General features: G+C 34.4%; 1 pseudogene; it reads left to right on the forward strand.

Annotated features, from left to right (window-relative positions):
• The first annotated feature begins 1,934 nt into the window (after positions 1-1,934).
• LOC145739415 (uncharacterized) lies at positions 1,935-40,263 on the forward strand (annotated as a pseudogene).
• Positions 40,264-72,089: the final 31,826 nt, after the last annotated feature.

A 72,089-nucleotide genomic window follows, 5' to 3' on the forward strand; every position in this document is an offset into this window, starting at 1 on the left:
TGTGGAATGTTTTCAAGTACCGATGGTCGAAGGTCGTCACGAGTTGTCGGCTAGACGAGGCCAGGTCTGGGAGTGTTTGATTGGTGGAATCAGTGTCTGGAATGCTATAAAAAAGAGGTTGCACCCTAGAGAGGGGTTCAGTTCAGTTCAATTCAATCGTTCATTCCAATCAATCCAGTTTTTCTGTGCACCACGTCGGAAGAAGGCAGTACCTAGCCAGAAGACTCCGCTCCACGCCACAGAATGTAGTCGTCCTGAATTCTGCAAACCCGCACCGGGTTTACAAAATTAATTAAATAGTAACCATCTCTTAAACTATAAGTAAATCGCAAGTGCCAAACCCTCCACGAAGCTGCCCTCATAATTGTTTTACAAATGTAAGTACAGATTTGTTATTGTAATATTTTGTTGCATGTAAAAGGTATTGTTTAAAGTGTTACTTTGGGAATTATGTTGAAGGTTTTATTCCGATTCACCAAGTTGATAAACCAACCATTTTGGTCAATTAGTTTTAAACTAGTATTAGTTATTAAATTATATTTTTTCTACCAAGTGGTTTGATTCTACCTCTGAAACAAGATCTCGGTAAAGGCGTTTATTAAAGTAATAAACGCACGTCTCGTTTAACTTGTTGGGCCAAAAGGGCTTTCCATTTAAACGTGCACAATATTTGCAAGCAAAACCAGTGTTTTCTTAAAGAGTTTTGCTACAAAGTAAATAAGTTGAGTAGAGACATTAAATGAGGTTATAAATGTAACGTTACCAGATTTTTGGACTGTGGCTACTGATAAAGTATTGTTATCACGATTTAGTTTTATAAAAAAATAAACTTGTTTTGAAAGTTTGGTAGCACTGGCCGGATATAACGACCGCTTGGCGCGAGTTTTAAAAATTTCCGGAATTTTAGATCCGGTTTGCGTCTTAATGGTCAAATCTACGGTATTGAAAAAAATTACAAGTTGATAGCCGAAATGTGCTCTACAACTTTTATCTAAAGCGTTTTTCCATTAAATGAACCGACAGGCGCCAAAAAATCAAACCGTTTTCCCATGTTGATCTCCTATGTCCAGGGTTGCTCTTGGACACCTGGTATATGTTAAATGATACTTTGATAAGTTTTTATCTATTAAAAAAGTTTCCATCACGCTTGTATTTCAATACATTCTTGTATTTTAATGGCACTAAAATTAAAATGTAAATTACGGTTAGTCCTAACTTAAAATATTGTTTGTCAAGTTTTCTCTTCTGCCATTAATTAAAGCTACTGGAATCACAAGTAATATTCACTTACTAAATTTCAGGGTTGCTGTTCAGTCCAGACACAGGCAATATTATTTTTGGCAGTGCATGTGATGGATGGGTTTTACAACCAAAGACATTGCCGCATGTAATAGATAAAGTGAAAAATGAGGACAGTAGAGACCCTTAAGTCAAGAAAATGTGGAATTTTGATTTTGGGTGGACTCTCAAGGCAACGTCAAGTCTGGAGCCGTGACAAAACAAAAGACAAAATATTTTTACAGTTTTGTCTTCGCAGTATTCTACAAGTCTATCAGACGGTTCCTATCAAGATGAATAAACCGATCTACCTAAAATCTTAAAGACACTAAAAATAACGAATCCAACGCGAGAAATGCTGTTTACGACCAATCGCAGGCAACAAATGAAATTACTTCTGTCTACTTGGAGTCCTCTTGCTAAAAAGTATTTCTTCAAACATTAAATGTAATTCCCTCACCTAAAGAGATAAATTCACCTACTTGCATTCATGTGTAGAGAGACCTTTATGCCCTACCTGAAACGATTAGATATAGCCTGTCCAACCTATTGCTACGTTTCAAAGCTATTTCGGTTGATAAGCTGTCTTTAGAAAAGGAGGCTTTTATTAACGTCGTATATTAATTATTATATATATTATAAACGTCAGTCATCAGATGCGTAGAACTAGACCGATAGTTTCATCGGCGCATCGCGCTAACCCGAGGGAACAATCAACAACTGACCAAGAATGTTCCTCGTCATCTACGACCGATGAAGATAAGATTAAATTAATTGAAGATGAACTAGTGATTATCGGTATGACAAGGGTGCTTGTCGATCGTTACGAATAGGACAAGTATATGCTTTGACGAAGGACTATTTGCCAGAAGAATCAAAACTAGCAGAAATCCTGATGCTTTTGTTGCAACTAATAGAAGTGTCAGCACATTTACAATAAAAAAAACTATATATTTTGGTTGGAAAGGACATGGTTGAGACGGATTGGGTACCTGCATTGGAAAAAATTGTGGTATTGACGGCGTCCTCACTGGCGTAAAATCGAACCGCGACATTATCTACGCAATTAAATGTAGTGCCGGTTGTTTGAGCATCAGGTTCTGCTCCCCGTTGTGCGCTATGCAATTGAACCAGTTGATCCAAAACATCTACCAGTTTTACGCCATGGCTTAAAAACTGTTTAAGCCAGACGGACTCCGGCATACAAGTAATGATTCAGGAAACGGGTGAATTAATTCTTCTTACAGCTGGAGATGTTCACTTAGAAAAGTGTATCAAAGATCTAAAAATGAAATTTGCCAAGTTAAATTCAATGTGTCACCACCTATGATCGCATTAAGAGAAACAGTTCTTAATAAATGTTTTGAGTATATGAAAGATAAACGCCTCCAAACCGACAAATCGTCATGTCGGTAAAAGTGGTTTCCATTACCTTCACACACTGGCAGAAATAATCAGTAAGAACCACGAATTGCTTACTACCATTGAAGAATATGAACAATATGGTTTTATGGTACTAAAGCACCACCACCCCGAAACCAAAAGTGTTTAAAAGCCAACGGACAAATAAAGCTATAGAACAGCTAAAATCTCAACTTAAGACGGTCTTGTAGGACTAGGAACCGGATGGGCAACCCTTTACGATAAAATCTGGATAACGATGACTTTCCTGGCTACAGAAGTGCGACAATGGAACCCAGTTTTCACCACTAGTATCCGAGTAGTTCCAGCTATTTTGGGTAACTTTTTGCGTTTTCCGTTTTTGGGTGGTACAGAAATACTTTAATAGTCATAATGTATACAGTACTTCCTGGTATCCAAGTAAATTTTCTAGGCATTATTAGGTATTCTTTTAGCCTTTGTATTTTGTTTATATAAATGAAAAAAAATCCATACATTTTAGCCATATTTAAAACTGTCGTGGGTGAACATTAGATTGGACTTATTTTAACCTGTTGTGTATATTTGCCAAAAAACGAATTTTAAATATGGCCAAGAACAGTTTAACTTTTATCTTACAACTTTTATTTATCTTACTACTCAACTTTACTATTTACTTGACGGCATTTTAGGCTAAGTATTTATCTACCGATCTAGGTACAGCACAGTGAATTTTCCGGCACCGTTTGCTAGGTCAGCAAGTTGAAAGTGATCCACAAGCAGAGGTATCAATTTAACAGATCATAAGATCGCTTTAACAATTGCTGAAGTTGATACAGCGTAATGTTTTTAAAGTGTTTTTTTAATAATGAAGTCCTAGAAGCTGTGGTTAGATTTTAAACCATTTAAATGACCTACGGTGTATTCGTACCAAAGTATGCTACAATTGAGATTTACTTTGATTGAGGAAAATACATAAACGACGTGTAAGCCTAAAAAGATTTTGGCATACCCTGCTAGATTTTTTGTGTTTAATTAACTCATCTAAAATGCATCTCTTTGTAGGCATATTAGGAGTTTTAAACTTCATTCTAATTAAAACAATATCGTGGCACTTTGTAAAACATGCACCCTGCATGTGCGTACACTAACTACTACACTACTAATTGCGCTACGAAAACTGGACGAAAATTATCTATCTTATTTCGTGATTAAATGAGATATAAATATTCAATCAGATTTAAATAGACTTCTGGTAATCACATATAAACGAATTGCTGGGGCGAATTGCTAAAGGTCCTGCCTGTACCGTTTAAATGTCTACGCACATAATTCCGTATACGCGTATGCCGGCACGCTAGCATAAGTTGGTTGGTCGTGGGACATTCGACTCTGCAAAAAATGTTTTTGAACCATCTAGTATAGTAACATTTTAAACTACATGCAACTTGACCAACTTTTCTATTCAAATCCTCCCATGAACTGATAGGAGACACCAAATTTTAAAATGTTTTTGTTTTGCTTCAAACAAGCTGAGACACCCAGTATAGTTTCTATACTAACCTAACGTACTGCTGTCTGGACATCTGCAGATAACATAAGTAATGCGATGTTCCAGTCCTAATGTTTTGAAGGGCCAATAAGGGATCAATCCCTTGGTGCTCTGCATATCCTCATTTCGCTGATTGGTTCACAAGTTTTACCAGCGTTTTTACAAAATTGATGATAAGGCTGAAGAAGAGTGCAAGAAGCTTAAGACAGAAGTGAAACCGGCTCTGATTACAATTAACATGGAAAATATTATCGTACTATATCAGCGTTGCTCTTTAGCTATTTTTATGACAGTACTTTTATTCGACAGGCACCAGATAATTATTGCAAACTTTTACAAACCTGCCAAGTAATGATGGATAGGATTCTTATCGGGAAATGCGTATGGGTTGTTTAGTGGAGTTGTAAAAGTACTTTACGGCCTGCTTACCCTCGATCTTTATTAATGCTTAGCTTCCGGTGGTATGAAGGTCGTCTGAGTTCAAAGATGCTGACCATGGATTCCGGTATCTCGATGGACAAGCGCATAATGGTTGAGTCCAGTTCAGTCTCACGTACACTGCATTACACACCTAAAATATTGTGATTCCACATTAGAGGTTGTCCTGAAAGTGAAAAGTGGAGAATAGACAAGTTTGGTGTATAAGGGATTGATATTTTTTAGTGGAAACTAGTTGTCGATAGGACATCTTGTGTATATTGTGCACCAAAATTTGATATATTTTTTCAGTTTTTTTTCCATGATGTGTAACACATATGCGTAATCAAACAGATTACCAAGTTGATTACCATGTCAAATCGTTTGGCTTGTTAATCCAGCTTAAACACAAATTGGTGAATGTTATCAACATGTTACTTATCAGCATCATTTTGGTACATATGTTATCACAACAACTTTTTTTTTTCTCATTAGTTTACCTGTTAAATTGCGCACTCTGGCAACATCTGTGTCGGCAACTACTGAAACAAAAAAAAAAACGTTATCACCTTCTTGATATGACATTGTAAAAAATATACCAAGTTAGCAGTATACTGCATTAAACGTATTTATTGCAAGTGTCGAGAGAAATACATTGCCATTATATGTATTCAAATTTATGGAACATTTTCTTCTATTGGCGGGTGTTATTTATTGGTTTAAGATAGCACAGTAAATGGAAACACAATTTAAAGCTTCCGCTAAAACCGTTTCGTGTCTGCACGTGTCAGTAAAAGGTTTATTTAAGTTCTTGACGGTCTGCAGGTTGCTAGAACATTGCTTATTACCAGTTAATCATATTGATAGTTGTTTAGCATAGTTCCTATTAGGAATTTAAATTTGAATTAAAGCTCAAAAGCTTATTATGAACGAGGGTTCCTTCCAATTTTATTTTGTGGGGTTCATTAGACCCTACCAGACCAAACTCGAAAAAAATGGCAACAGACTAACGGAGGGTTAATCTCGTATGTCCAGGGTGCTCTTGGACACCTGGTATGTCGTACAGAAACCAATAAAAATAATTAAGTAATTTGACAAAATGTAAGAACTTCATCGCTTCGTTTTTTCGTCGTCTTTTAAAATTACAGTTCATTTACGAAACACCAGAGCTAATTAAACTAGAAAAATAATTTATGGACCGTCAAATTAATAATATTGATCCTCTTACTTGTACCAATAATAACTGAATGTAACTATTAATTTGGAACTACATTTTACAATTATAACAACCAAACCTTCGTAAGGTATCCAAAAAAACTTACTGGAAAAAAATAATGTATTTGAGTTTGACGGATCACTGTCAAACAATAATAAAAGAATGTGACATTCTATCATACCCAACTTGTTCTTTGAAAGCATGGTTTGACATTTGAATGATATTTAGCCAAATATATAAAACTCCAAGTTTCTTTTATGCCACTGATTTTAAAAAACCTACCAGTGTGCGACGTCCGGATTTTGATCATCTGTTTTCTTTGAACTTTTTATACGGGTTACAAAAACAGAAATAAAAAATATTTGGATTCGGAAGAGAACTATCGAGTGCGACTTTTTCGTAAGTTTTGGTTACTCGATATGCGGCGACGTCGCAATTTCGATCTTCTTCGTCGACGTACGATGGGCGCGACTCTTTGAGCCATGTGCCGATACGGTTACTTGTTTCTTTGACGAGAGCTGCTTACACGACCTACCTTAAACGTTTTTTCTCATGTCTCGCAGAAAAGAAAAGTTAAAAACGGATTTCTTGTCACCCCGTTTTGTGTTAGTGTCGTCTTCGTGTCCCAATTTGTTCGCATTGTCGGCCGAATTTGTTTGGTTGTTCTCCGACATTTAACGATAAAGCAAAAACCACGGTTTAACTTTGAAAAATTTGGAATCACAACAAAACATAACATGATGATGGTGATCTGGGTTTACTCTAACTTGCAAAAACATCTTTTTAATATCACAAGTCAAAACATATTAAAACAACGAAATCTACATGAAATATCCACTAATTTCGAATGCACTGTGTAGCCTTTTAAAACCACATCGTTAAGTAAAAAACACAAAGATGTTTTCATGCTAACATCAAGCACCACCCTTAACTTTGTAGAAACACTTGGATTATTAATTACGCAATAATGGGGAATAAAATACTTCTTCGGTAAATGTTAATTTTTAAAGGTCAGGGAGACTTCTTCCGCATACCGGTTTTGGATATACTTTAATGTAAAGGCTTTATAGTCCGCCAACAATACTTTGTTGGATGAAAAACTTCTCTGGAGATTTAGATGTCGTTTGTACGCTTTGTTAATAGGTTCTCCTAGCTGTAAGTAATCATTTGGATTACTGAAGGGTAAGCCGACCTGAAAATGACCCTCTGGTAACGTAATTGTTGTTCTTTTAAATATATTTTCCACAGTTTCCTCTTTAGGCGAGTTTTAAATTTCAAATTTTCACACTTTTTTGTTTCCCAAAACTTGACTAGAATATTTTCCAATTTTGGCTTTGGAACCACCTAGGCTGATAGGGAAACCTGAATTGTATATTTAGAGAATCAGACACCGCAAAATCAGACTCGGCCAATTTACCTCCTTAGCACTTACCCATGAGCTGTATTCACCATAGTAGGTAAACCGACTCCTAATTTAATTGAACCAGGTAAGCTAAACAGTAATCATAAAACCATTCGAAACGAGTTACATTTTTCTTAAGTAAACACGATAATGTATAGAATATGCTGCATCTGATGCGTATACGTATAGAAACTAATGTAGCATTGTATTGCTTTCAAGAATAAAGTACGATAGAATATTACACAGCCATACCAGATAAACTGGACACAAAGTTATATACGGTAAACAACTATTAAAATAAATAGATCGGGCAGCTTGATCGACCATATAAAACCAAACTGAATAATTTCGTTTAGATACATTTGGAAACGATAAACTATTACCTTATTAAACCGGACATTCTATCCGAAATTCGAGATTCAGAAAACTGATAAAATACGATAAATATTTTGGCACAAGAAGTGATTTCTAGATCACTTCGCGGAAATCATTAAAGATGCTTCAGCAGTGAAATGCACTTAACTTTATTGGAGTATTGCCTAACCTTCCAGACATGTGGGTGGAGAGACAGAATATTAACTTGAAACGAGATCTTGAATTCATTATGTTAATCGGGACTTTTACTGTTCATGAAAGTGATATAAGAATAGTATCCAGCTAAAGTCTAGACATAGGCAATTATTGGTCCGCATAAATAACAACTGCAAGATAGCCTCGGGTTTGAATTCTGAAATAATGTATTATGCATTCCAATTACTCATTTAAGAACGTACTTCATTTACCTTGAGGGTTTATGCAGAAACAAACATACATACAACCAACATACAAAAAGTGAAAAAAAGAAACCAATCACTAAATGTGATGAACTTGAAAAATCCATTTTTGTACAAGGTGCAACATAAGGCCAGAAACAACAAAACAAAAGAATGGTGAAGAGTGTGCAGAAAGCATTTCCTACATTTCTTAAATTATGGCAGAAATTGTTGAATACATTTCCCGACACCCCCACAAAGTTGATTCTTTAAATTTTTATAGATTTATTATGTGATAAATATTTACTTTTTAGAAGGCTATAACGCTGGTAAAAACTTGTGAACCAACCAGCGACATGAGGATATGCAGAGCACCAAGGGATTGTTCCCTTCTGGCCCTTTAAAATATTAGGACTGGAAAATCGCATTACTTGGTTATCTGCAGATGTCCAGACAGCAGTACGTTAGGTTAGGTTAGGTTAGGTTAGGTTAGATTTGGTGTCTCATATCAGTTCATGGGAGGCTTGAATAGAAAAGTTAGTCAAGTTGCATAGTTTAAAAATTATAGTATACTAGATGGTACAAAAAACATTTTTTGTAGAGGGTCCAAAGTCCCACGACTAACCAACTTATGCTAGCGTACCTGGCATACGCGTATACGGAATGATGTGCGTAGACATTAAACGTAGAGGCAGACCTTTGAGAACTACACGGAGTTTGGACCTTCCCCCATTCCCTGGCAAAAAGCCCGAGAACTTGCAGAATCAGCATTATGGGATTAATCGAATTCAGTATATGCAAAAGCAATTAGTTTATATGTGATTACAAGAAGTCTATCTAAATCTGATTGAATATTTATATCTAATCACGAAAGCTATTTATTAAGTTCGTTTAAGATAATTTTCGTCCAGTTTTCATAGCGCTATTAGTAGAATAGTAGTTAGTATACGAGCATGCAGGGTGCATGTGTTATAAAGTGCCACGATATTGTTTTAATTAGAATGAAATTTAAAACTCCTAATATGCTACAAAAAGATGCATTTTAGAAGAGTTAACTGAAAACAAAAAATCTAGCAGGTATGCTAAAATCTTTCTTAGGCTTAACGTCGTTTATGTATTCTCCTCAATCAAAATAAATCTCAATTGTAGCATACTTTGGTACGAATACACCGTAAGTCATTTAGATGGTTTAAAATCTAACCACAGCTTCTAAGACTTCATTATTAAAAAAAACTTTAAAAACCCTACCCTGTATTCAACTTTAGTAATGTTAAAGCGATCTTATGATCTGTTAAGTTGATACCTCTGCTTGTTGATAATTCAACTTGCTGACCTAGCAAATAGTGCTGGAAAATTCACTGTGCTGTACCTAGATCGGTAGATAAATACTTTAGCCTAAAATGCAGTCAAGTAAGTAGTTAAACGTTGTAATATAAAAGTTGTAAGATAAAAGTTAAACTGTTCTTGGCCATATTTAAAATTCGTTTTTGGCAAATATACACAACAGGTAAAATAAGTCCAATCTAATGTTCACCCGCGACAGTTTTAAATATGGCTAAAATGTATGGATTTTTTTTCATTTATATAAACAAAATACAAAGGCTAAAGGAATACCTAATAATGCCTAATATATACAAGTACTTCCTGGTATCCAATTAAGTTCTATGCATTATTAGGTATTCCTTTAGCCTTTGTATTTTGTTTATATGGATGAAAAAAAAATCCCTAAATTTTAGCCATATTTAAAACTGTCGTGGGTGAACATAAATTTAGATGAACTTATTTTACCTGTTGTATATTTGCCAAAAACGAATTTTAAATATGGCCAAGAACAGTTTAACTTTTATCTTAAAACTTGAAAAAAAAACACAATAAAGGAAACACAACAATTTTCTTACACTTGCAATAAATACGTTTAATGCAGTATACTGCTAACTTGGTATTTTTAAAATGTCATATCAAGAAGTGATAACGTTTTTTTTTTGTTTCAGTAGTTGCTGCCCCTGCCTGTTGAAACTGGTGCTGCTTTAGTAAAACCCACCAAGTACCACTATAATACACACAACCAACACATTTACCTGTTGCCAGAGTGCGCAATTTAACAGGTAAACTTAATGAAAAAAAAAAAGTTGTTTGTGATAACATATGTACCAAAATGATGCTGATAAGTAACATGTTGAAACATTCACCAATTTGTGTTTAAGCTGGATTAACAAGCCAAACGATTTGACATGGTAATCAACTTGGTAATCTTTTGATACGCATATGTTACACATCATGGAAAAAAACTGAAAAATATATCAAATTTTGGTGCACATATACAAGATGTCCTATCGACAACTAGTTTCCACTAAAAAATATCAATCCTTATACACCAAACTTGTCTATTCTCCACTTTTCACTTTCAGGACAACCTCTAATGTGTTAATCACAATATTTTAGGTGTGTAATGCAGTGTACGTGAGACTGAACTGGACTCAACCATTATGCGCTTGTCCATCGAGATACCGGAATCCATGGTCAGCATCTTTGAACTCAGACGACCTTCATACCACCGAGCTAAGCATTAATAAAAGATCGAGGGTAAGCAGGCCGTAAAGTACTTTTACAACTCCACTAAACAACCCATACGCATTTCCCGATAAGAATCCTATCCATCATTACTTGGCAGGTTGTAAAAGTTTGCAATAATTATCTGGTGCCTGTCGAATAAAAGTACTGTCATAAAAAATAGCTAAAGAGCAAACGCTGATATATACGATAATATTTTCCATGTTAATTGTAATCAGAGCCGGTTTCACTTCTGTCTTAAGCTTCTTGCACTCTTCTTCAGCCTTATCATCAATTTGTAAAAACGCTGGTAAAAACTTGTGAACCAATCAGCGAAATGAGGATATGCAGAGCACCAAGGGATTGATCCCTTCTGGCCCTTCAAAACATTAGGACTGGAAAATCGCATTACTTATGTTATCTGCAGATGTCCAGACAGCAGTACGTTAGGTTAGTATAGAAACTATACTGGGTGTCTCAGCTTGTTTGAGCAAAACAAAAAACATTTTAAAATTTGGTGTCTCCTATCAGTTCATGGGAGGATTGAATAGAAAAGTTGGTCAAGTTGCATAGTTTAAAAATGTTACTATACTAGATGGTTCAAAAAACATTTTTTGCAGAGTCGAATGTCCACGACCAACCAACTTATGCTAGCGTGCCTGGCATACGCGTATACGGAATTATGTGCGTAGACATTAAACGTACAGGCAGACCTTTAGCAATTCGCCCCAGCAATTCGTTATATGTGATTACCAGAAGTCTATTTAAATCTGATTGAATATTTATATCTATTTAATCACGAAATAAGATAGATAATTTTCGTCCAGTTTCGTCGAGCGCAATTAGTAGTGTAGTAGTTAGTGTACGACCATGCAGGGTGCATGTGTTACAAAGTGCCACGATATTGTTTTAATTAGAATGAAGTTTAAAACTCCTAATATGCTACAAAGAGATGCATTTTAGATGAGTTAATTAAACACAAAAAATCTAGCAGGTATGCCAAAATCTTTTTTAGGCTTAACGTCGTTTATGTATTTTCCTCAATCAAAGTAAATCTCAATTGTAGCATACTTTGGTACGAATACACAGTAGGTCATTTAAATGGTTTAAAATCTAACCACAGCTTCTAGGACTTCATTATTAAAAAAACACTTTAAAAACATTACGCTGTATTCAACTTCAGCAATGTTAAAGCGATCTTATGATCTGTTAAATTGATACCTCTGCTTGTGGATCACTTTCAACTTGCTGACCTAGCAAACGGTGCCGGAAAATTCACTGTGCTGTACCTAGATCGGTAGATAAATATTTAGCCTAAAATGCAGTCAAGTAAATAGTTAAAGTTGAGTAGTAAGATAAATAAAAGTTGTAAGATAAAAGTTAAACTGTTCTTGGCCATATTTAAAATTCGTTTTTGGCAAATATACACAACAGGTAAAATAAGTCCAATCTAATGTTCACCCACGACAGTTTTAAATATGGCTAAAATGTATGGATTTTTTTCATTTATAAACAAATAAAAAAATACAAAGGCTAAAAGAATACCTAATAATGCCTAGAAAATTTACTTGGATACCAGGAAGTACTTGTATACATTATGAATATTAAAGTATTTCTGTACCACCCAAAAACGGAAACGCAAAAAGTTACCCAAAATAGCTGGAACTACTCGGATACTAGTGGTGAAACTGGGTTCCATTAGTCGCACTTCTGTAGCCAGGAAAGCATCGTTATCCAGATTTTATCGTAAAGGGTTGCCCATCCGGTTCCTACGTCCTCACAAGCCGTCTTAAGTTGAGATTTTAGCTGTTCTATAGCTTTATTTGTCCGTTGGCTTTTAAACACTTTGGTTTCGGGGGTGGTGCTTTAGTTACCATAAAACCATATTGTTCATATTCTTCAATGGTAGTAAGCAATTCGTGGTTCTTACTGATTATTTCTGCCAGTGGTGAAGGTAATGAAACCACTTTTACAGACATGACGATTTGTTCGGTTTGGAGGCGTTTATCTTTCATATACTCAAAACATTTATTAAGAACTGTTTCTCTTAATGCGATCATAGGTGGTGACACATTGAATTTAACTTTGGCAAATTTCATTTTTAGATCTTTGATACACTTTTCTAAGTGAACATCTCCAGCTGTAAGAAGAATTAATTCACCCGTTTCCTGAATCATTACTTGTATGCCGGAGTCCGTCTGGCTTAACAGTTTTAAGCCATGGCGTAAAACTGGTAGATGTTTTGGATCAACTGGTTCAATTGCATAGCGCACAACGGGGAGCAGAACCTGATGCTCAAACAACGGCACTACATTTAATTGAGTAGATAATGTCGCGGTTCGATTTACGCCAGTGAGGACGCCGTCAATACCACAATTTTTTCCAGCAGGTACCCAATCCGTCTCAACCATGTCCTTTCCAACCAAAATATAGTTTTTTTTATTGTAAATGTGCTGACACTTCTATTAGTTGCAACAAAAGCATCAGGATTTTCTGCTAGTTTTGATTCTTCTGGCAAATAGTCCTTCGTCAAAGCATATACTTGTCATACCGATAATCACTAGTTCATCTTCAATTAATTTAATCTTATCTTCATCGGTCGTAGATGACGAGGAACATTCTTGGTCAGTTGTTGATTGTTCCCTCGGGTTAGCGCGATGCGCCGATGAAACTATCGGTCTAGTTCTACGCATCTGATGACTGACGTTTATAATATATAATAATTAATATACGACGTTAATAAAAGCCTCCTTTTCTAAAGACAGCTTATCAACCGAAAATAGCTTTGAAACGTAGCAATAGGTTGGACAGGCTATATCTAATCGTTTCAGGTAGGGCATAAAGGTCTCTCTACACATGAATTCAAGTAGGTGAATTTATCTCTTTAGGTGAGGGAATTACATTTAATGTTTGAAGAAATACTTTTTTAGCAAGAGGACTCCAAGTAGACAGAAGTAATTTCATTTGTTGCCTGCGATTGGTCGTAAACAGCATTTCTCGCGTTGGATTCGTTATTTTTAGTGTCTTTAAGATTTTAGGTAGATCGGTTTTATTCATCTTGATAGGAACCGTCTGATAGACTTGTAGAATACTGCGAAGACAAAACTGTAAAAATATGTTTGTCTTTTGTTTTGTCACGGCTCCAGACTTGACGTTGCCTTGAGAGTCCACCCAAAAATCAAAATTCCACATTTTCTTGACTTAAGGGTCTCTACTGTCTCTTTTTCACTTTATCTATTATCATGCGGCAAATGTCTTTGGTTGTAAAACCCCATCCATCACATGCACTGCCAAAAATAATATTGCCTGTGTCTGGACTGAACAGCAACCCTGAAATTTAGTAAGTGAATATTACTTGTGATTCCAGTAGCTTTAATTAATGGCAGAAGAGAAAACTTGACAAACAATATTTTAAGTTAGGACTAACCGTAATTTACATTTTAATTTAGTGCCATTAAAATACAAGAATGTATTGAAATACAGCGTGATGTAAACTTTTTTTAATAGATAAAAACTTATCAAAGTATCATTTAACATATACCAGGTGTCCAAGAGCACCCTGGACATAGGAGATCAACATGGGAAAACGGTTTTGATTTTTTGCGCCTGTACGGTTCATTTAATGGAAAAACGCTTTAGATAAAAGTTGTAGAGCACATTTTCGGCTATCAACTTGTAATTTTTTCAATACCGTAGATTTGACCATTAAGACGCAAAACGGATCTAAAATTCGGAAATTTTAAAACTCGCGCCAAGCGGTCGTTATATCCGGCAGTGCTACCAAACTTTCAAAACAAGTTTATTTTTTTATAAAATAAATCGTGATAACAATACTTATCAGTAGCCACAGTCCAAAAATCTGGTAAGTTACATTTATAACCTCATTTAATGTCTCTACTCAACTTATTTACTTTGTAGCAAAACTCTTTAAGAAAACACTGGTTTTGCTTGCAAATATTGTCACGTTTAAATTGAAAAGCCCTTTTGGCCCAACAAGTTAAACGAGACGTGCGTTTATTACTTTAATAAACGCCTTTACCGAGATCTTGTTTCAGAGGTAGAATCAAACCACTTGGTAGAAAAATATAATTTAATAACTAAATAATAGTTAAAACTAATTGACAAAATGGTTGGTTTATCAACTTGGTGAATCGGAATAAAACCTTCAACATAATTCCCAAAGTAACACTTTAAACAATACCTTTTACATGCACAAAATATTACAATAACAAATCTGTACTTACATTTGTAAAACAATTATGAGGGCAGCTTCGTGGAGGGTTTGGCACTTGCGATTATAGTTTAAGAGATGGTTTACTATTTAATTAATTTGTAAACCCGGTGCGGGTTGCAGAATTCAGGACGACTACATTCTGTGGCGTGAGCGGAGTCTTCTGGCTAGGTACTGCCTTCTCCGACGTGGTGCACAGAAAAACTGGATTGATTGGAATGAACTGATTGAATTGAACTGAACTGAACCCCTCTCTAGGGTGCAACCTCTTTTTTATAGCATTCCAGACACTGATTCCACCAATCAAAACTCCCAGACCTGGCCTCGTCTAGCCGACAACTCGTGACGACCTTCGACCATCGGTACTTGGAAAACATTCCACATTATTTCGCAATTCAGCAAATGCATCTTAATTGCAGTTGCACTCCGACCGCATTCCACAGTTTTAATTTCCGCTCAAGTAATATAAACATTTTTAATGTTTCCGTTCAAGTAATAAATTTGATTTATTATCCTTCGTGACATTTGCCCCTCCTCCATGAAACTGGCCCTCCAGTTTAAACTAAGAGAGGTAACTCCTACATTTGACAATGCTAATTATTAATCTAGTTATCGCTAGCCTTATATAAAATTCATCTTATTATAATATTATTAGAAAAATGGAGTAAGAGAAAATTTTGATTTTAATTTTAATTTTCTTTTCATATATTTTCTAAAAAGCTTACTTTCTCCATTTTCCGTCATCGCTTCGTCGTACCTAAAAATTATAGTAATCCTAATCATTAAACTAACCCTTAAATTAACATAACACATTTGAAATCTTGGGGAGCGCTTAACTACGCACCATATACTTCAATATACGCAGTTTTGATTTTGCGATTTGTATTGCGCCATTGTTCGCACAAAAATTTTTGTCACAATCATAAATTGCCCTGTCCATGACTTTGTCCCTCATTGGTCACCAAATAGTACAGTAGTTGAAGTCTAGCAATGTCAATTTCATAGTCCTTCCTGCTTAAGTTTCATTAACATCACGTGGTTGACGTTGGTGATAAGGTTAAGTGTCATCTTTATTGGTCTTCCAATACTGGCTTTGCACAGCGTCACTTAGTACATTGGCTCCTTATGGCTCCCTCAAGTGCATGGTTTTTTTACATATAATGAAAACAAGAACAAAGGTTAATATGTGTTCATTAAGGCCTAATATACTTATATTAAAATTCTAATTTGCATGCAATCTTGCGTATTACTTTATAAAGTTAATTGACATGTAAAAATAATCGGGAATCCGGTCCTGAAACTAAAAAGTTTGAACTCCGTAAATATAAACGACTCGCTCTAGACGCTCTAGTTTTCATGTTATGGAAAGTAGAACGTATTTGCCTGTTTCAAAAAATACAGAAACCTTAACCGTTTCTAATTAACTTCAAATCCTTTTGGAGAAGATTTTTTATCAAAAATTGGATGTAATGTCCTCAATCAAATGCTTTTCCCTCATTGTTTCTGTAAAAATAAAAATATGTTATTAGTATGCAAACGCAAGTATTAAATGATTAACTTAAATCATTTCTGGCTTGGTTTATTTTTAATAAAAAATAAACTCTGATTATTGCATTACCACAAATTTGCATTGTCCGTCTTAGTTTCACTTTGCCTTACTAAGCGGAATCAAGGCTAAAGTTTGTCATCATTCGGATTATCAGCCGGACGATAAGCAGCGATGTTCGCTTTTGCTTTAGTCCAAGAGCTGATGTATTTTGTGTGTAACTTTTTATTTCGTGTGGTATAATTCAAAATATACCATGTATCTGTCTTACTATTTTCCAAATAGTATAAAAACCAGCATAGGTAATAAGTAGTCTGTTGACATTTTGACCGTGCAATCCAGTCTTTATTTGTCAATGTTCAATAAGTATTTAGCCCAGCTTTGTTTCATAAAGTCTTCAATCAATCGATTTACTCATACAATGAAAAAATCACGATATAAAACTCAAGTGTACACTTCTTCACTTTTATAATAACAATGGCAATTTTTCTTAATAATTATTCTCATATGCTAAAAATTTGCATGTCAAAATGAAATTACAATGATATTTATCCATACGCAGTTTTTGTGAACGTTCGTACCGCGATGACTTAAATAACAAAGTGATCACCATCTGCCTGCGGCATAAGAAAAGAATTATCTAATCAAAAAAAAAACAAAATATCCTACTGTAGGATAATTCATTTAAGCAAATAAAAGTAAACATTTTTATAACTTAATTATGAGCATTTTGACTTTATCGGGCTTGTAACTTGTAACTTTGAATTGCTCTGCAGTTCAATATTTGTTTCAAAAAGTAGTCGTAGTCAGTCTGCTAGAAATTTGTACAACTTATTGTACATCGTAATGAGACGATCCTATAAACGGAATTAAGGTAAACGATTAAAGCAACTAATACGCAAACTTCCAGGATAACGTATAACCGGTTGCTGTCAGGAATAGGAATCCCCGTTGCCTGAAAATATTGACAAATTTGCTACTTTATATGGACCTTTTTATATCCGAGTTTAAAGAAGTCTAGTATCGATTTGCTTCAAAGACCCAATTTTCAAAACCTAATAAACGTATGTATAAGGTTTCATCATTCAATTATTTCAGCCTGCTATTAGTTTCGCATTCAAAAATGCTTTTGGTTTGTTCTTTGAGAAAAAATCATGCACCGCCCTAACATCGATAACAGCAAATAGTATTGCTGTGTGGCACTAAAACAAATATTTCTCAACATGTACAGACCTTTCTGTATCAGAAACTTCTCAACTGAGAAGGGAAAAATCAGAAACAACTACTTTGAGAGCTAATACTCCTACCAACATTGAATTATACTGTTTTTCCTGTTGAATTCTTGAGTATTTAAATTACTCCTTTATAAAAGATACCAATATTTTTTCATTGGCAATCCAGTAATTATTTTATTTAATCATGAATCTTGAGCTGGACATCTTCGTACAGATGCACCAAAAATAGTTCAACTGCATGTAAGTTGAAACTTTAGTACTCATAAAACTCATTACAACGGGTCGGTTAAAGAAACAAACTCTATGTGCCACTTACATAATAGGGTATTACGCTCAGCTAGCGTTTTTCACCTCAATTAAATAGCAGGTTAAAATTATTTAACAGGTTGAAATTCAGCAGAAATAAAGTAAAAATAAAATCACATTATTATGATGTGTGGGTCCTATCGTCTCATTCGAGTAGTATGTGTGTTGAATGTTTTAAATATCACCTCAGAAATACTTTATTACAAATGTATCATTTACCATTCGTATTCAAAAAAATAACTTGGGTCACTTTTTAAATCAGTTGTCATTTTTTTCCATAGTAAAATCAAGTTTAATTATTATTAGCCAATGCAACATTTCGACTTGTTATTCCATGTAGGTAAATTATCATGTGCATTTAGAAAAAAAAACATTAAAATTCATCAATCAGCAGTTTTCTTATCGACACCTTCGCGGCGATGCGACGAGACGAGTGCAATAAAGCAAGTCGGTCACACCGGCACGCGGCGTCAAATACAACTAATTAGTCTGCTTTACTTTATTTTCCACTAATGTCGCGATTTTTGTAAGCAACCAAATAATAACCTTCGATTTTTTATGTACTCTTAGTTTTGAACGGTGGAAACATATGGAAATCCTCTTTAACTCTGCACTATGCTTTTATTTAAAGCTGGTACCTACACATAATAAGTAAAAAATTATTTGTCGACAATTAGAAGTTTCATTCCGGCACACTTTTTGTCGTTATCGGGAATGCTTGCTGCCTCGACATCGAAATAACACAATCCGCTGTTTTACAGTGTGGATTTTATTTTTTAACTTTAGATTTAGAAGTCATGTAAAAATTAATTTAATAGCATGCTGCAGTATGTAAAATTCATTTTTTTTTCTCAAAATATTTGATTTTTCAGCTTAACTTTTATACAAACTTCTACTAAATAGAAATGCTAAAAGCATACATTTTGCTTTGAATATTGTAATCCACAAAATTGGGATACAGGGAATATTACATTTTTTAATTCGACTTGGTCGGCTGTGTCTCTATTTTGGTGTGAAGTTTTACGAGTTGATTTAAACATCGCAACTTTTCTTCGATAATCTATATTATCGATTTCATTTATGTTACTTGTCTGTAAATTAGGATGTAACATTTTCGATTGAACAGGAAAATCGGACTGAAACTTATTAGCAGTTTTTGATTTGCGTTTTTCTGAAATGCATAACATTGAATCCTTTGTCGTATTTGTATTGATTGATTCATTAACGTCGAATTTACCTATAACAGAATGCTTTAAAATAGGAACTGTTCTAAATCCCTTATTGACAATTTTAATGTATAAATTGTGCCCATTTTGCAAAAATGGTGTGTCTACACACAGATTTCTTGGACATAAATAACTGTCTCTTTTAATAAAAATGCATTTTGTTAAATCAGGTACATTATTCGAGGTTTTCAATCTTAACGTTATTTGCGTATTTGGTTTTACAATATACTTTTGAGCAACTTTTAATTTTATTACAGGTTTTACTGTTTTTTCGACGTCAGAAATTTCTACACCCATTAGATACTCTTTCTGAACTTGGTTTTTAGATGTAACATCTAAATCAGGTCGATTGAGATTAACTCTTACTTTATCGTTGTTGTTTGTTGAAAAACTCAAAATATTTTTATTGTAATCAATCATTGCGTTAAAATTTGATAAAAAATTATGTCCCAAAATTAGAGGTTTAGAAAGATTTTTCACTACTAATGCTTCAATATCCAACTTTATGTTGTTAATTTTTAGAGTTACTTTCGAAGTACCAACTGGGTTAAAAGTATAACCTCCTACCGAAGTTAATTGGATTTTCTCTGATGATAAAGACATGTTAGTTATAAGATTTAAATCAATTAAGTTTGGTTCACATCCTGTGTCTAAAATTACATCAAACAAATTGTCTTCGTTATTTATTGAAGCTTTGATTGACAATAAATTGCTATCTTTACTGTTTGTCGAGTTTAGAGCAACTTCATCGACACTTAACATTGAGTTTTCACATTTACTAGGATTCTGATGTGTAGAAACATCTTATTTTGTCCAAAATTGTAAAACTTGTTGCTACCTCTATTAAAATTTTTACATTTTGATGAATAATTATTTCTGGTATTACTATTTCTTATACCTTGATTTTGATCAAGCCTAGAATAATTTTGCTTTTTCTCGTGACACATTTTGATAGTAGAATCATTTTTCTTTAACTTGGTCCCTTTGTAATTATTATTTCCCACAATAATTGTTGGACTGAAATTGCACAATTTTTACAATACGTATTTGGCCAAGTACGATTAGTACTGTATTTGTCAAATTTGTTTTTCAACCGATCATTACGAGACTGAAAATTCATTCCGTCCGAAATGTAAAATTTACTTTGCCGATTCATTTGACTAAATAATACACGCTCTTTAATATCACTTATTTTCAAGACTAGTTGGTTTAAATCACTCAAATTTTTATTATTAGAGCTTAGCAAATAATACATTTCAAAACACGACGGATTTAAACCGTTTTCAAAATAATCTCTAAAAGTTTCAAAAGACATGTCTGGGTTAATTTCATTTGCCAAGGTAAGTAAGTCATAATAATAAGTTAATGTCTTCATTGTCCCGATGTTTACGCGTGTTTAATCTAAATTTCAGTTTACGAAATGGTTGGTCACCCTGCGAATTCTTTTAGAAAATCTGTTCGAAATATTGCCCAAGTATTCAAAACATTTTTTGGATCATTTACATATTTTTGATACCAAACTTGTGCTGGTCCGTCCAAATAATTATTAAAATATGAATCTTTAAAGAATAAGTTCCAGTTGTTAATCTTGCGGACTTTTCATATTTATTTAAAAATGTAATGGGGCAATCACTTGATGGATTAAACGTAGGTGGACACGTAAATTTAGGGATGGCCGGGGCTTTTTGTTCGGCCAGTGCTGTACGTAAAGTTATATTAGCCATTAATTTCTTGACTTTTTAACATAAGACACGATCGTTTTCAGTAATACTGACTTGCTTTTAACAATTTAGCAAACAAATATTCAAATGACAATGTAGGACAAAATTAATTATGCAAAAAGAAAATATATTTTTGTTTTAAAGAGGTAATTTTCATTCACGATAAGAAAAATCAAAATATTTTTTCTGGTTTAAAATTCACTTTTTTTTTTTTAGCAGTGTTTTTCATCTACTTGAAACAATTCTACCAAATGTCATTTCTGACACAAAATCGGCGCCTCCACCAAATGTCATTCTGACACAAGGCCGGCACCTCCACCAAATGTCACGTTTAAATTGAAAGCCCTTTTGGCCCAACAAGTTAAACGAGACGTGCGTTTATTACTTTAATAAACGCCTTTACCGAGATCTTGTTTCAGAGGTAGAATCAAACCACTTGGTAGAAAAATATAATTTAATAACTAAATAATAGTTAAAACTAATTGACAAAATGGTTGGTTTATCAACTTGGTGAATCGGAATAAACCCTTCAACATAATTCCCAAAGTAACACTTTAAACAATACCTTTTACATGCACAAAATATTACAATAACAAATCTGTACTTACATTTGTAAAACAATTATGAGGGCAGCTTCGTGGAGGGTTTGGCACTTGCGATTTATTATAGTTTAAGAGATGTTTACTATTTAATTAATTTGTAAACCCGGTGCGGGTTGCAGAATTCAGGACGACTACATTCTGTGGCGTGAGCGGAAGTCTTCTGGCTAGGTACTGCCTTCTCCGACGTGGTGCACAGAAAAACTGGATTGATTGGAATGAACTGATTGAATTGAACTGAACTGAACCCCTCTCTAGGGTGCAACCTCTTTTTTATAGCATTCCAGACACTGATTCCACCAATCAAAACTCCCAGACCTGGCCTCGTCTAGCCGACAACTCGTGACGACCTTCGACCATCGGTACTTGGAAACATTCCACATTATTTCGCAATTCCAGCAAAATGCATCTTAATTGCAGTTGCACTCCGACCGCATTCCACAATTTTAATGTTTCCGCTCAAGTAATATAAACATTTTTTAATGTTTCCGTTCAAGTAATAAATTTGATTTATTATCCTTCGTGACAATATTTAATGAGGATGACCGAATCAGCTATCTCAAGCCTCTTCATAACACTACCAAACGATTTAAAGTGGACACTGAAGCCAGATCTTTGAAGATAAGTTTCCTACTGTATAGGGACAACAACAAAGGGGCCAAATACTTCCTTCAAAAGTGATGTGATTTAGCTTCAATGTGCTTAACTTCATGGACTATCATCACCGAGGGGTTTCATCAGTGTTGCAACTAAACTTTAAATGATTCAGTGTTGACATCTGACTTAAATCTCAAAATTTGATCTGACTGAAACGTGAAGAATCTTAAACTGGCTATAAAACCTCTTAGAAACCCCTTCTAGGAATATAATATGGACTTACACAGTCAAATTATCAGTCAGGTGACAAAAGTTTTTTTATAAGGGAAGGTATTATCGAAAAACCAACTTTTCAATTGAGCTATCTAAATGAGCTGTTCTATTCTAGGTTTATTAACATTATAATCGTGTTATTTTTTCCACACACTCAATTGTTCCAAATAAAGCTTGTACACTGAATGTTTGTATTAATTATTTATTCACAGTTCAAGGTACAGTATACATTTTCTTCAAGCGAAAAGCTTCAGTACAATAGGTGGCAAAGAAAACTGGACAGAACAGAACAGAACTGGCAAAACACATAAACAGTGATTGTTCCACAGATTGAGGTGTAGGTGGGTGAACCATACCTGTATGGTCTGCAAACCATACCACTACAAGCTATGCTAACAACACTTTGTCTTAGTAACCTAATTTTTGTTTGGATAATAGTGTAATAGAGTTCCAAATTAGCAAAGGTAGGTAAAATGTAGTGATTGAAAGTCTCTAAAGAGAAACAACTTGCTTCTAATTTAATACACCATTTCACAGGACATACCTTACCAATCAAATGTGAACTCGAGTTTTGGTTAATTTATTTTTGGTTAGTAGATGTTTACAAGTATCCTTGTAGGTGAATGATGTTCAAGTTAACTAATAGAGCTAATTAAATATCAGTACTTACCTCACCCTGTAGAACTAAGTAAAAAACATTGATGATCAGTTAATAAATAAAAATGCCTTTTATTAACATCATACAATAAAAAACCACTTAAACACTATGGTGTGTTGACAACACTACAAAACAGAAAGATACAATAAAACTAGCGTCACATAGCACACTAAATTGCATCACTTTTGAGGGAAGTATTTGCCCTTATTTGTGGTTCCTGTATAGTAAAGCAACTTATCTTCAAACATCTGCAGGCCTTTGTAGTCGATATCACTTTAAATTGTTTAAAGGGTTATGAAGAGCTTGAGATAACTGAATCGGTCATCCTCATTGAATATTTGCAAGCAAAACCAGTGTTTTCTTAAAGAGTTTTGCTACAAAGTAAATAAGTGAGTAGAGACATTGAATGAGGTTATAAGTGCAACTTACCAGATTTTTGGGCTGTGGCTACTGATAAAGTATTGTTATCGCGACCGCTTGGCGCGAGATTTAAAATTTCCGAATTTTAGTTCTGTTTTGCGTCTTAATGGTCAAATCTACGGTATTGAAAAAATTACAAGTATACAGGGTAATTCAAATTCGACCCTCACCATTGGGATCTCGGAAACTATAGGAGATACGAGAAAGTTTAAATTGGGGCAAAGTTGCGCAATGTAAAGCTCAACCAAATGCAGTTTTAAAAATTTCGATTTTCCGAGTACTTCCGAAGATATCCGAAAAAAACTGAAAATTTGATTTTTTGTTTTTATTTATTTCTAATCTTATTTGAAGAGATATTCCAAAACTAAAAGCACCTTTTCATTGCCAACTTTTTTCTCAGCTATTCGATGATGGATTCAAATTTGCCACACGACGTTTCGTTTTTTGGCAGCCATCATCAACTTTCTTTTTCTATGGGCGCCATATTGGATTTTTAGCCCACCAAATAGTACGTTTTATTCTGATTTTAGTGATGTATAATAACTTATGATTTGCTTCATAAATAACAAATAATTCAATAAAAACTATTTTTACTTTAGTTATTGGCTTTGAGTTAATGGCCGGTTCATAAAATGTCATTATTTGACAGTACTTGTCAAACACGATAATTCGGACGATCATTAGAGCTTTTAGAGATTTTACCTTAGTTAGCTTTGAGTTAATGAAACGTTTTATGAAGATTACTTGGTAGTAGTACTTGTCACACGCAATTGGCCTGAACATACTTAGTCACAAAGGTATACACGTGACTTAAACCGGTTATTCACCCGAAGAGCTTAGGCCACTCGCTACGCTTGTGGACCTAGTTGTTCTTTTCGTGAATAAAAAATGGTTTAAGTCACTTGCTGCAAAGTAACTATTAAATCACTCTGAATGACATTCGCCTATTTACAGATGTAACAAACAAACATCAATGTTACATCTACGGGGCGCGGTGCAAATTTAATAGAACTGTAATTTTAGTTTTTTTTTTTTAATATAAGAAGTCGAAAATTTAATAAAATACTGTATAAGACACGTGACTTAAACCGGTTTATTCACTCGAATAAATATGAATGAATAAAAAATGGTTTGTCACTTCCAAAATAAATAACTATAAACTTGCACTTAACATTATAAAAAATTGAAATTTGGCAAAAAATTAAGTTCCCTAAATGATGATCTTTCTCTTGGAAACATAAATAAGCCTTTTAAGTTAGAGATAATGCTAACAAATCTCTTTTTCTGATTAACCTAAATAGTTCAGCAATGCTTGTATAATAATAACATTTTCTGCGGGGGTTTCTTTTCTAGATACATTTTTAACTTGATTGACGCTCTAATGATCGTCCGAATTATCGTGTTTGACAAGTACTGTCAAACAATGACATGTTTTAAAACGGCCCATTAACTCAAAGCCAATAACTAAAGTAAAAATAGTTTTTATTGAATTATTTTGTTATTTATGAAGCAAATCATAAGTTATTATACATCACTAAAATCAGAATAAAACGTACTATTTGGTGGGCTAAAAATCCAATATGGCGCCCATAAGAAAAAAGAAAGTTGATGATGACTGACAGAAAACGAAACGTCGTGTGCAATTTGAATCCATCATCGAATAGCTAAGAAAAAGTGGCAATGAAAAGATGCTTTTAGTTTTGGGATATCTATGGAACGCCGTTTTGCTCTTTAATGTAACGCAGAAATAATGTAGTTGTTCAAACAATAGAAATTTCGGCGATACATTTAAAACGTTGGTTTGAAAATAATGTCAATTCCTGCGTTAGTTTAAAATCTTGTACATATTTAATACCACCAAATAAAAACAATGCTTATTTTAGCGTTTGTTGAATTAAAACGTTACTTTCACTTTCCCTTCAGACAAACGAGTGTAAAAAATCATGGTAATTTGGCGATCCTTTAGTTATTACGTTACTTTAAATATTTCAACCACAGCTTAAAATGAAATAATTGTAAAAATTCAGTCAATTTTTGCGTTCGATGATTTTAAACATTCGTTTAAAAAAATACAAACGATGTTCAAAATAAACAATTGCAAACGTTGGTTGAATTATACAATACATTTAACTACGAGTACCACATTTTTACGTTCGTTCGCGCATCTATTGTAAAAATACGTGCTGCTGCATTAGTTGCATGTGCGGAGTTTGGAAGTAGAAATAGTAGGAATCTGTACGAGTAGGCGTTGAAGAGTTGAGGTCGTTTTAATAGAGATGTTATGTGTCCCGATATCGACCGGATACACTACGATATTATACGAGGTTTCTACCGGTCTGGAATATTACAAATTTTTGAAAAGTACTGATTTAATTTATATTATATTTATATTTATATCGTTATAATATACGATTTATAACTTTAATTGAGGGAACGATATAAAACAAAATTCTAACAAGTAGTACCTCTGTACCTAACTCCCTATTTAATTATTTTCCGTTGACCGTATATTAACAGTTTTTTTAATGAACAATAACGAAGCAAAATTGTTCATTATGAGTCCCATTAATGCATGATTTTTCAATTGGTTTATTTAATGTATTTTCTTTAATGATACGCTCGTAGAAGTTCTATCTTTTTTTAACTGTATTAACAGACAGAAAGAGGCGTACTTTAATGACCGTTAGGTTAGTTCTCCATCCGCCATTTCCGACAATGCTACTGTCAATGTCAGTTATCATACAGGTTTTGTTGTCATTGTCAGTGGCGTGTATACAACTGACAATTATGAGGTAAATATTAAATAACTTTTTAGGATTACAAACATTTATTATATAATACAGTCGGCGGAAAATTGTTGTAACCAACTCTTATATTAATAAGCGATTAAAAAATCGCAATTATTAACGCGTTTACTATCGTTTACGCGTTGAAACCCCTTTAGATATTAATCGCATTCATTAATACACTAGTTGGTTAAATAACTATAAAAACTATAACTTCAACGCATTCTGATGCGCTACATCTAATAGCCCATACGTTTTCCTAAGAAAAGTTTGTGTGGATTTCTTTTCATTTTGCATAGTTTTGGACATACCGTCATTTTTTATAAGCGAATGCATAATGAAAAAAAAATGTAACCTGTCGAGATTATTTTAAAATTGGAAAAGGTGAAACGCGATATTATTTTAAAAAAATTGAAAAAACTAAATGATTACTTCAAAATAGTGAACAAGCATGCCAAATTTCATATGATATTTTTGGGGCGCATGTTTAGGACCCGCTAGCTCCGATAGGGGGTACTTATTCACCATAGTTTATAACGGTTGTTCAATAATTGTTATGGTCGTAGTTGGGCTGTGTTTCTCTCTTTTTAGCATGAATGTAGGGCCGTTGATAAGTTCGTAAACGTCTGTATTGACATTATTTCTTTACTAGTACAATAATAAAAATCTATTTTTGTACTAGTGACAAAATGGAATCTTTCTACGCCAACAGTAGAGGTCAATAATAAGCTAAAAAAGTTTTAAAATTAATTAGACATGTTTGTAATAGCATATTATTCAAATAGCACGAAATAATAGTAATTACTCACGAAGCTAAAGGTTGCGACACGAGCCGAAAGCGAGTGTTGTAATTGTAAATCTTCGAATGACTGATAGCCATCACATGTAAGTATAATACTGATACTTTTTTCGACTCTCTTTTAGATTGATTTTATAATACGAAAAAAAAATAAGGCCGGTATTACCCAACTTCTTAAGTCATTTACAGGGTGGTTCAGTTTCCATAGCGGAAACTTCAGGGCGCGATAGACAATCAGAAAATAATATGAGTTTGCATTATAAACTATATTCGAGAAAAGCTTTGTTAAGAAAATACAGGGTGTTGAAGGTTGAAAGTGATTTTTTGTTCTATGAAAAAGCAGTGGCGTATTATTTTTTTCTATAAAAACATCCATTGACGTGTTCGTACGGACGCCACTGACTAAATAAAAAATTGTGTTTTTATTGCAAAATGTGCTTCCCTCGTTAGCACTTATCGCCTGCAAAAAATCGTTTAAATATCCACATCCGTTTCTCAACAACTAATAAATTTTTTTTTTTAAGCCAAACTTAAATAGCCTGTATTTCCTTAACGAAGCTTTCTCGAATATGCAAACGTGTAATAATGCAAACTCATATTGGTATTTCGATTCTCTATCCCGCCCTAAAGTTTCCGCCATGGAAACTGGACCACCGTTGTATAGTTCGTAATCATAAATTTATTTTTTTATAAAAATCGTGCAAAAAGTTCTCTTTTTGTACTAGTGCAACAAGTCTTTTTGAACTACAAAAATCGCACGTCTAATAGGTACCTGCAGGTAGGAGAAATTCCTGTAAAGTCAGACATTTCATATATTAAAATTCACAACTAATGTACTTTTGTCATCAAACAAGTCGATTTATAAAAAATTTGCAAAACCACATGCAAAAAGTCCTTTTTGCACTTACGTGTTGTTAACTCGACCTTTGGTCCTCGTCTAACAATTTTCACAGTTTTCACTATTAATTAACCTTTTGGCAGATGCAGGGTCTTCATTTTCCAGTAAATGGCCTATCTGGACTGTTACTGATTTCATTCTTCTCAGGACAATATTGTGTAACAAAGACGATCTCATGGAACATCTTGCTTTACCTTACCAGAAAGAGTGAGAGTGTTATATCTTGGTTTTTCACCACTTGCACATGTAAAACAACTATAGTGTTAATTACTCATTTTAAAATAATTTAGCATATCACAAACATAACAGCATGCAGTTCTCAAGTTGTGATCTGGCCCCAGGTGTGAACCAATTTGCATCAATAACCAAAAACCAAAACAATTATAGTTCTATCACAAACAGTAATCATTACCAATGCCGGGCTTAATAGAAGTAATTCAGAGTGGCTAGCTATGACTTAACTAGTTAGTAACTATAATGCTAAGTACTTGTACTAATATACCTATACTAATATATCAGTAGAACAATTAGATGACGAACCATATTTTGTGATTTTTTATTTTTGTATGGTTATGTTATGATTTTGACTGTTTGAAGTTAGGTTATATCCAGTAACTTCCAATTTGCTATTTATTGCATTTATTCTCTTTCTCTTCTTAATAGGCATTTTTAGTTTTTTGGTCTGTAATGTAGTTAATAGTTCCTTCTAAAAAAATATTAACATTGAAACATCAATATCTCAAAAACCGTTGCTAATTATGTTTTGCGAGAAATTTAAAGACTTATAATATACGGGGCCAGAAAAAAATCAAGTGTGATATCATTACTATTACGTTGAATCCCCTTGTATATACCGATTCTACATCAAAATCCGCAACAAAAAAATAATAATAAACAGCGTGTTCAAGCACATTTTGAAAAATTATACCTTGATTTTTAAACGTTTGTGATACCTATCTACAGTGTGACCCATTAGAATGGAAACACCCCTATAAAATTTTAGGTTATTAACCGATTTCAATGATTTTTTTTTTAAATAATTAGGAATGAAATATTATTTCAGTTTTCAGGTCATATTACGATACTTTTGCTTGATAGAAAATGGAGAATTTTTATTAGCGATTTTTTTATTGAAAAAAATTACTACGCACTGGATCTATAGTGCTTTCAAATAGCTGTGACCAAAATTAAAAAAATAATTTTTATTTATTTATTTTTTTATAAATTTTTTTTTTTATTAAATAATCAATAATAATTAATAATAAACCAGTAAATAATAAAACCATTTCTATGGCAACAGTTGATGCAGGGTGTTCTTTTGTGACCGTTAGCTTAGAGGATTTTTGAATTTTAATTTGTCATAACTTTGTTATTTATGAATGGATTTTTATGAAATTTTGGTCACAGCTATTTGAAAGCACTATAGATCCAGTGGCGTAGTAATTTTTTCAATAAAAAAATCGCTAATAAAAATTCTCCATTTTCTATCAGAAAAAGTATCGTAATATGACCTGAAAACTGAAATAAATATTTAAAATTTTTTTCCCGTAATAGACATTTCATTCCTAATTATTCAAAAAAAAAAATCATTGAAATCGGTTAATAACCTAAAATTTTATAGGGGTGTTTCCATTCTAAATGGGTCACACTGTATAAACAGCGTAGTGCACTCAGTGCGGCAGTACGCATGCAAACAATCGATCATCCGGTCGATATCGGGACCACATCTCTATTAAAGCAACCTCAACTCTTCAACGTCTATCGTACAGATTCCTACTATTTCTACTTCCAAACTCCGCCACATGCAACATGCAGCAGCACGTATTTTTTACAATAGATTGCGCGAACGAACGTAAAAATGTGGTACTCGTAGTTAATGTATTGTATTAATTCAACCAACGTTTGCAATTGTTTATTTTGAACATCGTTTGTATTTTTTAAACGAATGTTTAAAATCATCGAACCCAAAAATTGACTGAATTTTTACAATTATTTCATTTTAAGCTGTGGTTGAAATATTTAAAGTAACGTAATAACTAAAGGATCGCCAAATTACCATGATTTTTTACACTCGTTTGTCTGAAGGGAAAGTGAAAGTAACGTTTTAATTCAACAAACGCTAAAATTAAGCATTGTTTTTATTTGGTGGTATTAAATATGTACAAGATTTTTAAACTAACGCAGGAATTGACATTTATTTTCAAACCACGTTTTAAAATGTATCGCCGAAATTTCTATTGTTTGAACAATACATTATTTCTGCGTTACATTAAGAGCAAAACGGCGTTCCATAGATATCCCAAAACTAAAAGCATCTTTTCATTGCCACTTTTCTTAGCTATTCGATGATGGATTCAATTTGCCACACGACGTTTCGTTTTCTGTCAGTCATCATCAACTTTCTTTTTTCTTATGGGCGCCATATTGGATTTTTAGCCCACCAAATAGTACGTTTTATTCTGATTTTAGTGATGTATAATAACTTATGATTTGCTTCATAAATAACAAAATAATTCAATAAAAACTATTTTTACTTTAGTTATTGGCTTTGAGTTAATGGGCCGTTTTAAAAAAATGTCATTGTTTGACAGTACTTGTCAAACACGATAATTCGGACGATCATTAGAGCGTCAATCATAGTTAAAAATGTATCTAGAAAAGAAAACCCCCGCAGAAAATGTTATTATTATACAAGCATTGCTGAACTATTTAGGTTAATCAGAAAAAGAGATTTGTTAGCATTATCTCTAACTTAAAAGGCTTATTTATGTTTCCAAGAGAAAGATCATCATTTTAGGAACTTAATTTTTTGCCAAATTTCAATTTTTTATAATGTTAAGTGCAAGTTTATAGTTATTTATTTTGGAAGTGACCAAACCATTTTTTATTCATTCATATTTATTCGAGTGAATAAACCGGTTTAAGTCACGTGTCTTATACAGTATTTTATTAAATTTCGACTTCTTATATTAAAAAAAAAAAACTAAAATTACAGTTCTATTAAATTTGCACCGCGCCCCGTAGATGTAACATTGATGTTTGTTTGTTTACATCTGTAAATAGGCGAATGTCATTCAGAGTGATTTAATAGTTACTTTGCAGCAAGTGACTTAAACCATTTTTTATTCACGAAAAGAACAACTAGGTCCACAAGCGTAGCGAGTGGCCTAAGCTCTTCGGGTGAATAAACCGGTTTAAGTCACGTGTATACCTTTGTGACTAAGTATGTTCAGGCCAATTGCGTGTGACAAGTACTACTACCAAGTATCTTCATAAAACGTTTCATTAACTCAAAGCTAACTAAGGTAAAATCTCTAAAAGCTCTAATGATCGTCCGAATTATCGTGTTTGACAAGTACTGTCAAATAATGACATTTTATGAAACGGCCCATTAACTCAAAGCCAATAACTAAAGTAAAAATAGTTTTTATTGAATTATTTTGTTATTTATGAAGCAAATCATAAGTTATTATACATCACTAAAATCAGAATAAAACGTACTATTTGGTGGGCTAAAAATCCAATATGGCGCCCATAAGAAAAAAGAAAGTTGATGATGGCTGCCAAAAAAACGAAACGTTGTGTGGCAAATTTGAATCCATCATCGAATAGCTGAGAAAAAGTGGCAATGAAAAGGTGCTTTTAGTTTTGGAATATCTCTTCAAATAAGATTAGAAATAAATAAAAACAAAAAATCAAATTTTCAGTTTTTTTCGGATATCTTCGGAAGTACTCGGAAATCGAAATTTTTAAAACTGCATTTGGTTGAGCTTTACATTGCGCAACTTTGCCCCAATTTAAACTTTCTCGTATCTCCTATAGTTTCCGAGATCCCAATGGTGAGGGTCGAATTTGAATTACCCTGTATACTTGTAATTTTTTCAATACCGTAGATTTGACCATTAAGACGCAAAACAGAACTAAAATTCGGAAATTTTAAATCTCGCGCCAAGCGGTCGCGATAACATACTTTATCAGTAGCCACAGCCCAAAAATCTGGTAAGTTGCACTTATAACCTCATTCAATGTCTCTACTCAACTTATTTACTTTGTAGCAAAACTCTTTAAGAAAACACTGGTTTTGCTTGCAAATATTCAATGAGGATGACCGATTCAGTTATCTCAAGCGTCTTCATAACCCTTTAAACAATTTAAAGTGATATCGACTACAAAGGCCTGCAGATGTTTGAAGATAAGTTGCTTTACTATACAGGAACCACAAATAAGGGCAAATACCTTCCCTCAAAAGTGATGCAATTTAGTGTGCTATGTGACGCTAGTTTTATTGTATCTTTCTGTTTGTAGTGTTGTCAACACACCATAGTGTTTAAGTGGTTTTTTTATTGTAGTTAATAAAAAGGCATTTTTTATTTATTAACTGATCATCAATGTTTTTTACTTAGTTCTACAGGGTGAGGTAAGTACTGATATTTAATTAGCTCTATTAGTTAACTTGAACATCATCTACTTGAAACATCTACTAACCAAAAATAAATTAACCAAAACTCGAGTTCACATTTGATTGGTAAAGGTATGTCCTGTGAAATGGTGTATTAAATTAGAAGCAAGTTGTTTCTCTTTAGAGACTTTCAATCACTACATTTTACCTACCTTTGCTAATTTGGAACTCTATTACACTATTATCCAAACAAAAATTAGGTTACTAAGACAAAGTTGTTTTTAGCATAGCTTGTATGGTATGGTTCATACCATACAAGGTATGGTTCACCCACTCACACTCAATCTGTGGAACAATCACTGTTTATGTGTTTTGCCAGTTCTGTTCTGTTCTGTCCAGTTTTCTTTGCCACCTATTGTACTGAAGCTTTTCGCTTGAAGAAAATGTATACTGTACCTTGAACTGTGAATAAATAATTAATACAAACATTCAGTGTACAAAGCTTTATTTGGAACAATTGAGTGTGTGGAAAAAATAACACGATTATAATGTTAATAAACCTAGAATAGAACAGCTCATTTAGATAGCTCAATTGAAAAGTTGGTTTTTCGATAATACCTTCCCTTATAAAAAAACTTTTGTCACCTGACTGATAATTTGACTGTGTAAGTCCATATTATATTCCTAGAAGGGGTTTCTAAGAGGTTTTATAGCCAGTTTAAGATTCTTCACGTTTCAGTCAGATCAAATTCAAAGTTTCAAAGCTATTTTCGGTTGATAAGCTGTCTTTAGAAAAGGAGGCTTTTATTAACGTCGTATATTAATTATTATATATATTATAAACGTCAGTCATCAGATGCGTAGAACTAGACCGATAGTTTCATCGGCGCATCGCGCTAAGCCGAGGGAACAATCAACAACTGACCAAGAATGTTCCTCGTCATCTACGACCGATGAAGATAAGATTAAATTAATTGAAGATGAACTAGTGATTATCGGTATGACAAGGGTGCTTGTCGGATCGTTACGAATAGGACAACAAGTATATGCTTTGACGAAGGACTATTTGCCAGAAGAATCAAAACTAGCAGAAAATCCTGATGCTTTTGTTGCAACTAATAGAAGTGTCAGCACATTTACAATAAAAAAAACTATATATTTTGGTTAGAAAGGACATGATTGAGACGGATTGGGTGCCTACTGGAAAAAATTGTGGTATTGACGGCGTCCTCACTGGCGTAAATCGAACCGCGACATTATCTACTCAATTAAATGTAGTGCCGTTGGTTGAGCAGCAGATTCTGCTCCCCGTTGTGCGCTATGCAATTGAACCAGTTGATCCAAAAGATCTACCAGTTTTACGCCATGGCCTAAAAAAGGGTTAAGCCAGACGGACTCCGGCATACAAGTAATGATTCAGGAAACGGGTGATTTAATTCTTCTTACAGCTGGAGATGTTCACTTAGAAAAGTGTATCAAAGATCTAAAAATGAAATTTGCCAAAGTTAAATTCAATGTGTCACCACCTATGATCGCATTAAGAGAAACAGTTCTTAATAAATGTTTTGAGTATATGAAAGATAAACGCCTCCAAACCGAACAAATCGTCATGTCTGTAAAAGTGGTTTCATTACCTTCACCACTGGCAGAAATAATCAGTAAGAACCACGAATTGCTTACTACCATTGAAGAATATGAACAATATGGCTTTATTGATTTAATGAAACGTTATTGTTTACTTAACATGGTAACTAAAGCACCACCCCCGAAACCAAAAGTGTTTAAAAGCCAACGGACAAATAAAGCTATAGAACAGCTAAAATCTCAACTTAAGACGGCCTTGTGAGGACGTAGGAACCGGATGGGCAACCCTTTACGATAAAATCTGGAGCGTGGGTAAAATGTTCGGATGGCCCCAACTTGCTTCTCAACAATACAAATAATTATTCCCAAAATATTTCTGGAACTGAACATGACGGCACCGAAGTTGCTTATTGGATCAGCAGTTTCGAAATGCTTTCCAAACTTTCCTAAAGGCTGGACCCATATGTAGCGAACCCCTGACAACTGCGCTGTGATAGTCGACAATTTAGAATGGGTTGGAAATCTATGTTTGGAGGGAGTTAGCCCCCAGTTGATTGCTGCTGAAGAAGGAGCTGCTTACAATACTTTTTAACGATGCTTTCCTGGCTACAGAAGTGCGACTAATGGAACCCAGTTTCACCACTAGTATCCGAGTAGTTCCAGCTATTTTGGGTTAACTTTTTGCGTTTCCGTTTTTGGGGTGGTACAGAAATACTTTTAATATTCATAATGTATACAAGTACTTCCTGGTATCCAAGTAAATTTTCTAGGCATTATTAGGTATTCTTTTAGCCTTTGTATTTTGTTTATATAAATGAAAAAAAATCCATACATTTTAGCCATATTTAAAACTGTCGTGGGTGAACATTAGATTGGACTTATTTTACCTGTTGTGTATATTTGCCAAAAACGAATTTTAAATATGGCCAAGAACAGTTTAACTTTATCTTACAACTTTTATTTATCTTACTACTCAACTTTAACTATTTACTTGACTGCATTTTAGGCTAAAGTATTTATCTACCGATCTAGGTACAGCACAGTGAATTTTCCGGCACTGTTTGCTAGGTCAGCAAGTTGAAAGTGATCCACAAGCAGAGGTATCAACTTAACAGATCATAAGATCGCTTTAACATTGCTGAAGTTGAATACAGCGTAATGTTTTTAAAGTGTTTTTTTAATAATGAAGTCCTAGAAGCTGTGGTTAGATTTTAAACCATTTAAATGACTTACGGTGTATTCGTACCAAAGTATGCTACAAATGAGATTTACTTTGATTGAGGAAAATACATAAACGACGTTAAGCCTAAAAAAGATTTTGGCATACCTGCTAGATTTTTTGTGTTTAATTAACTCATCTAAAATGCATCTCTTTGTAGCATATTAGGAGTTTTAAACTTCATTCTAATTAAAACAATATCGTGGCACTTTGTAACACATGCACCCTGCATGGTCGTATACTAACTACTACACTACTAATTGCGCTACGAAAACTGGACGAAAATTATCTATCTTATTTCGTGATTAAATAGATATAAATATTCAATCAGATTTAAATAGACTTCTGGTAATCACATATAAACGAATTGCTGGGGCGAATTGCTAAAGGTCTGCCTGTACGTTTAATGTCTACGCACATAATTCCGTATACGCGTATGCCAGGCACGCTAGCATAAGTTGGTTGGTCGTGGGACATTCGACTCTGCAAAAAATGTTTTTTGAACCATCTAGTATAGTAACATTTTTAAACTATGCAACTTGACCAACTTTTCTATTCAATCCTCCCATAAACTGATAGGAGACACCAAATTTTAAAATGTTTTTTGTTTTGCTCAAACAAGCTGAGACACCCAGTATAGTTTCTATACTAACCTAACGTACTGCTGTCTGGACATCTGCAGATAACATAAGTAATGCGATTTTCCAGTCCTAATGTTTTGAAGGGCCAGAAGGGATCAATCCCTTGGTGCTCTGCATATCCTCATTTCGCTGATTGGTTCACAAGTTTTTACCAGCGTTTTTACAAATTGATGATAAGGCTGAAGAAGAGTGCAAGAAGCTTAAGACAGAAGTGAAACCGGCTCTGATTACAATTAACATGGAAAATATTATCGTATATATCAGCGTTTGCTCTTTAGCTATTTTTTATGACAGTACTTTTATTCGACAGGCACCAGATAATTATTGCAAACTTTTACAACCTGCCAAGTAATGATGGATAGGATTCTTATCGGGAAATGCGTATGGGTTGTTTAGTGGAGTTGTAAAAGTACTTTACGGCCTGCTTACCCTCGATCTTTTATTAATGCTTAGCTCGGTGGTATGAAGGTCGTCTGAGTTCAAAGATGCTGACCATGGATTCCGGTATCTCGATGGACAAGCGCATAATGGTTGAGTCCAGTTCAGTCTCACGTACACTGCATTACACACCTAAAATATTGTGATTAACACATTAGAGGTTGTCCTGAAAGTGAAAAGTGGAGAATAGACAAGTTTGGTGTATAAGGATTGATATTTTTTAGTTGAAACTAGTTGTCGATAGGACATCTTGTATATTGTGCACCAAAATTTGATATATTTTTCAGTTTTTTCCATGATGTGTAACACATATGCGTATCAAAAGATTACCAAGTTGATTACCATGTCAAATCGTTTGGCTTGTTAATCCAGCTTAAACACAAATTGGTGAATGTTATCAACATGTTACTTATCAGCATCATTTTGGTGCATATGTTATCACAAACAACTTTTTTTTCTCATTAAGTTTACCTGTTAAATTGCGCACTCTGGCAACAGGTAAATGTGTCGGCAACTACTGAAACAAAAAAAAAACGTTATCACTTCTTGATATGACATTTTAAAAATATACCAAGTTAGCAGTATACTGCATTAAACGTATTTATTGCAAGTGTCGAGAGAAATACATTGCCATTATATGTATTCAATTTATGGAACATTTTCTTCTATTGGCGGGTGTTATTTATTGGTTTAAGATAGCACAGTAAATGGAAACACAATTTAAAGCTTCCGCTAAAACCGTTTCGTGTCTGCACGTGTCAGTAAAAGGTTTATTTAAGTTCTTGACGGTCTGCAGGTTGCTAGAACATTGCTTATTACCAGTTAATCATATTGATAGTTGTTTAGCATAGTTCCTATTAGGAATTTAAATTTGAATTAAAGCTCAAAAGCTTATTATGAACGAGGGTTCCTTCCAATTTTATTTTGTGGGGTTCATTAGACCCTACCAGACCAAACTCGAAAAAAATGGCAACAGACTAACGGAGGGTTAATCTCGTATGTCCAGGGTGCTCTTGGACACCTGGTATGTCGTACAGAAACCAATAAAAATAATTAAGTAATTTGACAAAATGTAAGAACTTCATCGCTTCGTTTTTTTCGTCGTCTTTTAAAATTACAGTTCATTTACGAAACACCAGAGCTAATTAAACTAGAAAAATAATTTATGGACCGTCAAATTAATAATATTGATCCTCTTACTTGTACCAATAATAACTGAATGTAACTATTAATTTGGAACTACATTTTACAATTATAACAACCAAACCTTCGTAAGGTATCCAAAAAACTTACTGGAAAAAAATAATGTATTTGAGTTTGACGGATCACTGTCAAACAATAATAAAAGAATGTGACATTCTATCATACCCAACTTGTTCTTTGAAAGCATGGTTTGACATTTGAATGATATTTAGCCAAATATATAAAACTCCAAGTATTTCTTTTATGCCACTGATTTTAAAAAACCTACCAGTGTGCGACGTCCGGATTTTGATCATCTGTTTTCTCTTTGAACTTTTTATACGGGTTACAAAAACAGAAATAAAAAATATTTGGATTCGGAAGAGAACTATCGAGTGCGACTTTTTCGTAAGTTTTGGTTACTCGATATGCGGCGACGTCGCAATTTCGATCTTCTTCGTCGACGTACGATGGGCGCGACTCTTTGAGCCATGTGCCGATACGGTTACTTGTTTCTTTGACGAGAGCTGCTTACACGACCTACCTTAAACGTTTTTTCTCATGTCTCGCAGAAAAGAAAAGTTAAAAACGGATTTCTTGTCACCCCGTTTTGTGTTAGTGTCGTCTTCGTGTCCCAATTTGTTCGCATTGTCGGCCGAATTTGTTTGGTTGTTCTCCGACATTTAACGATAAAGCAAAAACCACGGTTTAACTTTGAAAAATTTGGAATCACAACAAAACATAACATGATGATGGTGATCTGGGTTTACTCTAACTTGCAAAAACATCTTTTTAATATCACAAGTCAAAACATATTAAAACAACGAAATCTACATGAAATATCCACTAATTTCGAATGCACTGTGTAGCCTTTTAAAACCACATCGTTAAGTAAAAAACACAAAGATGTTTTCATGCTAACATCAAGCACCACCCTTAACTTTGTAGAAACACTTGGATTATTAATTACGCAATAATGGGGAATAAAATACTTCTTCGGTAAATGTTAATTTTTAAAGGTCAGGGAGACTTCTTCCGCATACCGGTTTTGGATATACTTTAATGTAAAGGCTTTATAGTCCGCCAACAATACTTTGTTGGATGAAAAACTTCTCTGGAGATTTAGATGTCGTTTGTACGCTTTGTTAATAGGTTCTCCTAGCTGTAAGTAATCATTTGGATTACTGAAGGGTAAGCCGACCTGAAAATGACCCTCTGGTAACGTAATTGTTGTTCTTTTAAATATATTTTCCACAGTTTCCTCTTTAGGCGAGTTTTAAATTTCAAATTTTCACACTTTTTTGTTTCCCAAAACTTGACTAGAATATTTTCCAATTTTGGCTTTGGAACCACCTAGGCTGATAGGGAAACCTGAATTGTATATTTAGAGAATCAGACACCGCAAAATCAGACTCGGCCAATTTACCTCCTTAGCACTTACCCATGAGCTGTATTCACCATAGTAGGTAAACCGACTCCTAATTTAATTGAACCAGGTAAGCTAAACAGTAATCATAAAACCATTCGAAACGAGTTACATTTTTCTTAAGTAAACACGATAATGTATAGAATATGCTGCATCTGATGCGTATACGTATAGAAACTAATGTAGCATTGTATTGCTTTCAAGAATAAAGTACGATAGAATATTACACAGCCATACCAGATAAACTGGACACAAAGTTATATACGGTAAACAACTATTAAAATAAATAGATCGGGCAGCTTGATCGACCATATAAAACCAAACTGAATAATTTCGTTTAGATACATTTGGAAACGATAAACTATTACCTTATTAAACCGGACATTCTATCCGAAATTCGAGATTCAGAAAACTGATAAAATACGATAAATATTTTGGCACAAGAAGTGATTTCTAGATCACTTCGCGGAAATCATTAAAGATGCTTCAGCAGTGAAATGCACTTAACTTTATTGGAGTATTGCCTAACCTTCCAGACATGTGGTGGTTAGGAGACAGAATATTAACTTGAAACGAGATCTTGAATTCATTATGTTAATCGGGACTTTTACTGTTCATGAAAGTGATATAAGAATAGTATCCAGCTAAAGTCTAGACATAGGCAATTATTGGTCCGCATAAATAACAACTGCAAGATAGCCTCGGGTTTGAATTCTGAAATAATGTATTATGCATTCCAATTACTCATTTAAGAACGTACTTCATTTACCTTGAGGGTTTATGCAGAAACAAACATACATACAACCAACATACAAAAAGTGAAAAAAAGAAACCAATCACTAAATGTGATGAACTTGAAAAATCCATTTTTGTACAAGGTGCAACATAAGGCCAGAAACAACAAAACAAAAGAATGGTGAAGAGTGTGCAGAAAGCATTTCCTACATTTCTTAAATTATGGCAGAAATTGTTGAATACATTTCCCGACACCCCCACAAAGTTGATTCTTTAAATTTTTATAGATTTATTATGTGATAAATATTTACTTTTTAGAAGGCTATAACGCTGGTAAAAACTTGTGAACCAACCAGCGACATGAGGATATGCAGAGCACCAAGGGATTGTTCCCTTCTGGCCCTTTAAAATATTAGGACTGGAAAATCGCATTACTTGGTTATCTGCAGATGTCCAGACAGCAGTACGTTAGGTTAGGTTAGGTTAGGTTAGGTTAGATTTGGTGTCTCATATCAGTTCATGGGAGGCTTGAATAGAAAAGTTAGTCAAGTTGCATAGTTTAAAAATTATAGTATACTAGATGGTACAAAAAACATTTTTTGTAGAGGGTCCAAAGTCCCACGACTAACCAACTTATGCTAGCGTACCTGGCATACGCGTATACGGAATGATGTGCGTAGACATTAAACGTAGAGGCAGACCTTTGAGAACTACACGGAGTTTGGACCTTCCCCCATTCCCCTGGCAAAAAGCCCGAGAACTTGCAGAATCAGCATTATGGGATTAATCGAATTCAGTATATGCAAAAGCAATTAGTTTATATGTGATTACAAGAAGTCTATCTAAATCTGATTGAATATTTATATCTAATCACGAAAGCTATTTATTAAGTTCGTTTAAGATAATTTTCGTCCAGTTTTCATAGCGCTATTAGTAGAATAGTAGTTAGTATACGAGCATGCAGGGTGCATGTGTTATAAAGTGCCACGATATTGTTTTAATTAGAATGAAATTTAAACTCCTAATATGCTACAAAAGATGCATTTAGAAGAGTTAACTGAAAACAAAAAATCTAGCAGGTATGCTAAAATCTTTCTTAGGCTTAACGTCGTTTATGTATTCTCCTCAATCAAAATAAATCTCAATTGTAGCATACTTTGGTACGAATACACCGTAAGTCATTTAGATGGTTTAAAATCTAACCACAGCTTCTAAGACTTCATTATTAAAAAAAAACTTTAAAAACCCTACCCTGTATTCAACTTTAGTAATGTTAAAGCGATCTTATGATCTGTTAAGTTGATACCTCTGCTTGTTGATAATTCAACTTGCTGACCTAGCAAATAGTGCTGGAAAATTCACTGTGCTGTACCTAGATCGGTAGATAAATACTTTAGCCTAAAATGCAGTCAAGTAAGTAGTTAAACGTTGTAATATAAAAGTTGTAAGATAAAAGTTAAACTGTTCTTGGCCATATTTAAAATTCGTTTTTGGCAAATATATACAACAGGTAAAATAAGTCCAATCTAATGTTCACCCGCGACAGTTTTAAATATGGCTAAAATGTATGGATTTTTTTTCATTTATATAAACAAAATACAAAGGCTAAAGGAATACCTAATAATGCCTAGAAAATTTACTTGGATACCAGGAAGTACTTGTATACATTATGAATATTAAAAGTATTTCTGTACCACCCAAAAACGGAAACGCAAAAAGTTACCCAAAATAGCTGGAACTACTCGGATACTAGTGGTGAAACTGGGTTCCATTAGTCGCACTTCTGTAGCGAGGAAAGCATCGTTAAAAGTATTGTAAGCAGCTCCTCCTTCAGCAGCAATCAACTGGGGGCTAACTCCTCCAAACATAGATTTCCAACCCATTTTAAATTGTCGACTATCACAGCGCAGTTTGTCAGGGGTTCGCTACATATGGGTCCAGCCTTTAGGAAAGTTTGGAAACCATTTCGAAACTGCTGATCCAATAAGCAATTTCGGTGCGTCATGTTCAGTTCCAGAAATATTTTGGGAATAATTTTTTGTATTGTTGATTGCGATTTCAGCTGTTATATAGCTTTATTTGTCCGTTGGCTTTTAAACACTTTTGGTTTCGGGGGTGGTGCTGTATTTACCATGTTAAGTAAACAATAACGATTCATTAAATCAATAAAGCCATATTGTTCATATTGTTCAATGGTAGTAAACAATTCGTGGTTCTTACTGATTATTTCTGCCAGTGGTGAAGGTAATGAAACCACTTTTACAGATATGACGATTTGTTCGGTTCGGAGGCGTTTATCTTTCCTCGACTCAAAAAAATTATTAAGAACAGTTTCTCTTAATGCGACCATAGGTGGTGACACATTGAATTTAACTTTGGCAAATTTCATTTTTAGATCTTCAATACACTTTTCTAAGTGAACATCTCCAGCTGTAAGAAGAATTAATTCACCCGTTTCCTGAATCATTACTTGTACGCCGGAGTCCGTCTGGCTTAACAGTTTTAAGCCATGGCGTAAAACTGGTAGATGTTTTGGATCAACTGGTTCAATTGCATAGCGCACAACAGGGAGCAGAACCTGATGCTCAACCAGCTGCACTACATTTAATTAAGTAGATAATGTCGCAGTTCGATTTACGCCAGTGTGGACGCCGTCAATACCACAAATTTTTCCAGCAGGCACACAATCCGTTTCAATCATGTCCTTTCCAACCAAAATATATAGTTTTTTTTTATTGTAAATGTACTGACACTTCTATTAGTTGCAACAAACGCATCAGGATTTTCTGCTAGTTTTGATTCTTCTGGCAAATAGTCCTTCGTCAAAGCATATACTTGTTGTCCTATTCGTAACGATCCGACAAACATCCTTGTCAGACCGATAATCACTAGTTCATCTTCAATTAATTTAATCTTATCTTCATCGGTCGTAGATGACGAGGAACATGCTTAGTCAGTTGTTGATTGTACGGTCGGCTTAGCGCGATGAAACTATCGGTCTAGGTTTTCGCACCTGATGACTGACGTAAATAGCCTCCTTTTCCAAAGACAGCTTATCAACCGAAAATAGCTTTGAAACGTAGCAATAGGTTGGACTGTCTATATCAAATCGTTTAAGGTAGGGCATAAAGCTCTACACATTAATTCAAGTAGGTGTCTTAATCTCTTTAGGTAAGGGAATTACATTTAATGTTTGAAGAAATACTTTTTTAGCAAGACGGCTCCAAGTAGACAGAAGTAGTTTCACTTATTGCCTGCCATTGGTCGTGAACAGCATTTCTCGCGTTGGACCCGTTATTTTTAGGGTCTTCAAGATTTTAAAAGTAGATCGGTTTTATCCATCTTGATGGGAACCGTCTGATAGACGTGTAGAATAGTGCGAAGACAAAACTGTGAAAATATGTTTGTCTTTTGTTTTGTCACGGCTCCAGACTTGACGTTTCCTTGAGAGTCCACCCAAAAATCAAAATTCCACATTTTCTTGTTAAGGGTCTCTACTTTCTCATTTTTCACTTTATCTATTATCATGCGGCAAATGTCTTTGGTTGTAAAACGCCATCCATCACATGCACTGGCATAAATAACATTGCCTGTGTCTGGACTGAACAGCAACCCTGAAATTTAGTAAGTGAATATTACTTGTGATTCCAGTAGCTTTAATTAATGGCAGAAGAGAAAACCTGACAAACAATATTTTAAGTTAGGACTAACCGTCATTTATATTTTAATTTACTGCCATTAAAATACAAGAATGTATTGATATACAGCATGATGTAAACTTTTTTTAATAGATAAAAACTTATCAAAGTATTATTTAACATATACCAGGTGTCAAAGAGCACCCTCGACATAGGAGATCAACATGGGAAAACGGTTTTGATTTTTTTGCGCCTGTACGGTTCATTTAATGAAAAAAACGCTTTAGATAAAAGTTGTAGAGCACATTTTCGGCTATATACTTGTAATTTTTTCAATACCGTAGATTTGACCATTAAGACGCAAAACAGAACTAAAATTCGGAAATTTTAAATCTCGCGCCAAGCGGTCGCGATAACAATACTTTATCAGTAGCCACAGCCCAAAAATCTGGTAAGTTGCACTTATAACCTCATTCAATGTCTCTACTCAACTTATTTACTTTGTAGCAAAACTCTTTAAGAAAACACTGGTTTTGCTTGCAAATATTCAATGAGGATGACCGATTCAGTTATCTCAAGCGTCTTCATAACCCTTTAAACAATTTAAAGTGATATCGACTACAAAGGCCTGCAGATGTTTGAAGATAAGTTGCTTTACTATACAGGGACCACAAAAGAGGGCAAATACTTCCCTCAAAAGTGATGCAATTTAGTGTCCTATGTGTCGCTAGTTTTATTGTATCTTTCTGTTTTGTAGTGTTGTCAACACACCATAGTGTTTAAGTGGTTTTTTATTGTATGATGTTAATAAAAAGGCATTTTTTATTTATTAACTGATTATCAATGTTTTTACTTAGTTCTACAGGGTGAGGTAAGTACTGATATTTATTTAGCTCTATTAGTTAACTTGAACATCATTCACCTACAAGGATACTTGTAAAACATCTACTAACCAAAAATAAATTAACCAAAACTCGAGTTCACATTTGATTGGTAAAGTTATGTCCTGTGAAATGGTGTATTAAATTAGAAGCAAGTTGTTTCTCTTTAGAGACTTTCAATCACTACATTTTACCTACCTTTGCTTTGCTGCGGTTTCGTAGCTTTGGATAACATTCTTAATTTTAGTTGATAATGGTATGAATGGTATTTTAAAACATGTTAGTTCTTCGTCTTTTGGTTTACTTTCAACTTTGGTATTATTTTGTTTGTTGAGAATTTTTTTGATTATTGATAGTGGATAATTGTTGTCTAACTCTAGAATTAACAATTTCAAGAAGAGATCAACAAGGTTATTATTATCAGAGAGGTCAAAGTTCAAACCAAGAAAATAGACACCACCATCAAAGAGGATTTACAAAAGGTTTTCATAGGTTTTCTGGAAACAGCGATAATGGTAATCTACATCATAACCCAAATAATAGTTCAGCCAATGCAGCAGAGGAGGCAAATGCAATATATTCGGCTAAATCATGTAAAACCCGCCCTGTAAGTACAAATTTCATTATTGATTCACGGGCAAATAACCATTTTGCTCAAAAAAACCTAGAACTTTACATGTTTAATATCAAAATACTAACACGTTTATATAGATATCGCAAATGGTGAAGTTATGAAGTCAAACAGGCTAGGCATTTTACATACTAAATGTCAGGGACATTCAATTAATATTGAAGCTATAATTGTGCCAGGGTTGAAACACAATCTGTTAGATGTTACAAAAACGGTAGAAAAGGGACATGTTATTACTTTAGAAAAGGAACAAGCCACTCTTATTAAATGCTTAAGACGTGGAACATATATAAGTACTTATATACTGTCTTAGAATGACGGCGTAATATTGGAGAATGTTGAATTGTTGAATTGAATGAATTGCAACTGTATTGCTGGTTGCATATTTGTGAGAGACTGTAGTTGCAAGGCATGTCGCCCACAGTACTCCCCTTAATTTGGAGATTATCAACCGAGAAGAGGGGAATGACGTAGTAAAGTGTGTTTCGTCCCAGGAGCTGCCTTTGAACTTGTCAGTAAGGCTTAGCAGCCCCTTGCCTTATGTACACATTATTATGTGACGTGGAACTCATATAAGTACTTATCTACTGTGTTGGAATGACGGCGTGATATTGGAGAATTAGGACTGTATTGCTGGTTGCATATTTGTAAGAGACAGTAGTTGCAAGGCATGTCGCCCACAAGACCACATAAGCTAAAGGCTATGTCAGATGCCGACTGAGGGGGAGATAAACAAACCCGTAAAAGTGTGAGTGGATTTATAGAATTTTATCCTGGAAATTCAATTTCTTTGTTTTTCAAGAAGCAAAATTGTGTGGCATTATCAACCATGGAGGCAGAGTACCTAGCTGCTTGTAGTGCATGTCAACAACTGATTAGTATACAAGGTGTTTTATCAGAATTTGTAGACTGTAACATTCCTGTCTCAAAGGTTGATAATTTAAGTGCGTGCCATATCAATGATCAATACTTTCGAGAACTCAAAGCAAGGTAAACATATCGATATAAAATATAATTTCATTAAAGATATGAATATTCAACAAAAGTTGTCTATAAAATATGTTTCATCTAGTGAAAACATTGCAGATATGTTTACTAAGCCTCTTGGCAGTAACAAGTTTAAATACTTCATATCATTGATTTTAGTTGAATAAGTGTATTTGTTTTATGTTATACTCTTGTGTTGTAACTGTCGTGTGTACTCACCAGCTGCTAAAGCAATATAAATTAAGTTAAGTTAAGTTGTTCGAGATCAGGTATTCAAACATCTTGAAAGAGAACAATGTTTGGTTTTGTTTAAGTACTAGTTTGTTAATATAATTAGTTCATTGGTGCCTATAATGTGGTTTGATTGAACTGAGGTTACGCTTTACAACTTCAACCCATAACATCTTATATCAGTCAAACCAGTTCAATTTGTCAATAATTTACGAACAAAACGATCTGAAGAAGGAATATGTCGGCATCAATTCAAACACCGGAAATAAGAAATGAAGGTTTAATTAGTAGTAAGTTTTAAATAACGTTTAACAAAAATAAAGTAGGATGGATAATCAAATTCGCGTCTACTTGTTAACCTTAAAAAACGCACACTTCTCTTCTTTTACAAAAAACCAACTCATCTGACATTGTCTGCTGTCATGACCAAATGACATACTGTCAAATTCTTCTTATATTCTAATTAAAGATATTTATATCAACAAACTAGAGTATATTTACCATTGTAATTTAACACCCGCCCTCAAGGGTGAACTATGAACTATGACTAATATACAGGGTGTCCCACGACGAAAGACATCGATTGATATTGGAAAAAGTATAAATAGGAGAGTTTTGAAAATTTGGCAGGATACTGATGTGGGCATGCCCAATCAAACTAAAGTTTTTTCCAGATGGTTGCACTTTCGTTTATACCGAAAGTCGATCACAACTTTCTTATTTTAAATAGAACACCCTGTATATTATTACATATTTGGATTCCTCACAAAATTCTGACCAACTTTTGTGTACAATGCCCTATGCCTATCTCTAGCCGTTTTCGAAATATTTAATGATTTTCCAAAAAAGTGAGAGTTGCAACGCTCAACATATTATTGTACTCTGTCAAAACCGTATTTCATTTTGCAATGAAACTTTGGGTTATTGTAAATAAAGGATCGTTTTATTAAACTGTATATACAGTATACAGGGTCGTCAAAAAAAATCATAACCTGCCACTAAAAAAAATGAAAAATTTCAAGTTTTTTAAATAGAAACCCACATTTTTATGACGGAATCATTTTGAGCATTAGAAATTACTATACGTTTCAATTTACTTGCCTATATCTAAATCCAACCCATTTCGTTTTATTTGAGAATAAACATTTTTTATTATTAAAACTCCAGATTTCTTGAAAATTTCTCTCTCTAATTACGTGTGGATTTATGTCACACCAGTAGTGTGAATTATGTCTATTGAACATTCCATTTTTAGTGAATTTGCCTTCGTCGCTCTAAATAACATTATTCAAAAATAATCTTCTCCATAGTGACTAGTCAGCAAAAACTCACTAAAAACCACTCTCTTCGGAAAGTCAACCTCTTTTAAGTGTTGCCCTAATTTAAATGAAAAAGGTTGAAATTTATGTTTCTTCAGGATTCTTTGAATTGAGCTTTTAGATATGCCTGGTTCTACGGAAACTTGTCTTATTGACGAAGTTGGATTTGCAACAAAATAGCCCAAAATTGCATCCCATTTAAGTCTGGTTTCTTTTGGTCTAAGTACAGAAACTGTAGTACCAAAAACTCGAAATAACTTAAAATCCACCTTTTTATTGCACCATAGTTCAAAAGGACTTTTATCTGGAAATGGACTCCTTCCAGTTCTATTTAACACCGAGGTGGCAGTGTTTATAGCTTCAGCCCATAGATATTTGTCCAACCCTTGAATTAAAGTTCTTGCAGCTTTGACTAACGTCCTCATCTCCCTCTCAGCACGCCCGTTTTGCTGTGGAGTGTACACCACAGATCTTTAGTGTCGAATCCCTTTTTTTGTTGATAAATTTTTAACCTCTTTGTTTACAAATTCCAAACCAGTGTCAGTTCTCAATACTTTCATTAACTTTCCAGTTTCCCTCTCACTTCTGGTAATAAATTGCTCGATGCACAACTTAGCTTCTGTTTTATGTGTAAGGGAATGACCCAGGCAAGGGTATAACCCGAATCGCTGGGTTATTGGTCGAGTCACGGAATCACTTCAAAAGCACGTTTAAGAAGTGAGTACAGTGAAGAAGCAACTACCGTATTATTTTCAAAATTAAATAACGAAAAACAGAGAAATCGAGAATTAAAAGAATTTGCAAGTAAATGAAAAAATTGCGATTAACACTTTTGCAAATGGCTTAAGAAATTCTGAACTGAGGACTATCATCAAAGCAAGAAATTACAAGACACTTAGATAGGCAATTGTCGCCGCGGAGGAAGAGGCGGCACAGATTTCCATATCTAGATTCAATATGACAAACCCTTCTAGTCGACTAACTAAATTCAGGTTAACATTGGAGGAGTATGATTTTGACATCGAGTACATGAGAGGACGCGACAACGTGACGACAGACGCACTATCACGCGTAATCTTAACTTCCAGTGAGCTCAAGGAAATGAACTCGAATATAGAAAAAAAAATATGTATGTAATGACGAGAGCACAAACCAGGCAGTTACCTCAGGAAGACCAAATTCTAGATAACCGGACAAGTCAACCGGACGTTCTAGAGATATTAAAGAAACCTAAAGAAACCTGAAGGGACAGTAGAATTACGCCTTGTGCAAAAACAGGAACTCGACAAGTTAAGAACCTTACTCCGGGGGAAAGGATATAACCGATATATTATATATGAGGCAAACTCGCAAGTAATTTATTTATCCATTGACTGCCGATCAGCGTTCAACTTAGGTCGATCGTTGAAGACTTTGGACAAACTCTGCGCAGAAGAGAATATTGAAGAGGTTCTTATTCTGAAGAACGATAGCAATGCCGAACTTTTAAACGAATTTTTGCAAGCGAGAAAGAATGTACCTAAGTTAGGCTAACTAGGCTAAAAATTGTCAAAGATGTACAGAGAGTAGATAGCAAAGAACTTATATTAAACGATTTCCACACCTTACACATAGGGGACATGCAGGGAAATGCATGTATAATAATATACGGAAATATTATTCTTGGCCCAAACTAGTGGATGATATAGCATAGCTAGTTTTGTCAAACGATGTGATGAATGTCAAAAATTTAAACATTCAGTTAAGACAAAAGAGCCAATGGCCATAACGACCACGGCAAAGCAAGCACTACAACGGGTATTTATGGACTTGGTAGGCCCTTTGCCGATCGATGCGTACGGCAATAAGTACATCCTAACCCTGGAATGCGATTTGTCAAAATTTGTGGAGGCTTATCCTATTTAAGATTCGGGATTCCAGCAGAAATTATTACAGATCAGGGAACGGAGTTTTTGTCAAGCGTGTTCAAAGAATCATGTGCATTCCTTAACATTCGGAAACTTAACTCGGCAGCGTATCATCATGAGACGCTAGGAGCGCTCGAAAACAGTCATAAAAATCTGGGCGCGTACTTACGCATGAAGGTGTCAAAAGAAAACACGAATTGGACCGACTGGGTCCCATACTGGTGCTTTGCGTACAAAAACACAGTTAACACTTCTACAAAGTATTCTCCATATGAGCTTGTCTTCGGCACGCGATGTAATATGCCATCCAATGTAACTAATCAAATCGACCCCGTTTATAACTTCGAGGACTACCCGGTCGAATTAAAATTTCTTCTTCTTTGTCTTCAAACGGCATGGAACGATGCCAGACAAAATATCATATCTTCTAAACACAAGAGAAAAAATACGTATGATAGCAACTGCAAAATTAAAAATTAACTTAAAGTAGGAGATCGGGTATTAGTCGAAAATACAGCTCCAAATAATAAACTGGACCCCCTATTTAAAGATCCTTATGAAATTCAATCCATATCGGACCAAAATGTACACATAAAAGTTAAAGGTAGAATTAAGGAAGTGCACAAAAACAATGTGAAAATATACCATGAACAAAAACACGGCAGTGCAAGTGATGTGTAAATACGCGCGCTTATACTAAAAACAATTGACGTTAGTAAAATAATGTTTATATGAGAGGAATAATATTATAATAATTTAAGATAGTGTTGCGTAAACATTTAGAATAATATTATTATAGTAGACAGATAGTTGTGTAAATAATTTGTATGCAAGCACATGTGTGCAACCGAAAAAATGCAGGTCTTACAGGACGACATTTTTTCTTCTTCCAGGGGGGAGATGTAAGGGAGATGACCCAGGCAAGGGTATAACCCGAATCGCTGGGTTATTGGTCGTCACGGAATCACTTCAAAAGCACGTTTAAGAAGTGAGTACGTGATTCTCCATGCGGTCAACGCTCAAGCAAAAGGATAATGGGTTATGTTGTTGAAGGTTTTAGGAGGCAATCGACCCCAAAAACCTGATGTAAGATAACACATACTGAGTAGATAAAAAGAGCGATTGATCTTAGTAACGGGCAGTCAAAAGAACAGTTCGCGCCGCGCGCAAACTCGCGAATAGTCGGTTCGCGTTGCCGTTAGAGTGACTATGTGCGGTTATTAATGGCGAAGTTATTAACGTTGTTGTTATTGTTGTACTTTGAGTTTCACTGAATCTAGCCCTACGTACTGGAACTGAAGAACCCTTCATTGGACAACCATACTTCCAATAGAATAGCAGCAGAGTTTATCACATATGCTTGAGGAAAAACACATGCCTGTATGAGGAAAAATCATCTTTCATGAGGAGAAAGTACCTTGAACCACCAATTGATGAGGTTGCCATTGGGCCACAAAGATCAGCGTGTACTAATTCTAGAAGATCAGTTGACCTGAAATGACTGAGTGGATACGGAAATCTATGCTGTTTCCCTGCTAGACATTTAACACAAGTGGATTCTAATTTTTTATCCGAAAAAACAGTGTTATTTCTTTTCAGTACTTGTTTAACATGAGCTATATTCTGATGTGCTAATTTTGAGTGCCACACACTAAGTGACTCAACATTTTCTGCAACTTTGCACTCAAGAAATAATTTTCAATTTGCTTAGTTTTACAAAATGTAATAGTTAAAAATAGCTCTAATTTTGTGTTTGATATCTAGAAACATACACCGATTTTTATCAGAGGTCATAGTGCACCCTTTATCTAAAGCACAGCCTACTGAAAATAGGTTACATTTTAACTCTGGGACATAGAGAACATTTGATAAAGTGGTTTCTAACAAACAATTACCAGTATCAGCCCACAAATGCACTGTGCCTACTCCTAGGACATTTAATAAATTGCCATTGCCCACCTTGACTTTTCTGCTTAGATCACTGAGTACCAGTTGGTTGAAAAGACTTTTGTCATGGCACATATGTTCACTAGCACCTGTGTTCATGCACGAATCATTTTTAAGTCAAATTCACCTCCAATAAAAGCATTCACATTGGATGTTTTGCCTCGGTCACCTTTCTGTTTTCGTTGCTGACAGTTGGCTATCACGTGTCCTGGCTTCTTGCAGTAAAAACACCTCCTGGATTCACTTTTGTTATCACTGTTCTGCTTTTTAAAACAATTATTTACTGTATGGCCCTTTTTGTGACAAAATGAATACTCCTTTGCTTTAAAAACTGGAACATGAGCGGCCTCATCTCTACTAAAGGTTGCTAATGCAGTGGTATTCTCTTCTGACTTTAACCTTTCGTCCTCAATTAGAAATCTAGAGGTTAACTCACTCAGAATTTGATTGGGACTAGCAACTGATTCCCATGCCGATCTAAAATGCTTAAAACGGAACAGGTAGGGACATCAAGATTTTATCGAAAAGTAGTAGTCCATATGCACGCAGTGGAGTAGTGAGTGTAAGTGAAAGCAAAACTCAGAGTCGATCTCCACAAATATATATTAATAAAAGTTGTTATCTGCCTAACATGTTTCGGGTGTATTCAGACACCCATCTTCAGAGGCTGAAAGTTATACAGTGTGTTAATTAAAAACTTATAAAACTAAGGACATGGAAGCCTACCTTAACTAGATCACTAGTCTGCTGGCTGTCAGTGTTAAGTTCTAGTTTAACCTAACTTTATTTGTTTACACTGTATTGTTTTGATGAGTAGACCGATCACACATGTATTGTCTGCTGTCAGCTGTCTGTCATGTCCGGCTCTGAGGGTTTTGACCTTTTCCGTTCTCTGGGGGATTTGGTTTTTTCGGGTTTGGCAATATGATGCTGCCCCCTAGACTTCCGTTTCCTGCAACCTGCCCTTGGCGTGGGTTGGAAACCATTTTGGCTACTCCATGTCCGGCCGCACCCATGCCCTACACGGTCACACTTCCACAGTGACAAAAGGGAAAGTCGCCCCTATTTTAATCTGTTTAAATGTCCAACTTGTGAGTGTCCACCGCGGTTTTTGTTGTGTGACGTCCCTTTCGTGTCCATTTGGTCTCCTTCAGGTAAGATATGCAGTTTTTGCCCCTTTAACTTGCCTTTTTATTTTATCTTTTGACTTTGATTTATCTGCCGCCCCCCCATTACACATATACCCCTTCAGGACATCCTATTTCTACTCATGCTCTTTTATTACAGATAAACATGCAGATTTTACATCATTCTACTACTTTGGGTTTTGATTAAGTTTTTCCCCCCTTCAAGAATAAAAAACCTATCAACTAACTTCATCTTTTTGACATCAACACTGGGTTTTGATTAAGTTTTTTCCCCCTTCGAGAATAAAAAACGGAGCAACCTGTCACCTCAGAACTAGTACTGGGTTTTTTGATCAAGGTTTTTTTCCCCCGTGTAGAATAAAAAAACCACCTTAGTACATCTGGGTTCAGCTGTCCCCCCTTTTTGGAATGACAGCCAGCAGACTAGTGATCTAGTTAAGGTAGGCTTCCATGTCCTTAGTTTTATAAGTTTTTAATTAACACACTGTATAACTTTCAGCCTCTGATAATGGGTGTCTGAATACACCCGAAACATGTTAGGCAGATAACAACTTTTATTAATATATATTTGTGGAGATCGACTCTGAGTTTTGCTTTCACTTACACTCACTACTCCACTGCGTGCATATGGACTACTACTTTTCGATAAAATCTTGATGTCCCTACCTGTTCCGTTTTAAGCATTTTAGATCGGCATGGGAATCAGTTGCTAGTCCCAATCAAATTCTGAGTGAGTTAACCTCTAGATTTCTAATTGAGGACGAAAGGTTAAAGTCAGAAGAGAATACCACTGCATTAGCAACCTTTAGTAGAGATGAGGCCGCTCATGTTCCAGTTTTTAAAGCAAAGGAGTATTCATTTTGTCACAAAAAGGGCCATACAGTAAATCGACCTCGGCTTCTTAATATCACAGATGTCTGGAACTTCCAAACAGCCCAATTTTCACCATCTAGCTTCAAAAGCGGAAGAGGCTGATGTTGATCCATCTTCACCAAAACGCGACCAAACGTTTACACATGGAAACTACTAAAACACCGGAACCTAACTTCTTATTTTTTTAATTCACTGGCATGCCTGGGCCCATAACCTGATGAAGGAATATGTTGGCATCAATTCAAACACCGGAAATAAGAAATGAAGGTTTAATTAGTAGTGTTTTAAATAACGTTTAACAAAAATAAAGTAGGATGGATAATCAAATTTGCGTCTACTTGTTAACCTTAAAAAACGCACACTTCTCTTCTTTTACAAAGAAACAAACTCATCTGACATTGTCTGCTGTCATGGCAAAATGACATACTGTCAAATTCTTCTTATATTCTAATTAAATATAATATCTTATATTCTAATTAATTCTAATATATACAACAAACTAGAGTATATTTACCATTGTAATTTAACACGATCATTGTTGCCCTCAAAAATAAATTTGTTTGGAGGTGTGTCATCCATTTTGTAAATATAGTTTTTAATACGTGTTAATATCAACTTTGTCGCATAAAGGAATGAAGAAAGCCACCTACTACCAAAGAAGTCCACACTCTAGTACGAGATGGCATATAATTATTTGTTAACTTTAGACAGTGCTTTAAACCGCTCCTATAAAGCACTAATGTTTTAAAATGATTTTTTAATCCGTTTGTAGAAAAAAATAATAACATACATGTCTGAGCACTTTTCTGAAAAATAATTCCCCGAATTTTAATCGAATTTATTCCATAATTTATCGACACACTGTATACAAAGTGTTATAAATTCGATGCATTAGCATTGAGTAACTATATTTGATCGAGCTGTAGTTAAATGGAGGTAAAGTTGCGCATTTTATGGTCAAACAATTTGATAAAAAAAATAAAAAGCTTTTATTACATCTGGAGATATCCGACAAAAACGGGAAAAGTCACATTTATATTTAATTTCTTTTTACCACTTTATAATTGATTATTGTGGAAAATCAATGGCACCTTCTGTACTCACTTTTTTATGCTCTTCAAGAAAATAGTTTTTTATTTAATAAAAAGTTCTTTTTATTAAATCTTTTCAGATAACTATATTCTGAGATAGCAAAGTTAATGCATCGAATTTGTAACACCCTGAATTTGGTTGGATCACACCGATTATTGTTAATTGTCCAAATTAGTAGTACTTAGAACATTAATTCAACATTCGACTTCTAGTCAGATTTGGATACAGTGTGAGAGTTGCAAATAAAATAAAACGGAAAGGACCAACTTTGTGATACTTCAGCGGCCCAGATAAGAGTTACCAGGCAACGGTAGGGATCCACCGGACAGACTCCAAGGGTTGAAGTTAGTTTTTGAGCCTCCATGTAGGCTGTAGGTCGTTCAGTACAACGGGGCGTTTACCAATCAGGCTGGAGATGTTTCAGATAGTTATGCACCTGTGTACAGATTATCAACTATTAGGACTTTGCTGTCGGTTTTAGATCAAAAGGATTGCCAACAGCGTTCTTAAATGGATATCTAGACAAAGAGACCTTTATTATAAGAAGGTCATTTTAAATTAAATAGGGCATTATATGGACTGAGGAATGCTCCTAAATGCTGGAATATCAAATTTTACGAAATCATGTCAAGCCTAAGTTTTAAACGATCAAAATATGACTATTGTTTGTATTCTAAAGAAGATTTGTTTTAAGTTTTATTTGTCGATGATACGTTAATAACAGGAACAGAGCAGCAATTGGAGAAGAATCTGAAAAAAGTTTAACATCAAAATAACTAGAGAAGTGAAGACATTTTTAGAGATGGAGATTACATTAAAAGTCAACAGAATTCGTCAGTCAAACCCAGATGATTAAACGACTATTGAAAGAGTTCAATATGACAGAAACTCGTACTGTGTCAACACCGATGGGGGCAAATTTCGACTACACTGATGAAGACCTACTTCAAATTGTACCTTGATTAGTAAGCAGTTTGATGTAGGTACATTTCGCTTGTAAGCAGCCTAGACATATTCTATTCTGGGTCCTATTTAAGCAGATGCCTGAACAAACCTACTGTTACGGTTTGGGCCTACTATACTCGAGTCAGGATGAAACCGATGCGCCGCAATATCTGGCCGGGCGCGTGTTAAAGTAGGCCACAGTTAGGAGGCGCCACCTGGAAGAATCTTGGACGTTCGATGCAAATCGCGAAGCGTCATTCTAGAACGTGGTTTGCGAATATAAAAGAAGCGGCGTCAACGACGGCGTAGAGAGTAGTGTAGTAGTGAATTTGGGAACGCGGTTAAGTTTAAATAGTGGAATAATTGTGGAGTTGTAGTAGTGTTTTTTAGTAGCTGTGTTAATTATTGTACGGAGTGTTTTTGAAGTGTAAATAAATTTATTAATCGTTGAGTTAAATTGACTTTGTGTGAACCCACGGGAAAACCGTAACAATTGGTGTCAGAAGTGCGATCAGACTTTAGTGCGACGCGAATTGGAACTAAACTTCGGGTTAGAGACTTGTGTTCAGAACCGGACTAGAGATTTTCGGAACAGTGGTGTGTTAAATTTATTTTATGCCAATAACAAGACGTCAAAGTGCAAACAGGAAGAACAAGAAAGGATTCGACAACAAGAGAAGGAAGAACAAGAAAGGATTCGACAACAAGAGAAGGAAGAACAAGAAAGGATTCGACAACAAGAGAAGGAAGAACAAGAAAGGATTCGACAACAAGAGAAGGAAGAACAAGAAAAGATTCGACAACAAGATATGGAAATGCGTCAAGAAGATAGAGAGCGTAACGTAGAAATATTGAACGCTCTAGCGGGGACCAAAACAGAAATCCAAGAGTATGTAACCCATAGTCTCAAAAAGATGGAGTGTGATGTCCAGGTAAAATTAGACGATGTTCGGGAGGACATTAATAAAATTCAGGTTGATGTTCGGGAGGACATTAATAAAATTCAGATTGATGTTCGGGACATTCATAAAAATCAGAATGATGTTGAGATAAAGCTACGCGACTTAGTTATGGGGATCAACATAAGAAAGGACTGTATCGAACGCAATTAATGGCAAGACAGCAGAAAACTGGTGAAAATCTAGAAGAGTTTGAAACCGAAATTCGTCGCCTTGTGCATCTGGCTTACCCAGCCGTCCCGGATGAAATCCAAGAAGAACTTGTGGCACAGTATTTTGTAGATGGGATTCGAGATCCGGAGGTAAAGAAATGGCTGAAGATGTTCAAAGGGAGCAACAACAGCGAATTACTGATTCGAGCGCTGGAAATTGAAGCTGCGTGCAATGATTTAAAGCCAGAGCCTATTCAAGAGGAAAGAGTACCGCCAGCCGATCATGTTGCTACATTAATAGATGAAATTAAAGCAATGGTAGGCCAATTAGTGCAACAAATGGCAGCATCAGGAAATAGTCAGTCGACACAATTAGAACGATCACGCCCGATCACGAGAGTGGAGTGTTATCGATGCGGACGTACGGGACACATTAGAAGGAATTGCAGACAGCGGTCTTGTTCTCCAAACCCACAGTGTCGACGAAACCAGGACATCAGAACAAATCACCGGAACTCCTCTGCTAAAAGAAACATTACATGTTATATTTGTGGACGTAAAGGGCATTACCAATGGAATTGCAGACAGCAGTCTCGTTTACCGACCCCGCAGAACTGGCGTAACCAGGAGCAGGAAATGAAGAACCCGGAAGGACATTTACCGCGATACGTAGAGGATCGTCAAGCTTTGGATAGTGACTTAAGGTATCGGAAAGGACAAATTCATAATGGTTGGAGGATTGGTCAAATCGCGATGGTGACAGATAAAGGGGCTACAAAAAGAATGAAGAGCTGCGTTTCTAAGGAGGACATAATAAAAGGACAGCGCTCAGACTCTGATTTGAAAGTAATCAGAAGATGGTTGGAGAAGGATTTGAAACCGGATTGGCAACAGATTTCCAGATATGGACCAACAGTAAGGGGTTACTGGTTGCAGTGGAATTCGCTTCGGCTGCGAGATGACTTAATTACTCGCAAATGGGAGAAAGTCCAGACGGAAAACGTGTTTAGTGTTTTTAGTAGCTGTGTTAATTATTGTACGGAGTGTTTTTGAAGTGTAAATAAATTTATTAATCGTTGAGTTAAATTGACTTTGTGTGAACCCACGGGAAAACCGTAACACTACTATTAGCTCATGGACACCAGCAAAACGTGTGTTGAAGTATCTTAATGCTAGTTATGCTTAATGTGAGTGGATTTATAGCATTTCATGCTGGAAATACGATTTCTTGGTTTTCCAAGAAGCAAAATTGTGTGGCATTGTTTGTAGTTGCTTGTAGTGCATGTCAAGAACTGATAGTACACAAGATGTTTTATCAGAATTTGTAGACTGTAAGATTCCTGTCTTAAAGTTTGCTAATTTAAGTGTCATATCAATGATCAATACTTTTGAGAACTCAAAGCAAGGTAAACATATCGATATAAAATATCATTTTATTAAGTACATTTGTCTGATGTTATACTCTGTGGCAAATCAAATGTAAACAAAATATGTTTTTGAGTATTTTTAGTTTAAATTTTGTATTACATTGATTTGAGGGGGAGTGTCACATATTAATAATAATAATAATAATAATACTTTATTCATGTTAAGCACCAGATGGTTTACACACGTCAAGGATACAAAGTAGCAATCACTAACATAGATAAGTAATTGCAAATATGATGCTAAAAAAATCCCTAAAATAAGTGCTAAAATATAGTTTAAAACAAAGCTTGATCAGTAATAGTTAGATTTGTTAAATATTGTCTTATATACAGGGTAATTCAAATTCGACCCTCACCATTGGGATCTCAGAAACCATAAGAGATACGAGAAAGTTTAAATTGGGGCAAAGTTGCACAATTTAAAGCTCAACCAAATGCTGTTTTAAAAATTTTGATTTTCCGAGTACTTCCGAAGATATCCGAAAAAAACTGAAAATTTGATTTTTTGTTTTTATTTATTTCTAACCTTATTTGAAGAGATATCCCAAAACTAAAAGCATCTTTTCATTGCCACTTTTTCCTAGCTATTTGATGATGGATTCAAATCTGCCACACGACGTTTCGTTTTCTGTCAGTCATCATCAACTTTCTTTTTTCTTATGGGCGCCATATTGGATTTTTAGCCCACCAAATAGTACGTTTTATTCTGAATTTAGTGATGTATAATAACTTATGATTTGCTTCATAAATAACAAAATAATTCAATAAAAACTATTTTTACTTTAGTTATTGGCTTTGAGTTAATGGGCCGTTTTAAAAAATGTCATTATTTGACAGTACTTGTCAAACACGATAATTCGGACGATCATTAGAGCGTCAATCATAGTTAAAAATGTATCTAGAAAAGAAACCCCCGCAGAAAATGTTATTATTATACAAGCATTGCTGAACTATTTAGGTTAATCAGAAAAAAAGATTTGTTAGCATTATCTCTAACTTAAAAGGCTTATTTACGTTTCCAAGAGAAAGATTATCATTTTAGGAACTTCATTTTTTGCCAAATTTCAATTTTTTATAATGTTAAGAGCAAGTTTATAGTTATTTATACAGTAAGTGACAAACCATTTTTTATTCATTCATATTTATTCGAGTGAATAAACCGGTTTAAGTCACGTGTCTTATACAGTATTTTATTAAATTTTGACTTCTTATATTAAAAAAAAATACTAAAATTACAGTTCTATTAAATTTGCACCGCGCCCCGTGTAGATGTAACATTGATGTTTGTTTGGTTACATCTGTAAATAGGCGAATGTCATTCAGAGTGATTTAATAGTTATTTATACAGCAAGTGACTTAAAGTATTTTTTATTCACGAAAAGAACAACTAGGTCCACAAGCGTAGCGAGTGGCCTAAGCTTTTCGAGTGAATAAACCGGTTTAAGTCACGTGTACACCTTTGTGACTAAGTATGTTCAGGCCAATTGCGTGTGATAATTACTACCAAGTAATCTTCATAAAACGTCTCATTAACTCAAAGCCAATAACTAAAATAAAAATAGTTTTTATTGAATTATTTGGTTATTTATGAATCAAATCATAAGTTGTTATACATCACTAAAATCAGAATAAAACGTACTATTTGGTGGGCTAAAAATCCAATATGGCGCTCATAAGAAAAAAGAAAGTTGATGATGGCTGCCAAAAAACGAAACGTCGTGTAGCAAATTTGAATCCATCATCGAATAGCTGAGAAAAAGTGGCAATGAAAAGGTGCTTTTAGTTTTGGAATATCTCTTCAAATAAGATTAGAAATAAATAAAAACAAAAACTCAAATTTTCAGTTTTTTTCGGATATCTTCGGCAGTACTCGGAAAATCGAAATTTTTAAAACTGCATTTGGTTGAGCTTTACATTGCGCAACTTTGCCCCAATTTAAACTTTCTCGTATCTCTTATAGTTTCCGAGATCCCAATGGTGAGGGTCGAATTTGAATTACCCTGTATATACAGGGTGTCCCGCGAGATAAGGGACAAAATTTCACTACATGTTCTTTAGGTGAATTCGAGTCGAAAATGTCCTATAAACATGGGTCCGCAAATGCTTTCTTGTTAAGATATGATTTTTTTTAAATTTAATAGTGTTATTATGCCGGAAACTACAATAATTCCGAAATAATAATTTTACTTAACAAAAAATTAGTACTACTGTGAAAAAACATGTTTACAATAATTGTTCAAAGTTTCCACTTTCACATTGTAGGTATAGTTTAGCCTTTTTAATGATGAGGCTGATACCTTCCCCATTTTTTCCCAACATGGTGGTTATTTTAGGTCGTCAGCGATATTATTAATTTCACGAAGCAGTTCAGCCCTGGTATGTGATTTCTCCACATACACTAAACCTCTCATATGTGCTTAATATACGAGAGATTATTATTATAGCATTGTACTTTTTGGCACGATAACACTATTAAATTTAGAAAAATCATATCTTGGTAAGGAAGCATTTGCGAACCCATGTTTATAGGACATCTTTGACTCAAATTTACCTAAAGAACACATAGTAAAATTTTGTCCCTTACCTCGCGGGACACCCTGTATAATATTATAGTGTAGTACAATTGAGAAACACTCTCACTAGCTGTCAAAGGCCTATTAGGTCTACGCTCAACGGGAGTTTCTTAAGATTTGATTAAAATTGTTACGACAAGATTTTATGTGAGTACTAACCTTAGATTTGATATATGTTAACATTTGACTAACTTCTGCAACTGGGATATTAATTTTCTCTGCTTTCAAATTAAGTTTCTGAACTAAATGTTGAGATATGAAATTCATTTTATAACCACTATCCATCAATGCTCTACACTCCACAAACTGGCCAATTCCATTTTTTTATTAAAATAATTCCTGTAGAAAGTAGTATCTGTCTATGCTGCTGAATTTGAATATTAGCACTATAACTACAAAATGCTCCTATACCATGACTCCTGTGTTGCGACATCCTCTATTAATATTGACCAAACTTGGTTATATATTCTAGAGATGGAACACTTGGTCATATCAAACGAAATTGAAATGTCGTAAATTTGTTGTTCATTATAAAACCCATATTTCACAACAACAATAGATAACCTTTCCTATTGGAATGACAAAAGTCAAAATTTATGTCAATTTTCATTGACAAAACCCTTCTCGGAGTTCCAAATTGAACATTATCAGGTTTAATAATTATTAAGTTGTTGTTTTCTGTGTTCTGCCGTAGTGTTCTTTTTTAGATTTTCTCAAGTGGTAGATTTCCCACGAAAACGTCGCGTTTTTAGGTATCAAGACCGAGCCTAAGTCAGTGGTCTTGTGTTGGGACGACTAGGTTAATGTAATGTAATTTTCGACTTAGTTGAAAATAGTGCGAAATTCCATTTTCCCAACAAACCTTTTTTTGTGAGACAGAAGACCCAATAAACAAAGAAAAAATGAGTAACTCGTCTCAACAAACATATAGAACATATCTACAAAATGCTGACACCACGCATTAATTTACTTCACCATTGCTATCTTCTACTTCTTGTTCACTAACTACATGGACCACTTTTGCATTTTTGTTAAAATGAAGTAGTGAATTGTGGCGCCCTTGACATTTTCTACACCCACTAGATTTACTGGCTGACACCACAGCACGCAATGTTTTCTCACGCATGATTTTGCCCCACATGTCTTCATCCTTTTGTCTATGTTTGCACATTTAATTTTGTTAGCCTTTAGGACTACTAGCGGGTTGGATTTAATCCTACTGTTTGCTAACTTGGTTTGATCCTTTGTTTACATATTAACACTCACTATCCACACTATCCCCCGCTTTTTTTTTTGGATTTCCAACAATTCCACCGTCTATTTTGTTTTGCTGTCTTCTCCATGTAAAAAGACAACCGGCGCTCAGTTGTACCATACTATAAGGTACGTTCCACGTTATTTATAAGCATTTTTTGTTACAATTTCAACATTTCAACTCCTGAAAATGGGTATTTCTGTACCCGAAAGTAGTTGAGCCTCCTCCTTATTTACCTTTCGGGAGTTAATTAAACTTTTGTGGAGAAGGCTTTGTGTTACTTTCCCTTGTAAATTTGCTTTCAACTCCACTTTGAGAAAATGGACTGCTATTTCACTTCACAAACTGTTAGCCGAGCATTCTGGATCCGTTATTTCAAGAAAAGTCTACTCAGAAGAAAACTTATCCGCTTGGACATTTGATTCAACAGCGAGTGCCTTAGAAGTGGTTTGACGCCAAATTACGTCACTTTCCGAAGCAACTCCACATATGCGTCTTCCAAAAGTTAAAGAGGTTGTATTTTAAACTAAGTACTTTATGGTTAAAACTTAAAAACATTTATTTCAAAGTCACAATATAAATTTACTTTTCAACCTAAAGTTAGAGACTTGAAAGTGCTGTCTGCACACGTTGAAACGTCATCTCTAGGGGCGTCCTTGAACCCCCACAGGGTATGATTCGTTCATCATGCACCGTCCAACTAAACAAATTTTTTCAACATTCTTTAATGACTAAAAAAGAAAACAAATTTGAGTCCTAACCTAACCGAATTGTTTTTGTTTTTTATTATTTGTGAGGGTACTTCTTGTTTTAGCTTCCTGATTCTGGTTTTTTGTGTTTTTTTCTTTGAAGTTAAAAAAAATGCTGTGGTTCAGTTGAATCACTGCAACCTTATTTTAACCGAATAAGCGGATCGATATTGCTCAAAATAAACGTAGTGTATTATTGACTACCGCCCCCATCTATTCTTTTAAAGCAAGTTTAATTTTTACTTTTATTTTTCACATTAGGTGTTTGTGGAGCAAATGGAGTCGTTTTATCTACCACCCAGCAACATAGCAACATCTATCGGTAGACAAGCATCAGTGTGTAGTAATGAAGCTACTAGATCAATTAGAGTCTACTCAGAAGCCTTTCCGGATGAGGAGCGCACAATGTATCCTTTATATTGCACAAAGCTTTTGGGCTGAAGTCCAATCCGACGCGGAACAACAACCAACAACAAAGCAGAGTCAGTACACTTCTGTTATTTCGTTTAAGAACGTTCAATACCTTTCCGCTCTTACTTAATCTCGAAATAGAGTAATACCTTATATTTTGTTTGATTACCGTAATATTTATTACTTATGTTTTGCAGCAATAGCACAGCACACGTCGCAATGCGCAAAGTTGCCGTTTCCCTAGGCGATTCCATAGATTTAATTGTCATTCTTTCTGTTATATGTACTATTGTCAAAGTAATAGGCACTGAAATGAAGAACAATGAAAGCAAATATGCCCTGGAAATTTTTTCGTTTACTTTTGAAATTGGTGAGTTGCCATATTGGGCAACTGCAGTTGGTAGAGCTTTAATTAAATGAAAGCAAAGTTGCGCATTTTATTGCTAAATAATTTAGTAAAAAAATCAACAACATTTTATTACATTTGGAGAAATCAGACAAAAACCGAAAAACTGAAAGTTTTATTTTTGTTTTTTTTATTATTGGGTGTATATTTTTTTCTGAGTGTGTTTTTAGGTACTTGTTTGTTTATTTTTTTTAAAACAACATTTATATATTCTCATAATGAGTAGATAATTTACTTTAATATGATTCAATAATTAGGTTCATTGCTCTTTTTAACACTAAAAATAAAGTAAAAACAAAACTAAGTCGATCTCCACAAAATATTGTCACGATCTAATTTTTAGTCGTAACGCGGGGACGTGTAGGCTGGGATCGTAGTCAAGTTAAACTCAAAGATTGGATAACAAAAACAACAACAAAAGCAAGGGAATGACATGCAGTCGTCTCCACAATACTTTATTTCGACCTTTAAAGGGTAAGGCCTGCTCTAATAGTTTCGGACATATAAATGGCCTACCTTGTCGAGTTGAAGTAGGTTTTCTTGTTTCTTAAACACCTGTTACACAAGTAGAGTAAGTTATTCTTGTAGCTCTTGAAGATGGCCATTTATATGTCCGAATCTAGTAGAGCAGGCGTTACCGTTTGAAGACGACTGCGTGTCATTGCCCTCCTTTTGTACTTGTACAACTCCACTGAAAGAATATGGACTACTACTTCTTTTTAATAACAACGTTTATTCATAGAGATAAACAAGTCAAGTTGGAGACTGATTTTATACACATTGTCAGACACAAGTTGGCTTATTTATAAATTACAAGTTTGTACTTACATGATGATAAATGCACAAACCATTTTGGACCGAGGGTACGTGTCAGGGTAGAGTTCCCTTAACTTTCGCGACCAAACCGTTTAGTTTCGCGGATAATTTCAGACACCCCTTTTCCAACATTTCTCTGTTATTTATTGTAAGGTATTACCATCCCTTAGTTCAATTTCTTAATTGCTTGTCTAAGCACTTGGATCATTGTCCGTACAGATGATGACTTATTGCTGACTGGCGATTGCAACACCTTAGCTAGCTTCCGTTCTAAAAGGTTGGATTGCTTACTTTTCAATTCGAGTGGTCAACGACTTGTTTCGGTCAATGGTTGATTTTTTGCTGACTAAGTAATCAACGAAAATCTACTTGTGACAATATTTATTAAGTTGTTATCTGCCTGACATGTTTCGGGTGTATTTGGACATCCATCTTCAGAGGCTTAACTAGAGTCACAGTCTGCTGGCTGTCATTCTACAAGACTACAAGGGGGGACAGCTGAACCCAGGTGTACATAAGGCTTGACATAAGGTGGTTGGTGTTAAGCCTTAGCCTTGGGTTAAGCCTTGATCAAAAAATCCAGTGTTGGTTTCAAAGATGGCAGGTTGCTTGGTTTTTTATTCTTGAAGGGAGAAAAAAACCTAATGAAAACCCGAGTTAGTTGAATTATGTTAAAACGGCATGTCTATGGAAGTTGGAGACCAAGTAGACCACGTAAGAGACGTCGCATAACAAGAACCGCAGTGGACATTCACAGAAAAACAAATTTTCTTCTGCTGCACCCTGAACATGATGCCCTGCCCGACCACGCCACCACCAGGATTTTTTAAATTTGTTTTTCTCTGAATGTCCACCATCCATACTTGGTCTCCAATTTCAATAGACATGCCGTTTTAACATTATTCAACTAACTCGGGTTTCGATTAAGTTTTTCCCCCTTCAATAATAAAAAATCAAGCAACATGCCACCTTTGAAACCAACACTGGGTTTTGATTAAGTTTTTTCTCCCTTCAAGGATAAATTTTATATTACTTATTTAATAGAATTTACATTTGGCTTGCTCTCATAATATTAGCTTGGTATCAAATTTGTGATAAAGCTTTAAAATGATATTGCCTCGTTTTTCTTCATTTTGAAGTATATGCAGGCCGATTGCGTGTGACAAGTACTGTCAAATAATCTTCATAAAACGTATCAAAGTCAACTCAGTTAAATTAGTTTTTCTTGAACTATTTTGTCATTTATGAAGCAAATCATAAGTTATTATACATCACTGAAATCAGAAATAACATGCACTAGTTGGTGGTCTAAAAATCGAATATGGTTCTCATAAGAAAAAAGAAAGTTCATGAAAAACCGCGCAAAAACGAAACGTCGGAAGGAAAATATAAATCTATCATCGACTAGCTGAGAAAAATTGGCAATATGGACTAAAGGTATCTTATCGTACACCATCATTGAATAAGCCAACTTTTTGCAAGTGTACAGGGTGTTATTTTTTTTTTGAATTTTCGGTCTCTTTTTTCGTCCACAATGATTTTATTCAAATTTCTTGTTCAATTAGGAAACTTTTTTGTTTCTTAAATTATTTCCGTGTTTGTCACCGTTTTCAAGAAAATTACAAATTTATCCAAAAAATGACCCCAAATTCTCTACCAATCTAAAGAGGAGTATACAAAGTTGAGATGTTTTTTCTGAAAATATAAATGCAATTTGCTTGAAAACAAGTTGAATAAAAATGAAATTTTCAACACTGTATGCTACAGTTATTTTTAGACATAGAATACGTGGTTTAAGTTTGCATATTAAAACCTGAAACACCCTGTGTATGTTTAATTAAAGAATTTCGACTTTTTAAAACGAAATACTCATCTATATTTTTTTCTGTTAGCTTTTCCGAAACACTTTAACTTTTATGAAGTATATCATATACCTAATTTTAATTGCGATTTAACTCCGTTTTTTATTATAAACATTTTAAATTGTTGTAAGTGACATTCAAAAGTAAAACATTTATGTTTTTTTTTATATAAAATATGAATTTAATTAATTTCTAGAAAAATCCATATTTGATCTACTACTGATGCTGGGTTGTGAAATATGAGAAATATTTCTAAGTGTGTTGGGTCGAAAGGTCCTCACGAGTTGTGGGCTAAATGAGACCAGGTTTGGGAGTTTCTGATTGGTGCAATCAGTGTTTTGAAGGTTATAAAAAGGAATTACCTTATAGAGGGGTTTATTCCAGTTAGTTATTTTATTAGTTAGTAACTTATGTTGTTCAAGTTAAAGAACTTATTTAATAGAATTAAATGGAAGGGTTGACTGTGTGTTTTATTTCACGCTGAAACGAGATCCCAGGTAGTAAGGTTGAATTCAATTCGACAAGTCACGCTAGTCGTGACATATTATTTGTTAGCCGCTAAAAATAGGTAAGATGCTCTACTAGCATTCTGACTGTAACCTTACCTCGTGCCTTTTATTATATTGCCATCTTCAAATACCTGCTTAAATTTTATGAATTTATATTTTTTAAATAATAAGAATTTCTATTCGTGACAATAATCAGTAGGACTTTCCAAAAATACAATAATTTCAGTACGCTGTTTTAACCCAGCGCGCTGATATACCAGGTGTCCAAGAGCACCCTGGACATAGGAGATTAACATGGGAAAACGGTTTTGATTTTTTTTGCGCCTGTACGGTTGATTTGATTGAAAAATCGTATTAATAAAAGTTGTAGTACCTATCACGGACTAGTTTGCTGTATTTTTTTCGGATCTCTAACTTGAGCCCTTTCGTCGTAAAACACGAACAAAAATGAGAAAATTTAAACTTTTGGCCTGCACTGTATAGGCGGTTGTCGGGCAAGGGGTAAACAGGTCATTGTTGCTGGTACGGTTGCTCGACAAACGCTTATACAGTGCAGGTAAAAAGTTTAAATTTTCGCATTTTTGTTCGTGTTTTACGACAAAAGGGCTCAAATTAGAGTTCTGAAAAAAATACAGAAAACTAGTTCGTGATAGGTACTACAACTTTCATTAATACGATTTTTCGATCAAATCAACTGTACAAGCGCAAAAAAATCAAAACCGTTTTCCCATGTTAATCTCCTATGTCCAGGGTGCTCTTGGACACCTGGTATACGTGTTTTGCATAAAATCAATTTTTTAAGGGTCGGTAAAATCCGGTCATCATAAGTTAATTTACGTATACGAATATATGCGTACAGATATGTATGGTAAATACTTCTCAACTTTGCGTATAATTTTCATACGTTTCTAAAGTTGCATATGGTCAGAAATATCCCCCCTGGTGTGTTAGACTACCGTTCAATATGGAATGAATTTTTATACTGATTTTATGCTACATATAACATTGTGTAATATGTTTTATATTATTTTCCTTGTTTCAGATATTCCTCCAGTGAAGCGTGAAGCAAAAAAAAGTCAGTTCTGGTGAACCTCGGACTTCTTATATATTTTGATAATAAACTAAAGATGGAGGCGCGGGTGGTGTAGTTTTATTTGCTCTTTTGATTTGCTGTTATACCATATGCAGCATTGTTCTATCAACATTATCTGGCTGAATGATTTTTATTCAATATCCGACTAAATGGTGAAGTATTAGAAAAATTGCCATTTCTTTAAATGTCAATCTACGCATGGCGAACTAAGTAACTGTGCGGAACTTGACACGGGAAACTAAAATACAATAAACTACTTATTGAATTAATGGTTACATTTGAATTATTGTAAGCGTTTATCGAAATATTTAGTATACTTTCAGTACCAGTCCTGACGTTTCCAACAGTTGTCTTTGATCAATAAATTAATTTTCTATTGAATGACTGAGGTTTGTGAACTACTTGCAGCAGCTACAGAAGACATGGAACTGAGCAGCTTAGCTATCCGCATAAACTTTTGTCACAGTACTAGATTTCCATCTATCCATTGTTTTGTCTCGTTTGTTCTCAAAAATATGCTAAGAGTTCTCTTTTGAAACCGATATTCTTCATCTTTTTTTTGCACCATGTCATGTGCTGCTGCGTCATTAGCCTGTCGTATTTCTGGCGGTGTACAATCCATTAATTCTTGATCGGATGACATTTTTTTAATTTAATATTTGCCAACTTAATATCCGACTTTATTTGACAATTATTTATATTGGTGACTGTTGTTTACCCCATAGCCACGGTAACATATACCTACTTGTTTATTCTGAGAAAATCACCTGCTTGGTAATTTTCCGATAATTGTATTTTCCAGTTTAACTGGTACAAGCTTCAATATCTCGACAGTTTTGTTATCTTAAAGAAAAACAACTCACACGCGATAAATTTTATTCGGTTAACTGTATTTACAAAATATACAAAGTTTAAGAATTAGGATACAAATTATAGTTAAGGTAGAGCCTAAAATATTGTTACACTTTACTGGGTTCTTTTTGATAAGTGAGACTTTTAATAAACTCAACAAACTTTATTTACTAATTACACAACAATTTACAACACTAAAATTCACTTTTAAACCACTAAAGTCACTTTTACCACTTCACTACTTCGTTCTTTGCTTTATCGCGCCACTGTTATTTCACAACTAACTGTCCGTCGTGTGGGCATTCGATTCTCGAATGTTCCTGTATGCACAGAATGTTCCCGTTTGCACAGAATGTTCCCGTTATACGTCCAGTAAACGTGTATTGTATCGCGAACATTCCATCCGATACGCCGCGCCGATCCGAGTTTTAAAAGATACCGGGACATGTCCAAAAGTAGTTGTTTTGTAGATTTGCATTTTACATGGGGTTAAATGGGTAACTTTAAGGCCTAGAGGGTATTTTAAGGCCTAGAGGGTTGAGACTTCGTATTAGGGGGGTAAGTTTGGGACACCCCTGGGATGCGGTGTTGCCAAGTTGTGCACTTTTTTCCCTAAATTTAGGGATATTATGTATAGTGACCCCTCGTTTTTCCCTAAATTTCAGGAAATCTTAATCTGGCTATGAGGCTTTTGTAACAATATAATCGGTGCAAAACTTAATATAATTTAAAACGTGTGCTCGCTTCTAAAGCTATAAAACACACTAATTCGCCTCGGCGCTATTTTTAATATACATTGTTGCCATGTCTTGTTGGATTTGTATCCAACATGCTAGGGCCTTAAGAATTATTAAAGGCTTATAATATACTGCAACCCAAAGCATTGATTTTACAATAAATGTCTAAAAGAAAGAAAACAAGTGACTACGAAAGTCAGTAAAAAATTAGACTACTAAAGTCATAATAATAACTTAAATTACTATTAATTGTTACACCTACATACTAATACATTACTAGAGTATGTTCTTAAAATTTAAAAACTAATAGTAATACCTTATAGTCGCGTTCAAATGGGCAAAACTGCAATTTTAGTTATAGACCTTAAATAATTTCCACTTTGAGTTTTTACTTCCACTACCCTCACTTTATTGTCTTTACCTCGAATAACTTTAGTAATTCTGCCCATTGGCCACTTTAATGATGGTGTATGGTTTTCTTTAAGAAGAACTAATAATTAAATTAGGTACATCAAAACGCCATTTTGGTCTACTTTGAAGTTGAGCCAAGTAATCTTTGAGCCACCTTTGCCGAAAATGTTGTTGCATTTTGGTGCACAGCTTATAAGATCTTAATCTGTTCTTCAATGGAACTTCAATGTAATTTGGTTCAGGAAAACTTGTGATGTGAAAACCAAGTTCAGTGGGTAGCACATCATCCCATTTTAACTTTAAAAACCACAGTTTTTGCATCAACAGTTTAGGCTGAACTATGATTGGCCCAACTAATCCAAGAGGGTCATAAAATTTTGAAATAAAACTTAATGCTTGTCGTTTAGTTAATAGACTGTTAGGGTCGGTTTTTGGAGATGACATTTTGAAACAATCATTTTTTGGAACAAATACTAATCCTAACGTTTTTATTATTGACTCTGTTTTATTAATGTCTACATCATCAAGATGGCACTTTTCTTTAGCTATGTCTTCTAAAAACAACATTTTATTAGAACACCACTTATGAAGTTGAAAAGAACCAAGTTTTAAAAGTTCAATCAATTCACATTTTAACTTCTGTTCATCGTTGTTCAATTGATTCACCTGCTGCTAAAATATCATCTACATATGTATTATTTAAAAGTGCATTTGCAGCCAAAGAAAATTGCGTTTTGTAAGTGTTTGCCAAAAATACCAAACATCTAGTTGCGATGAATGATGAACTTTTAAGACCATAAGTGACTGTTTGTAGTTGCAAACACTGAATTTGAGAATTGGGACTTTCTCGCCATAAGATATTTTGAAAAAGGACGGTGATGTGGACTAATTTCAATCATTCGATACATTTGTCTGATGTCTGATAACAAAACAAATTGATAAGTACGAAAATAAATAAGAATGTCAAATAGAGAATTTTGAACAACGACACCATTATATAAATAATTATTTATTGACTTTCTTGACTTACTTTTCATGCTTCCATCAAAAACTACTCTAAATGAAGTGGTCTTTCGGTCTTCCCTTATTACAGGATGGTGACCCATAAAATATACTTTTCCACTGTTTAAATCATAATCAGTAATATTTACAACTTTTGCATGTCCGAGTGTTAAATATTCATTAATAAATGCTTGATATTGCTCAAAAAATGTCTGGTTAAACTTAAAGCGTTTTTCCAAATTTTCCAATCGTTTATAAGCAATTGAAAAAGAATCACTTAAATTAATGTCATTCAGAGACTGTTAAAAAGGCAAATCAACTTAAAATTTTTTATCAATCAATTTTACAGATTTACAAAATAGCTCTTGATATGCCTTTTGCTCAGTGGAAAACTCAGGGTAGATCTCAGGAACCTTTTTAATTTCCCAAAATTTTGAAATCAAACCTTCAAAATTATCATATGAGGTAAGATGGCATGATAGCAAAAAATTATGACATAATGTAGAAGGCAAAAGACAACCACTAACCACATGCCCAAAAAGAGTATTTTGTAATATTAGCCCATTTTCGAGTTTTATAATACCATTCAGCAAAACTTGAAAACATATGTCAGCTGATAGTAATAATTCGATGCCCCCAGAGCAACCAAAGCTATCAGCCAGCGTAATATTTTCTGGAAATTTAATCTTCCTTAAAATTTCTATACCACCTTGAGGAAAGCTGTTAATTTTTTCAACTATGGCACATTTAACATTAATATTGTAATTAAATACAAGAGAATGCATTTCGACAAAAGCAGAATTTTTTGTAGTGATAGCACTTTCTGATACCCCCAAAATATTTAATTCAATTTCAAATGTTTTTAAATTTAACTTTTCAAATAATGTTTTGTTATTTAATGAAATTTGTGAACCAGTGTCCAATAAGCATCTAGCATACACCCAAGAATTATTCATGTTAATTTTAACTTTAGTTGTTGGCAATAAAACCTCGTGTCAACTTGAATGCATATGAGCTGAAATGCTTTGGTACTGTTCAAAAGTCTATTTACCTGTAATGATGATTTATCCAAATGGAGAAGACTGTTATGCTCCTTGTGACAAACCTGACACCTGAACTTGGATTTACATTTTCCAATATGCCTGTTTAAATACATTCTGCATATTTTGTTCTTGTCTACAAAATAAATTCTATCATTTACAGATAATGTTTTAAACTTTCTGCAATTGTATAATTTGTGACCAGACAGCTTACAAAAAACACAACTGTATTCGTTTTTCTCAAGCTGTACATGATTTGAATAAAAAGTATTGACTTCTTTAATAGTTCCACCAGCAGTTTCTAATGCTGTAGCTCTTGTTTCTAAATATTCTAAAAACTCAGTTAATATAGGTAGTTTTGAAGAATCCCTATCAATTTGAAAAGCTCTGTTTGTAAATGCATCTAACTTTTTTGACAAAATAGATATTAAGATCGTGTCCCAATGGTTTACTGGTTGATTAAGGTTCTTTAGTGCACCAATTTGTTGCCTTACCTTGCTGACAAATTCTTTAATAGGTACTGGGCCACCTTTTTGGATATTAGGTATTTCTAATATGTGATTAATGTGAGAAATTTATAACACAACCTCATTATCATAACGTTTCTTTAAAATTTCAAAAGACTCATTGTAAGAAGAATTTACAATTGGAAGGTGATTAATTAAAGATAGAGCTTCACCTTTCAGATAGCTTCTTAAGTAAAATAACTTTTCCACATCCGAAAGATTTTTATTTCTGTCTATTACGGCTGTAAATATCTCATAAAGTGG

The sequence above is a fragment of the Ips typographus genome, unplaced genomic scaffold (genome assembly GCF_016097725.1).
Source record: "Ips typographus isolate SLU unplaced genomic scaffold, UJ_Ityp_2.0 IpsContig124, whole genome shotgun sequence".
Lineage (NCBI taxonomy): Eukaryota > Metazoa > Arthropoda > Insecta > Coleoptera > Curculionidae > Ips > Ips typographus.